Source organism: Cherax quadricarinatus, chromosome 17 (genome assembly GCF_038502225.1).
Source record: "Cherax quadricarinatus isolate ZL_2023a chromosome 17, ASM3850222v1, whole genome shotgun sequence".
Lineage (NCBI taxonomy): Eukaryota > Metazoa > Arthropoda > Malacostraca > Decapoda > Parastacidae > Cherax > Cherax quadricarinatus.
In genome coordinates, this window is record NC_091308.1 from 22386740 (window position 1) to 22442543 (window position 55804).

The 55804-nt window shown below is 38.9% G+C and overlaps 1 long non-coding RNA gene across 1 annotated transcript; it reads left to right on the forward strand.

The window, feature by feature from the left end:
* Positions 1-15914: 15914 nt before the first annotated feature.
* LOC128686450 (uncharacterized) lies at positions 15915-54871 on the forward strand. Its single transcript, XR_008406644.2, has 3 exons — positions 15915-16113; positions 48988-49202; positions 50536-54871. It is a non-coding gene; the product is annotated as an uncharacterized lncRNA (long non-coding RNA).
* The last annotated feature ends 933 nt before the right edge of the window (positions 54872-55804 follow it).

Genomic DNA, 55804 nt, shown 5'->3' on the forward strand with positions numbered 1-55804 from the left:
AAATTCCAATTACTCTGATATGGAAGACGTGAGGAAATTAAAATTTCATCAGAGTATAAAACAAATTGCAACCACACAATAGAGCGAAAAACTAATGTCAAAGACTTGGGGGTGAACATGTCAGAGGATCTCGCCTTCAAGGATCATAACATTGTATCAATCGCATCTGCTAGAAAAATGATAGGATGGATAATGAGAACCCTCAAAAACATGGATGCCAAGCCCATGATGACACTCTTCAGGTCGTTTTTTCTATCTAGGTTCGAATATTGCAGCTCACTAACAGCACCTTTCAAAGCTGGTGAAATTGCTGACCTAGAAAATGTACAGAGAACCTTCACGGCACGCATAACTGCGATAAACCACATCAGTCACTGGGAACTCTTGAAGTTTCTAAACCTGTACTCCCTAGAACACAGGAGGAAGAGATATGTAATTATATACACCTGGAAAATCCTAGAGGGACTAGTACCAAACTTCCACATGAAAATCACTCCCTATGAAAGCAAAAGACTCGGCAGATGGTGCAACATCTCCCCAATGAAAAGCAGGGGTGCCACTAACACGATAAGAAACAACACGGTAAGTGTCAGGGGTCCAAGACTGTTCAACTGCCTCCCAGCATACATCAGGGGGATTACCAATAGACCCCTGGCTGTCTTCAAGCAAGCACCGACAGGCACCTAAAGTTGGTACCTGACCAGCCGGGTTGTGGCTCTTACGTTGGATTATATGTGCCCAGCAGTAACAGCTTGGTTGATCAGGCCCAGATCTACCATGAGCCCTGGTCACAGACTGGGCCACGGGGGCATTGGCCCCTGGAACTCTCTCCAGGCATTGTCATAAAACTCCAATAGGTTTGTGACACAGGATTTGCCTTCCTTGAATCCGTGCTGGTTGTCATTCATGAGCTTGTTCCTTTCTAGGTGCTCCACTATTCTCCAGATAATCTTCTCCGTGACTTTGCACACTACACACGTCAATGACACTGATCTATAGTTTAGTGCTTCGTGTCTGTCTCCTTTCTTAAAAATGGGGACTACATTTGCTGTCTTCCTTACCTCAGGTAGTTGGCCAGTTTCAGCGGATGTATTGAAAATTGTTGTTAGTGGCAACCACAGCATCTCTGCTCCCTCTCTAAAGACCCATGGAGAATTGCTGTCCAGTCCCACCGCCTTTGATGTATCAAGGTCACTTAGCAGCTTCTTCATCTCCTCCTCGGTTGTGTGTATTTCATCCAACTCTTGTTGGCATAACCCTTGTTGGTGTACCCCTCTGTTCTGACTTCCTAGAGTTCTTTCTGTCTCCACTGTAAATACTTCCTTGAATCTCATGTTGAGCTGCTCACATACTTCTTGGTGTGTGTGTGTGTGTGTGTGTGTGTGTGTGTGTGTGTGTGTGTGTGTGTGTGTGTGTGTGTACTCACCTATTTGTGGTTGCAAGGGTCGAGTCTTAGCTCCTGGCCCCGCCTCTTCACCGGATGCTACTGGGTCCTCTCTCTCCCCAATCCATGAGCTTTATCAAACCTCGTCTTAAAACTATGTATGGTTCCTGCCTCCACTACATCACTTTCTAGGCTATTCCACTGCCTGACAACTCTATGACTGAAGAAATACTTCCTAACATCCCTTTGATTCATCTGTGTCTTCAACTTCCAATTGTGACCTCTTGTTTCTGTGTCCCCTACCTGGAACATCCTGTCTTTGTCCACCTTGTCTATTCCGCGCAGTATTTTATATGTCGTTATCATGTCTCCCCTGACCCACCTGTCCTCTAATGTCGTCAGGCCGATTTCCCTTAACCTTTCTTCATAAGACATTCCCCTTAGCTCTGGAACTGACCTTGTCGCAAACCTTTCTATAGTTTCTTGACGTGCTTTATCAAGTGCGGGTTCCAAACAAGTGCTGCATACTCCAGTATGGGCCTGACGTACACGGTGTACAGTGTCTTGAACGATTCCTTATTAAGGTATCGGAATGCTGTTCTTAGGTTTGCCAGGCACTTGTATGCTGCAGCAGTTACCTGGTTGATGTGTGCTTCTGGAGACATGCTCGGTGTTATACTCACTCCAAGATCTTTCTCCTTGAGCGAGGTTTGCAGTCTTTGGCCACCTAGCCTATACTTTGTCTGCGGTCTTCTGTGCCCTTCCCCTATCTTCATGACTTTGCATTTGGCAGGATTAAATTCGAGAAGCCAGTTGCTGGACCAGGTGTCCAGTCTGTCCAGGTCTCTTTGAAGTCCTGCCCAGTCCTCATCTGATTTAATTCTCCTCATTAACTTCACATCGTCTGCGAACAGGGACACTTCTGAGTCTAACCCTTCCATCATGTCGTTCACATATACCAAAAATAGCACTGGTCCTAGGGCCGACCCCTGTGGGACCCCACTCGTCACAGGTGCCCACTGTGATATATCATTACGTACCATGACTCGTTGTTGCCTCCCTGTCAGGTATTCTCTGATCCATTGCAGTGCCCTTCCTGTTATATGAGCCTGATCCTCTAGCTTCTGCACTAATCTCTTGTGAGGAACTGTGTCAAAGGCCTTCTTGCAGTCCAAGATGCAATCAACCCACCCCTCTCTCTCGTGTCTTACTTCTGTTACTTTATCATAAAACTCCAGAAGGTTTGTGACACATGATTTGCCTTCCATGAATCCATGCTGGTTGGCATTTATACTCTTGTTCCATTCCAGGTGTTCCACTACTCTCCTCCTGATAATCTTCTCCATATCTTTGCATACTATACACATCAATGACACAGGTCTATAGTTTAGTGCCTCTTTTCTGTCTCCTTTTTTAAAAATGGGAACTACATTTGCCATCTTCCATACCTCAGGTAGTTGCCCAGTTTCCAGGGATGTGTGTGTGTGTGGGTGGGTGTGTGTGTGTGTACTCATTTGTGGTTGCAGGGGTCGAGTCATAGCTCCTGGCCCTGCCTCTTCGTTGATTGCTACTAGGTCCTCTCTCTCCCTGCCCCATGAGCTTTATCATACCTCGCCTTAAAACTATGTATGGTTCCCGCCTCCACTACATCACTTTCTAGGCTATTCCACGGCCTGACTACTCTATGACTGAAGAAATACTTCCTAACATCCCTTTGATTCATCTGAGTCTTCAACTTCCAATTGTGACCTCTTGTGTCTGTGTCCCTTCTCTGGAACATCCCGTCTTTGTCCACCTTGTCTATTCCGCGCAGTATTTTATATGTCGTTATCATGTCTCCCCTGACCCTCCTGTCCTCCAGTGTCGTCAGGCCGATTTCCCTCGACCTTTCTTCGTAGGACAATCCCCGTAGCTCTGGGACTAGTCTTGTTGCAAACCTTTGCACTTTCTCTAATTTCTTGACGTGCTTGACTAGGTGTGGATTCCAAACTGGTGCTGCATACTCCAGTATGGGCCTGACATAAATGGTATACAGAGCCTTGAACGAATCCTTACTGAGGTATCGGAACGCTATCCGTAGGTTTGCCAGGCACTTGTATGCTGCAACAGTTATCTGATTGATGTGCGCCTCAGGAGATATGCTCGGTGTTATACTCACCCCCAGATCTTTTTCCTTGAGTGAGGTTTGCAGTCTTTGGCCATCTAAACTATATTGTGTCTGCGGTCTTCTTTGCCCTTCCCCAATCTTCATGACTTTGCATTTGGCAGGGTTAAACTCAAGGAGCCAGTTGCTGGACCAGGCTTGTAGCCTGTCCAGGTCTCTCTGTAGTCCTGCCTGATCTTCATCCGATTTGATTCTTCTCATTAACTTCACATCATCTGCAAACAAGGACACTTCTGAGTCTATCCCTTCCGTTATGTCATTCACATATACCAAGAACAGCACAGGTCCTAGGACTGACCCCTGCGGAACCCCGCTTGTCACAGGCGCCCACTCTGACACCTCGTCATGTACCATGACTCGTTGTTGCCTCCCTGTCAGGTATTCTCTGATCCATTGCAGTGCCTTTCCTGTTATGTGTGCTTCATCCTCTAGCTTTTGCAGTAACCTCTTGTGAGGAACTGTGTTGAAGGCCTTCTTGCAGTCCAAAAAAAATGCAGTCGATCCACCCCTCTTTCTTGTCTTACTTCTGTCACCTTGTCATAAAACTCCAGTAGGTTTGTGACACAGGATTTTCCTTCCCTGAAACCGTGCTGGTTGTCAATTATACACTTGTTTCTTTCCAGGTGCTCCACCACTCTCATCCTGATGATCTTCTCCATGACTTTGCATACTATACACATTAGTGATACATGTCTATAGTTTAGTGCCTCATGTCTGTCTCCCTTTTTAAAAATTGGGACTACATTTGCCATCTTCCATACCTCAGGGAGTTGCCCAGTTTCAATTGATGTGTTGAAGATCTTTGTTAATGGCACACACAGTATCTCTGCTCCCTTTTTAAGGACTCACGGAGAGATGTTGTCTGGTCCCACCGCCTTTGAAGTGTCAAGTTCGCATAGCAGCTTCTTCACCTCCTCCTTGGTTATATGTAACTCATCCAGCACTTGCTAGTGTATCCTCCTGTTCTGATTTCCTGGAGTCCTACTGGTTTCCACTGTAAATACTTCTTTAAATCTCGTGTTGAGCTCCTGACATACCTCTCGGTCGTTTCTTGTGAACTCCCCATCACCCTTCCTCAGTCTGATTACCTGGTCCTTGACTGTTGTTTTCCTCCTGATGTGGCTATACAACAGCTTCTGGTCAGACTTGACTTTCGATGCTATGTCATTTTCATATTGCCGCTGAGCCTCCCTTCTTATCTGTGCATACATGTATTCATTTCTGGCTCTTCGGCTAATCTCTTTATTTTCCTGAGTTCTCTGTCTTCTGTACCTTTTCCATTCTCTAGTACACCTAGTTTTTGCCTCCCTACACCTTTGGGTGAACCAAGGGCTCGTTCTGTTCTTCCCATTATTTCTGTTTCCCTTGGGAACAAACCTCTCCTCTGCCTCCTTGCATTTTGTTGCCACATAGTCCATTTCTTGTACTAGTTTTCCTGTCGGTTCCCTCTCCCACTGAATGTCTTGCAGGAAGTTCCTCATGCCTGAGTAGTTCCCCCTTTTGTAGTTTGGTTTTTCCCAACCTATTCCTGCTACTCTCTCCACTTGAAGCTCAAATATGTAGTCGAAGCACAGAACCACATGATCACTAGCTCTTAGGGGCCTTTCATACATGATATCCTCGATGTCCAAACTACTCAAGGTGAATACAAGGTCCAGTCTTGCTGGTTCATCCTCACCTCTCTCTGGTAGTGTCTCTAACATGTTGATGCATGAGGTTTTCGAGTACCACATCCATCATCTTGGCTCTCCATGTTTCGGGACCCCCATGGGGCTCCAGGTTTTCCCAGTCAATCTCTTTGTGATTGAAATCACCCATAACTAGTAACTTTGCTCCCCCCATGTGTGCTCTCCTGGCCACCTCGGCTAGTGTGTCGACCATTGCTCTGTTGCTCTCATTGTATTCTTCTCTTGGCCGCCTGCAGTTCTGTGGTGGGTTGTACATTACTGCAATTATCACCTTTTGTCTCTCAGACTGGATTGTTCCTACTAAGTAGTCCCTTTCGCCCGTGCCATCCATTCCTTCCATTTTCTCAAAACCCCACTGGTTTTTAATGAGCAGTGCAACTCCTCCTCCCCCTCTCCTTCTTCTGTCTTTCCTGAGGATTTGATATCCGGATGGAAAGATTGAATCTGTTATTATTCTGGTGAGTTTTGTTTCTGTGAGTGCTATTGTGTCTGGGGATGTCTCCTTGATTCTTTCATGCCACTCCTCATACTTATTTGTTATTCCATCTGCATTTGTATACCACACCTTCAACTTCTTTTCTAAGACTGTGTTCTGGAAGGTATATTGGGGTTGGGGAAGTGGGAGACCTGATAAGGAACTAGGGGTGGTTTCTGTGGGGTTGAAGTTTGTAATGCATTGGGTGGGGGCATTGGATATGGCATGGGTGTTTTGGTTTAGTGTTTGGTTGCACTGGGGTTTTGTGTGTGTGTGTGTGTGTGTGTGTGTGTGTGTGTGTGTGTGTGTGTGTGTGTGTGTGTGTGTGTGTGTGTGTGTGTGCGCGCGCGCGCGCGCGTGCGTATGTGCATGCATGCACGATTAACGGTTAATAATGTAGGACCGATCGCATGTAGTGGCCTGTAGTGTCACTAGTACTATATTCTAGCTAGTTCTAGTTACATTCTAGCTACCTAACTGTTCTGTAGAACCATCTCCAGTTTGGAAGGACCAATAATGTGTAGAATAGAGGGTGTCTGTGGGTTATGACTGATTAGGTCAGTGATCCAATAAAGTCAGTTAAGGAATTCAGCCCAGAAACCTGCCATCCCATTTCTGTATACCTGAATTCTTACCTCTAGTTTACACATGGGGCAGTGTGTGGTGAGCCGGTTGCAGATATGTTGAATCTCTGGTGGGCTGAAGGACATGGTAAGACCCTTCACACTCGGCCCCAATAAAGTACAGTGGACCCCCGGTATTCGATATTAATCCATTCCTGAGAGCTCATCGAATACCGATAATATCATAAGAAATGATGGAAATCAAATTAATCTGTGCAAGACACCCAAAAGTATGAAAAAAAAATTTTTACTACATGAAATATTAAGTTTAATGCAATAGAATGATTACAATAACAATAAAATAATTGACACTTACCTTTAATGAAGATCTGGTGATGATTGATGGGATGGGAGGAGGGGAGAGGTGTTAGTGTTTAGAAGGGGAATCCCCTTCCATTAGGACTTGAGGTAGCAAGTCCTTTTCTGGGGTTACTTCCCTTCTCCTTTTAATACCACTAGGACCAGCTTGAGAGTTACTGGACCTCTGTCGCACAACAAATCTGTCCATAGAGCTCTGTACCTCCCGTTCCTTTACGATTTGTCTAAAATGGGCCACAACATTGTCATTGTAATAGTCACCAGCACAGCTTGCAATAGCTGTGTTAGGGTGATTTTCATCCATAAAGGTTTGCACTTCAACCCACTGTGCACACATTTCCTTAATTTTTGAAGTAGACACAATGGATTCCACAACTGGCATAGGCTTCTCAGGGTTAGCCCCAAACCCTTCAAAATCTTTCTTAATTTCCATACTAATTCTCACCCTTTTTACCACAGGGTTAGCACTAGAAGCTTTCTTGGGGCCCATGGTGACTTATTTTGCAGAAACAAGCACCAAACACAGTGATAACATGGATAATATGGAATGTACCGAATGTATCCTTAGATGCACACACACTGGCTGGCTTGTAAACACTGGCACACATGGGGCAGTTCTGGCCACAAATGGACAGGTCTCGTACGAATCGTATTGAATACCGGGTTTTCAATCGAATACCGAGGAAATTTTTTTGCGATATAATGCATTGAATACCGGATTTATCGAATACTGATGCCATCGAATACCGGGGGTCCACTGTACAAGGAATGCGCATTTGGCAGTACTCTCGGTACTTACTCGTAGAGTGTGTAAGTAAATAAATAAGTTTATTCAGGTATACACAAATAAAGTTAGAGATTACTGTACATAGCAGCATACGTATGTGTAAAGTACCTAGGATAACCCAAAAAAGTCAGACAGAGTGACTTATTTCCATTGGGGTCCTTTATTTCCATTGGTCCTTTATTTCCATTGTGGGAGCAACTGTACATCCATTGAGATACCTGAGATACTTGTATTTGAGTTATGTGCAACCATCTGGTATAGCAGTGAGACAGCCGTTTATTGCCATGAAATGTTATCTAATTTGTGCTGTAATATGTTATCAAATGTTAGAGCACTTCACTGCACAAGGCCTGTTATAGGATAGGTCATCCTAATTAACTAGGCTGTTAATTGATCTGTGCTATTGAGCAGCTCTTAGTCATTGCTTCATTAGCATACAGGGATTTTTGAGTTGTTGGGTAGGCAGGAGCTGGTCCCTTTCCTTGGCAGAGGGCACTCATGGCTAGCTGGAAGAAGTGCCCATTGTTCACAGTTGTGTAGGTTGTGAGAGGTACTAAGCTGGGTTACTCTGTATCTAATTCTAACTTAGCTAAAATTTGTATTAGTAGTAGTGAATAATACAGTAGCCTATGGAGGCTTTATTACTAGATTAGTCTTACAAATTAAGAGTGTATAAAGAAATGTGGCACCACTCATATGCATAGGTGGGTCTGCTCCCCCTGCTTAGGGAGGTTTTAACATTTCGGGAATTCAAAAGCTGCGTAATTTTCCACAACTTGCCCTTTCTCCCCCCCCCCCCTCCATACACACACAGGGAGAGGGGGGAGAGAGAGAGAGTGGGGGGAAAGAAGGAAGGAAGAGAGAAAAAAGAACACCCTACCAGGCCAAGTGTCTTTAACAACTGGTAACTAACACTTCACTAAAGTCTCTCTACTGTATACATATATACAGTGGACCCCCGCTTAATGATCACCTCCCAATGCGACCAATTATGTAAGTGTATTTATGTAAGTGCGTTTGTACGTGTATGTTTGGGGGTCTGAAATGGACTAATCTACTTCACAATATTCCTTATGGGAACAAATTCGGTCAGTACTGGCACCTGAACATACAGTGGAACCTCAAAAATCGTGATGCTCCCAACACGACCAATTATGTAAGTGTATTTTTGTAAGTGCTTTTATAAGTGTATTTTTGAGGGTCTGAAATGGACTAATCAAATTTACATTATTCCTGATGGGAATAAATTCATTCGGTAAAGGCACTCGAACAGCCTTCTGGACCGAAGAAAGTTCGATATTTGAGGTTCCACTGTACTTCTGGAATGAAAAAATATTGTTAACCGGGGGTCCACTGTACTATCATTTTACTCTGTGAAATTTGATAAGTCTGGTGGGTAAAATGTCTTATCAAATTCATAAGTTGACATAAACTGCATATTGTCTTGTTTACATACAGGATAATGTTATCAGTTCACTAGGTTGTTCCTAGATTACTAGGTAATTTTACTTGATCAATTGATTTTCTTAGTTCACTAGGTAATGTTCCCAGTTCACTAAGTAAAATTTCAGAAATTGTGTAATATTTCCCAGTTCACTGGGTAATGTGTGTGAGACAATTGGTGTGGTGGATGAGAGTTTTAATAGGTATACACATGCACACATACATACACATGCACGTGTGTGCACAGCTAACACACACACTGCTCTCTCCCTTGCAGTAGCATCTCTTTGTGTTGAATGTTCACTGCCTGCGACTTAAGGCTCACCATAACCACCTCGTTCACACCCTCCTTCACTCCTTCCCGTGAACCTGCACAGTTCTTAACCCCTTGTCAGTGGATCTTCTAAATATAATTTCCTCAATTTTAATTCTCTGTATACACATATATATATTTTTATAATAGTTCTTTGTGCAGAGCCTTGGCCTCCCCAACCATGCTGATGATCAGTCAAGATATGTATTACCTGTACTAAATGCTGAACCTGCTTTTCACATCGACTAGGATTTGCAAATTTTATGCACTTTTTTGTGTAATTAGTTTCAGTCAGCACCTCCTAACTTAGAGCAAGACACACTCACAACTTCCACTAGCACACTTCCCAACAATGGTAGTAATAATTCTCAGTAATCATAATTTCTCATGCTCTTAAACTTGAGATCTTTATTATGTGTCTCTCTTTCACTTTCTCTCTTTCACTTTCTCTCTTCAGGAGATATTTTGTGTCCCCTCAAGATTTGTTTCCTTTTTATTTTTTCCTCTCGTACATCTTCTCCCCTCCCCACTCTCTGTGGTAGCCCCAGAATTAAAATTTGGAAATGTCTATCCACAAGGCTGTCCATGTTTAGATTCAAGAATACAGTAGAACCCCCCATATCCACTGATTCGGTATCCGCAGTTTTAGTTATCCACGGTTTACTGTGGCCCAAAAATACCTCTTAATTTTGCATAATAATGGCCCCAAAGAGCAAAAGTAGAGAACTGGCAGTTCTTCAAAGCCCAAGAGAAGCCATGAAGTGCTTCCCATCAATGAAAAAGTGATAATTCTCCACTTATTGTGCATAATTTATCAATTAAACTTAATAATATGTATGTATAGGACTTATATATAAGTATTGTTTGCAACTATCCAGAGTTTTGGTATTCATGGCAGGTCCTTGGAACGTATCCCCTGTAGATACGGGGGTCCTACTATACTTGGGGGGGGGGGAAAGTAGGCTGAAGATATTTAGAGGAAGCTACCTACCAGAATTTGGTACACACACACTTATCTATTATCCTGATGCCAAAAGACTTCAAAAAGGTGATAAATGACATGCCCATGCACTCTGCCCCGGGCCCAGACTCGTGGAACTCCATGTTCATCAAGAACTTCAAGAAGCCCCTATCACGTGCTCTTAACATCCTGTGGAGAAGGAGCATGGACACTGGGGTTGTCCCACAGTTACTGAAAACAACAGACATAGCCCCACTCCACAAAGGGGCAGTAAAGCAGTAGCAAAGAACTACAGAACAATAGCACTAACATCCCATATCATAAAAATCTTTGAAAGGGCTCTAAGAAGCAAGATCACCACCCATCTAGATACCCATCAGTTACACAACCTAGACCACTACGACAAGGTCCTGAATGCTCTAGAAGACAAACAGAATGCAAATGTAATATACACAGACTTTGCAAAAGCCTTCGAAAAATGTGACCATGGTGTAATATCACACAATATGCGTGATAAAGGAATAACAGGAAAAGTTGGTACATGGACCTATAATTTCCTAACAAATTTGAACACAAAGAGTAATAGTCAACAGAGTAAAGTCTGAGGTGGCTATGGTGAAAAGCTCTGTTCCACAAGGCACAGTACTCACTCCCATCTTGTTCCTCATCCTCATATCAGATATAGACAGGGAGTGAGTGATCATGCCAGAGAATCTCACCTTCAAGGACCATAACATTGTATCAATCGCATCTGCTATAAAAATGACAGGATGGATAATGAGAACCTTCAAAACCAGGAATACCAAGCCCATAATGACACACTTCAGGTCGCTTGTTCTATCTAGGCTGGAATATTGCTGCATACTAACAGCACATTTCAAGGCAGGTGAAATTGCTGACCTAGAAAATGTAGAGAGAACCTTCATGGCACACATAACCACGATAAATCACCTCAATTACTGGGAATGCTTGAAGTTCCTAAATCTGTACTCCCTAGAATGCAGGCAGGAGAGATGCATGATTATATACACTTGGAAAATCCTAGAGGGATTAGTACCAAACTTGCACATGAAAACCACTCCCTACGAAAGCAAAAGACTCGGCAGACGATGCAGCATCCCCCCAATGAAAAGCAGAGGCACCACTAACACAATAAGTGTGAGGGGCCCCAAGACTGTTCAGCTACCTCCCAGCATACATAAAGGGGATTACCAATAGACCCCTGGCTGTCTTCAAGCAGGCACTGGACAGGCACCTAAAGTCAGTACCTGACCAGCCGGGCTGTGGGTCGTATGTTGGACTGCATATGGCTATCAGTAATAGTCTGGTTGAACAGGCCCTGGTCCACCATGAGGCCTTGTCACAGACTGGGCCACAGGGGTGTTGACCCCCGGAACTCTCTCTAGGTATACCAGTTGCAGATTATTGCAAGTTTAGTATTCAGGAGAAAAGTGGAAATTACTGTTGTTTTATTTCAAGATCATATTAATTTACATTTGTAATAAATATTATATCAAACCTGCACTACTACACAAAAAAAATCTATTACTAGAACACGTGTGAATTTTTCTTTTTTTGGGGGGGGAGGGGGTAACCTTACTTCTGTTGGAGATGGCTGGCTTGTTTATAAAATATGCAAGCTGTGACTTCGTCTAATTTTATCCGAAAAAACTACGAGTCGTCAGTATCCCTTATCTCTTGTACATTGCTATCTTGGTAAACATTTTCTACTTCCTGCTGACCAGGTACTGCTTCTGAGTCTCAACTTTCATCAGCGTGGAGTTGTAGGAATGTAAAACACTCATGCCTCTTTCAACCGAGTAGATGACCTTGAGAAGTCTAACCTTGCGCTTGAGGGACTCGTATGTAGGATTCATGCTGCAGTGCACTTGAACCTTACATATGACTCACATGTGACCCTGCGTCTTTTCTCAAGGACACTTCGGCTGCTTCACCATTAATAGAAACAAGGTTGAGCATCTTCAAAAACCTGTTTGTGGTGTATGCATACAGTGAAGTGTGATGGTCAAACATCTTGCTGTTTTGCCTTTTTCAAGGTATTCAGAGGTCATGTGATATTTATGAGTACAACCGAATTTGTTCGCAGTCTTGAGTTCAAGATGTATGCCAGGTTTCCTGTGGAGCCAAACAACTGGGCATCATCTCATCATTGCCTGGTATTTAGGATTTTGCACCTGAGAATAAAAGTAAGAATTATACCATAACAATTAGGAGTGATAATGTGAAGCAAATAATAATAATAATAATAGTAACTAGGCTAGTTAAAAAATTGAATACTTATTCATTATCCCTATAATTTACTCTTAAATTTGTTGTCCTCTGAATAAGTAAACATGACAAATATTTTCCAAGTTATATGCTGCTCCCTCAAGACAAATGTGAATAAGGAAAACATGAACTTGCTTGATAATGAAATCATAATTTTTTCATCTTTGAAGCTGTAGTCTTGAGGTTATAAATGTACCACCCAAGCCACTTGTTTATGATGTTTAATACTACTTACTGCTAGTATTGGTACTGTTTTGAGAAAAAGTTTTTGACCATGTGATAGATGAACCTAGTCTCCAATCAGTAATATGGTACTTCACATTGGCCGTGGTAAAATCAGCCAGCCACTGAGCACTGCCAGGGTGTGAGAATTCAACTCTTATCATAATACCACAAGGAAAAGATGAAACATTTAGCACAAAATTTATTTGAAATAAAGTCCACAGAGATGGTGTTAATTTCTTAGTAGTGATTATTGTCTTAGATAAAATAATTTTGGTGAGCAGTATTTATAACTGATCCTACAAAGGTCACCGGAAACTTTCCTAGAAATGTGCATTCACTTTAATGTGGTTTAAAAATATATATTTGGCTAAAGCAATAGTTACAATAAGAAAAAAATATTGCATTGTGCTCCCAGCCTGCCACCCAGTGAATGTATTATTTATATTTTATGTAAGTTTTGTGCATAGTATACATGAAGTAGAATTTGTAGGAAGGATTTTATTTTACACTTCACACTATCGGACACCATGCAGTGTTATTGAAATTAACCAGATAATCTCACATTAAGAAACAGCACAGTAAGTGTTAGGGGCCATAAGGGGGATTACCAATAGACTCCTGGCTGTCTTCAAGTGGGAGTTGGATAGGCACTAAAGTCAGCTGAGCTGTGGTTCATACATTGGGAAAAGTTGGTAGATGGATCTTTAACTTCCTGACAAATAGAACACAAAGAGTAATAGTATACAGAGTAAAGTCCCAGGCAGCCATGGTAAAAAGCTCTGTTCCACAAGGCACAGTACTCGCTCCCATTCTATTCCTCATCCTCATTTCTGACATAGACAGAGATGTAAGCCATAGCTTTGTGTCTTCTTTAGCAGATGACACCCAGATTACCATGGCAGTGACCTCAGTCGAAGACACCGCGGGACTCCAAGCGGACATCTACCAAATGTTCGAATGGGCCACTCAAAACAATATGAAGTTCAATGAGGAGAAATTTCAACTATTCAGATATGGGAAACTTGAAGAAATTAAAAGTTTATCAGGGTATACGACAAATTCTAACTATACAATTGAGCAAAAAAGTAATGTGAAGGACCTGAGAGGGATAATGTTAGAGGATCTCGCCTTCAAATACCATAGTGTATCTACCACATCTGCTAGGAAAATGATAGGCTGGATAATGAGAACCTTCAAAACTAGGGACGCCAAGCCCATGATGATTCTCTTCAAATCGCTTGTGCTCTCTAGGCTGGAATACTGCTGTACACTAATGGCCCCCTTCAAGGCTGGTGACATTGCAGACCTGGAGAGTGTACAAAGAACTTTCACAGCACACATGAGTATGATAAGGCACCTAAACTACTGGGAATGGTTGAAGGTCCTTGATCTGTATTCCTTTGAATGCAGGCGAGAGAGATACATGATAATATACACTTGGAAGGTCCTGGAGGGATTGGCACCAAACCTGCACACAAAAATTACTCCCTGTGAAAGCAAAAGACTCGGCAGGAGATACAACTTTCCCCCAATGAAGAGCAGGGGTGCCACAAGTACATTGAGAGACAACACACTAAGTGTCCGGGGCCCCTGACTGTCCAGTTGTCTCCAGCATACATAAGGCGGATTACCAATAGACCCCTGGCTGTCTTCAAGAAGGCACTGGACAGGCACCTAAAGTCAGTACCTGACCAACCGGGCTGTGGCTCGTACGTCAGCTTGCGTGCAGCCAGCAGTAACAGCCTGGTTGATCAGACCTTGATCCACCACGAGGCATGGTCTCAGACCAGGCCGTGGGGGCGTTGACCCCCGAAACCCTCTCCAGGTAAATGTGCAACTGGTAGTAACAGCCTGGTTGATCAGGCCCTGATCCACTACAAGGCCTGGTCATGGACCAGGCCACAGGGGCATTGAGCTCCGGAACACCCTCCAATATACCACCCAAGACAGCACAAGCTACGTATCATGAAACATGTACTCATCTCTAACTTTAAGATGAATCAAGGGCAGCCTTGTGAAGTGGTGTATATATTTATATAGTTGTGGGTCCCTCTTCCCCTTATCCCTCCCACTCTCCCATCTCTAGCAAAAAGAAAGTTATAAAAAAAATTATATATACAAGTTTTAAATTTTTCACTTTAACTTTGCAACCTAAAATCTCCTTTCCAAAATCTGAGTTGACCTTCCTAACATGTCATCTACACAACTTAATTAAACCGACTCATCTTAAGATTCTTCATAACTATATTGAACGTTTTTTCCTTAAGTGAGACGGTTGTTAACCTTAACACACACATTCCTTTTTTTCTCCTCTCATGTTTATTTCCCTCCTTCCCCTCTCCTTCCCTTACACTTCCATTCTCTCTCTCCCTCCCCTTCCTTTTCCAGCTTTCCTTTACTTTGTTTTATATTAGTTTTAAATGCCATGAAATTTTCTCTGTTGTTTTAAGGTAACATTTGTAGATAACCTGAGAACACCACCATTGTTCTCTCACACTGCTACTGCCTTAATACCTCTCTTACCTTAAATACCTCTCTTACCTTAATTACCTCTCTTACCCTAACACCACTTTAACATCTCTTTTACTTTAACATCTGTCTTTAACACTTATCTTACTTCAATACACTCATTGGTCGATCTCTTGGCTATTTTCCTGTAGTTTAGTTAAGTATGCACTCAGGGTTTCATATTGTTCCATATTGTTACAGACTAGAAGTCTGTCATCTTGGGGTTACCTCCTGACCTTCCTTCTATCTTGAAGTTACCCCCTGAGATTCCTCTTGCCTTGGAGTTACCTCCTGGGGTTCATCCTATCTTGGGGTTACCTCCTGGGCTCCCTCCTGTCTTGGGGTTACCCCCTGGGCTCCCTCCTGTCTTGGGGTTACCTCCTGGGCTCCCTCCTGTCTTGGGGCTTAATCCTGGGCTCCCTCCTGTCTTGGGGTTACTTCCTGGGCTCCCTCCTGTCTTGGGGCTACCTCCTGGGCTCTCTTCTGTCTGTCTTGGGGTTACTTCCTAGGCTCCCTCCTGTCTGTCTTGGGGTTACTTCCTGGGCTCCCTCCTGCCTGTCTTGGGGTTACTTCCTGGGCTCCCTCCTGCCTGTCTTGGGGTTACTTCCTGGGCTCCCTCCTGTCTGTCTTGGGGTTACTTCCTGGGCTCCCTCCTGCCTGTCTTGGGATTACTTCCTGGGCTCCCCTGCTCTCTATCTTGGACACTGTACCCCGGCTGGTCTCACCTACCTCACAACCCGCCTGCTTTGGTCCACAGCTTCCCTGGCTATGTCCGCCTGCGCATGCACAGTAAGGGAGGCACTCCTGTTGCCTTTGTCGAGTTCTCTGACGTGAGGTTTGCCTCTGCGGCTCTTACCTCACTGCAGGGCTTTGTCTTGGTGTCCTCGGATCGGGGTGGAATCCGCATCGAGTACGCCAAGAATAAAATGGGCGAGGTTGGTACGTACCTTTCAGGTATTAATATAAGATCATGAAAGTGGCATCCCTGAATTGGGACTGCTGTCATATTTTTATTCAGTACAGCACATGAGAGATGGGAAATGTTCGTAAAATGTTATGTTGCTTTTGTAAATGGACGTCCAGTGTGATTTTTTTCATCCACAATGCTGCACAGTACAGTATATTATAACTGAGTGATATTCTTCCCAGTTTTATAACTTGATGGGTGTACCTTGCCTATATTTCATAATGAATCTGTCAAGTCCTGTGTTAAAGTGGGCCATCCTCCCTTATGGTCTGAAGGGCGAGAACCTGCATGCATTAACTTAGTACTATAGCATGGAACCCTGTCCATTACCTCGCCTCATTACTTGTAGTTGTCTAGCTCTGGGCGAAACTTCTCCAGTATCATGTATACAGTATTTGTATGAACATATTGATGTTAATAGCAGTTTAAGAATTGTTCCTCTTATCCCAGTAACAAAATAATATATGTATTTATAAGGTAGGGAAGCTAATCTTTAACAATTTTAGGATTACAAATGATGTGCATTAGTCTCCTTTCTTTATCAATGTGTTTATCTGTGACAACAGCTTTGGTAGTTCTTCCTGTGAGCTACCAATAACATACATCTCACTAGGCTACCCCATCAAACTAAGGCTTCTGCTCTTTCATTTCCCATATGTACTCATTAAACCTTTTAGTTGTGCACTTTTCCACCTTCATGATGTATCTCAATCCTGTACCTCACCCCTGAAAAGTCTGTTAACAGTTATTGTCCATCAATTTCAACATGGTCAAATACACTGTTGACAACTGTCACCCATCATTCTTCACATGATCAAACACACTGTTGACAACTGTCACCCATCATTCTTCACATGATCAAACACACTGTTGACAACTGTCACCCATCATTCTTCACATGATCAAACACACTGTTGACAACTGTCACCCATCATTCTTCACATGATCAAACACACTGTTGACAACTGTCACCCATCATTCTTCACATGATCAAACACAATGTTGACAACTGTCACCCATCATTCTTCACATGATCAAACACAATGTTGACAACTGTCACCCATCATTCTTCACATGATCAAACACACTGTTGACAACTGTCACCCATCATTCTTCACATGATCAAACACACTGTTGACAACTGTCACCCATCATTCTTCACATGATCAAACACAATGTTGACAACTGTCACCCATCATTCTTCACATGATCAAACACACTGTTGACAACTGTCACCCATCATTCTCAGCATGATGAAACATTCACAAACCCTCATTCATAACTGTCTATATTCTGTAACAGTGATGGTAAGGACATTTGATATTATAATTGTTTTAAAATTAATGTTCAAAATCTTAGTTTACTAATTCCATCAACATTACCCATGTTTGAGGACCAGTTAATATAGTAAATAATAATAATTATAATATTTAAAAAACAACATGCAGTTATATTGATAAATAGTATTTTATACATTTTTTAAAAACCTGTGGTTCTATAGAACATTTTTGGAAGTCCAAAACCAGAACTTAATATTGCTTAATACTAATACAGTTATGGAGTTAATGTGAAACTTGATTTGTGTTGTAATTTATAATACAGTGCCATGGTAGTGAGAAGGAAGTTGCATGTAGTGATGGTTAATATGTAATCAGTTTGGACCAAGGTATCTTAAATTGTTTTCTTAGGGTTGCGATTATCTCTTACTCTCGAGATACTTGTGACCAAGATACTCCTGACTTTCCAAGTATAAGCATGCTGTTTTCTTCCAATTTGGCCATATAGTTACACATAAAATTACAGTATTTTGTACAGTATTTTGTCCACCCTTCCATGGCCTTTTATCAACTTTATACATGGCCTTTGTGATTTACATCCCTATATACAGTACTATTATTGCTACTTGTGATATGTAAAACCAAATGCCTGTTGAAATATTTATTAATGATTCTTGTTTACTATCTGGAACTGCTCAGAAAAGATGTAATACATATTATATTCATGTTAATCTTGATTTAAGTCATCAATTCAACCATACTTGACATGCAAATTAAAATTCAGACTACAAAATGAGTTTAGAATGAAAAAACAAATCTTATTGTAATGTATGTACAGGCAGGTCCCACTTATACAGCAGGTTAGGTTCCAGGCTACTGCTGTAAAGTGAATCGTAACCTATTTTTCACGTTCAAATGCATATAAAAGTCTGATAACATGTTTACACCATCTATTAAGTTAGCAGTAGAGCTTAGCCTAAAAAATGCATATACAGTACACACATTACTTAACTCTTTGAGGGTCCACACCCCTGATATGAAAAGTGTCCACGGGGTCTAAGAGTTTAAAAAAAAAAACTTATAAAATGGTACAGACTCTTTTTCTGAAAGTAATGACACCAAAAGTACAAAATTTGATGGAAAACTGACGAAATAATGCTTGCAAATTTTGCTGGGATTGATGGGATAAAGATAGAAATGCTAAAAGCAGGTGGGGATGTAGTTTTGGATTGGTTGGTGCTTTTATTGAAAAATGTATGGAAGAGGGTAAGGTGCCTAGGGATTGGCAGAGAACAATCATAGTTCCTTTGTATAAAGGCAGGGTGACCCAGAAAGAAAGAAAATTACTTTCATCATTCAACACTTTCACCATCACTCATACATAATCACTGTCTTTGCATGTTCAGATACGACAGTTTAGAAGTCCTTCCAAACTGCCAATATCCCAAACCACTCCATTTCCAGGACTTGAGTCTGGCTAACCAGTTGCCCTGAATCCCTTCACAAAATATTACCCTGCTCAGACTCCAACAGCCCATCAGGTCCCCAAAAAACATTCGTCTTCATTCACTCCTATCTAACATGCTCACACATGCTTGCTGGAGGTCCAAGCCCCTTGCCCACAAAACCTCCTTTACCCCCTCCCTCCAACCTTTTCGAGGACGACCCCTACCCTTGCCTTCCTTCCCCTACAGATTTATACACTCTCCACATCATTCTACTCTGTTCCATTCTTTCTAAATGACCAAACCACCTCAACAACCCCTCTTCACCCCTCTGACTAATACTTTTAGTAAGAGGGCTGAAGAGGGGTTGTTGCTGCAATTGTGGATTTGGAAAAGGTGCATGACAGAGTGGATAGGGGGGCAATGTGGCAAATGTTGCAAATGTATGGAATAGGAGGTAGGTTTTTGAAAGCAGTGAAGAGTTTTTACGAGGATAGTGAGGCTCAAGTTAGAGTATAGAGGAGAGAGGGAGATTATTTCTCAGTAAAAGTAGGCCTTAGACAAGGATGTGTGATGCCACCATGGTTGTTGAATATATTTATAGGTGGGGTTGTAAGAGAAGTGAATGCTCAGGTGTTGGAAAGAGGTGTGGGGTAGTTTCTGTAAAAGAAGGAAATTAAAAGTGAATATAGGAAAAAGTAAGTTGACTACCGCCCACAGGATGGGTATGGGGTGCATAACACAAGGGATGAACATGGGGAATATATAATAGCTAAATTCAAATCCAAATACCTACAAAAACCTCTCACAGTGATAAACATCTACAGAGTTCCACAATCAAACATTAGCCAATTTAGTCAAAACCTAGGAAGTATGATAACTGATGCACGCATGAACAAAGATCACTTACTACTCTCAGGTGACTTCAATATAAATCTCCTGCAAGACCAGGACCCACACGTTACTGAATTCACAAACACAATGAGTAACTGCATGTTGCTACCAACAGTAACAAAACCTACAAGAGTTACGGAGACTAGTGTTTCCCTACTTGACCACATCTGGACCAACACCATATCCCCTTTAAAATCAGGCATAATTACAGATAATACCACAGACCACTACCCTACTTTCCTCATAACAACTCTTAGTAAAATACCCCAAGACACTACTAAAGTCACCTTCAGACTTCACAATGAGGCAGCCATTAATAACTTCACAACAGCAGTAACAAACATTGACTGGCACACTGAGCTAGAAATCTATACAGATATTGACGAATGTTTTAATAATTTTCTAAAAAAGACCCAATACCTCTATAACAAGCACTGCCCTAAAAAAAACTAAACAGATGACAGCTAAGAGACTGAACAGTCCCTGGCTAACACCCAGCATTCTCAAATCCATAAATACAAAACACCGATATGAAAAACAGTACAGAATGGGTCACATAACCAGAGACCAAACAAAATGTTACTCGTCAATCCTAACCAGCCTGATAAGAAGGGCAAAAAAACTGTATTATGAGAACAGATTATCCAACTTACGAGGTGATATAAAAAAGACCTGGAAGACCCTATCAGAAATTCTGGGAACAAAAAAGATATCACGAAATAGTGAAATAAAATTAGCAAAATCAGATGAACCCCAACTCCCTCCAACAGAAACAGCAAACAGACTCAATGATTTCTTCTCCACTATAGGACAAAACCTTGCCAATAAAATCCCAAGCTCAGATACCCCACCAAATGACTACCTCACTGGCAACTACCCGAACACACTGTTCCTAGCTCCGACTAATCCATACGAAGTCTCCCTTATTATCAACACACTAAAAAACAAGGCAGGAGATTTAAATACCTTACCACCCTTTATATACAAAAAAGTGTCACAAGTACTATCACCAATCATTGCAACACTAACAAATCCATTGAATCCTCCACCTTCCCTACAGCTCTCAAAATAGCAAGGGTCACCCCGATCCATAAAGGAGGAGACCAAACAGAGTTGAATAACTATAGGCCAATATCCAATTTACACCCTCTCTCAAAAATCTTTGAAAAATTAATTCATAAACGAATCTACTCCTACCTCATCTCCCAAAACATTCTCAACCCCTGCCAATTTGGATTCAGGCCTAATAAAAATACTAATGATGCTATTATACACATGCTAGAACATATATACACTGCAATAGAGAAAAAAGAAGTCCCACTGGGGATCTTCATTGACTTAGGTAAAGCTTTTGATACAGTTGACCATGACTTGCTCCACGTAAAATTGTCACACTATGGTATTAGAGGGCACTCCCTCAACTACCTCAAGTCATACCTCAGCAACAGAAGCCAATATGTGTATGCAAATGGGGCAAGCTCTTCCGCTCAACCAATTACAGTTGGTGTCCCACAGGGAAGTGTCCTTGGCCCTCTTCTCTTTCTCCTATACATAAATGACCTACCAAATGCTTCGCAATTACTCAAACCCACACTTTTTGCAGATGACACTACATCCGTCTTCTCTCACCCGAGCCCAGTCACGCTAGCCAATACTGTAAACACCGAATTACAGAAAATATCTACCTGGATGAGGACTAACAAACTTACACTAAACATTGACAAAACCTACTTCATTCAGTTTGGTAACAGAGCTACAGATGTACCTCTTAACATAACGATAAACAGATCACCTATCACAAAGCTAACAGAGGGAAAATTCTTAGGAATCCACCTTGATAATAGACTCAAATTTCATACACATATACAACAAATTTCTAAGAAAATTTCCAAGACTGTAGGCATACTATCGAAGATACAGTACTATGTTCCACAGTCAGCCCTCCTGGCCCTTTATCACTCTCTTATTTACCCCTATCTCACCTATGGAATTTGTGCATGGGGCTCAACAACAATTAACCATCTCAGACCACTAATTACCCAACAAAAGGCTGCAGTTAGAATGATAACAAATTCTCACTACAGGCAGCACACTCCACCAATATTCAAAACACTCAACCTACTCACCATACAAAGCATCCATACTTATTACTGCACCTATTACATACATAGAACACTTAACTCTGATATTAACCCTCCCCTCAAACATCTCCTTGCCAACCTCAACAGAACACATGACCATAACACAAGGCACAGATCACTCTTTGATGTTCCTCGTGTCCATCTCACGCTATGCAAAAACTCAATGCACATAAAAGGCCCTAAAATCTGGAATTCATTACCTGTAAATATAAAAGAAACACTACCTGTTTATAAATTCAAGTCTCTTCTCAAAGATCACTTACTCACTCAAAACCAAATAAATACTGAATAACTGAACCTTATAAATTGTATATCCTATATGTTACTCACAATTATATCACACAAATGTTAAACCTAGGACCCAATCTAACTTTATTTTTTTAAATACACTACCTAACAGAATACTCCATTCGACTGAATGTACAGCAATGCATGCAACCATATGACCTGTCTTTGTAATACTCATTTGTGCTTTATAGTTATCAGTTTACAATAATGTATTATCACTGATTTCATCATTGCTTAGTTAATCTTAAGTTAATTTTAAGCCAGCCCGTAATGCTATGCATATAAGTGGCTTTGGCATGCTGCTCTTACCTGTATTTTTTGTACCTCTGTATGTATGCTTAAATTACTAAATAAATAAATAAATAAATAATAAAGATATTAAACTAACTTTTGGGAGATTCAGAAAAGAAGTTGTAGAGGTTGGTGGATGAGTTTGGTAGGGTATGTAAAAGAAAAAAATTAAAACTGAATATTGGAAAGAGTAAGGTGATGAGAATAACAAAAAAAACTGGTAATGTAAGATTGGATATCAGATTGAAGGGAGAGAGTATGGAGGAGGTGAATGTATTCAGATATTTAGGAGTGGGCATGTCAGTAGATGGGTCTGTGAAGCATGATGTGAATCATAGAATTGATGAGTGGAAAAAGTTGAGTGGTGCACTGAGGAGTCTCTGGAGACAAAGAACATTATCCATGAAAGGAAAGAAGGGAATATATGAGAGTATAGTTATACTAACACTCCTATATGGTTGTGAATCATGGGTGATGAATGTTGCAACAAGGTGAAGGCTGGAGGCAGTGGAGATGTCATGTCTGAGGGCAATGTATGGTGTGAATAATGCATAGAATTCGTAGTTTGGAAATTAAGAAGTGCGGGATTACCAAAACTATTATCCAGAGGGCTGAGGAGGGGTTGAGGTGGTTTGGACATGTAGAGAGGATGGAGCAAAATTAAATGACTTCAAGAGTGTATAAGTCTGTACTGGATGGAAGGTGGAGTAGAGGTCAGCCTAGGAAAGGTTGGAGGGAAGGGGTAAAGGAGGTTTTGTGTGAGGGGGGGCTTGGACTTTCAGCAGGCATGCATGAGCATGTTAGATAGGAGTGAATGGAGTCAAATGGTTTTTAAGACTTGACGTACTGTTGAAGTGTGAACTGGGTAATATTTATGAAGGGATTCAGGGAAACCAGCAGGCCGGACTTGAGTCCTGGAGATGGGAAGTACAGTGCCTACACTCTAAAGAAGGGGTGTTATGTTGCAGTTTTATAACTGTAGTGTAAGCACGCCTCTGGCAAGACGGTGAAGGAGTGAATGATGGTGAAAATTTTCTTTTTCGGGCCACCCTACATTGGTGGAAAATGGCCAATGTGTTAATAAAAAAAAATTGCCATGTCAGCAATATTTACACATCAAAGTTGAAGACCTAAGTGATTTTTTTATGAGCAAGACTCAGAATTTGGTAGATTCAAACCTATTTGATATTATCCTAACACCACGTGACTTTGAACAGGTGATAAATGACATGCCTAGTTGCCCATGCACTCTGCCCCAGGCCCAGACTCGTAGAACTCTGTGTTCATCAAGAACTGCAAGAAGCCCCTATCATGTGCTTTTAACATTCTATGGAGAGGGAGCATGGACATAGGGATCATCCCACAGATGCTAAAAACAACGGACATAGCCCCACTCCACAAAGGGGGCAGTAAAGCAATAGCAAAGAACTACAGAACAATAGCACCAACATCCCATAGCATAAAAATATTTGAAAGGGCTCTAAGAAGCAAGATCGCCACTCGTCTAGATACCCACCAGTTACACAACTCAGAGCAACATGGGTTTAGAGCAGGTTGCTCCTGCCTGTCCCAACTACTGGACCACTATGACAAGGTCCTGGATGCTCTAGAAGACAGACAAAATGCAGATGTAGTATACATAGACCTTGCAAAAGCCTTTGACAAGTGTGACCATGGTGTAATAGTGCACAAAATGCATGATAAAGGAATAACAGGAAAAATTGGTAGATGGATCTATAATTTCCTAACTAATAGAACAAAAATAGTAGTAGTGAACAGAATGAAGTCTGAGGTGGCTACTGTGAAAAGATCTTTTCCACAAGGCACAGTACTTGCCCCCATCCAGTTTCTCATCCTCAGATTCGACATAGACAGGGATGTAAGCCACAGCACTGTGTCTTCCTTTGCAGATAACACCCGAATTTGCTTGACAATGTCCTCCATTGAAGACACTGCTAGACTCCAGGCAGACATAAACCAAATCTTTGAATGGGCTGCAGAAAACAACATAAAGTTCAGTGAAGAGAAATTTCAATTATTCCAATATGGAAAATGTGAGGAAATTAAAGCTATATTGGAGTATAAAACAAATTCCAACTACACAATAGAGCAAAAAACTGTTGTAAAAGACCTGGGAGTGATAATGTCAAGAGGATCTCACTTTCAAAGACCACAACATTGTATCAATTGCATCTGCTAGAAAAATGACAGGATGGATAATAAGAACCTTCAAAGCTAGGGATGCCAAACCCATGATGACACTCTTCAGGTTGCTTGTTCTATCTAGGCTGGAATATTGCTGCACACTAACATCACCTTTCAAGGCAGGTGAAATTGCTGACCTGGAAAATGTACAGAGAAACTTCACAGCCCACATAATTATGATAAAACACCTAAACTACTGGGAACGATTGAAGTTCCTCGACCTGTACTCCCTGGAATGCAGGTGGGAGAGATAATGATTATATACACTTGGAAAAATCCTAGAGGGATTAGTACCAAATTTGCACACAAAACCCACTCCCTATGAAAGCAAAAGACTTGGTAGGCAATGCAGCATCCCCACACAGTAAGTGTCAGGGGCCCAAGACTGTTCAACTGTATCCCAGCATACATAAGGGGGATTACCAGTAGACACCTGGCTGTCTTCAAGAAGGCACTGGACAGGCACCTAAAGTTAGTACCTGATCAACCGCACTGTGGTTTGTATGTCGGTTTACATGCAGCCAACAGTAACAGCCTGGTTGATCAAGACCTGATCCACCATGAGGCCTGGCTACAGGCTGGGCTGTGGGGGCATTGAGCCCCAAAACCCTCTCCAAGTATACTCCATGTATACATCGGTGATTTTGCCCTCTTTAAGTCCTAATTTTAGGCCAATTACATTGTTCCAGTCAACGAAATTCTTAGGTACAGTGGACCCCCGACCTACAATATTAATCTGTTCCTGAGAGCCCATCGTAAGACGAAATGATCATAGATTGAATTAATTTTCCCCATAAGAAATAATGGAAATCAAATTAATCCATGCAAGACACCCAAAAGTATGAAAAAAAAAATTTTACCCCATGAAATATACATTTTCCTACACAAAAAAAGAAGGATACATGCACAATAGTAGAGTAGTACATGCACAATATATATTGTGCATGTACTACTCTACTAAATGAAGAATAAATGACACCTTTATTGAAGATGCAGCAATGACTGATGAGACACTGTGTCCTGGGAATGCCTTTTCCTCCTGAGTAATGTAGGTCCTGTTTGGCATATACTTCCAGAACAGGCCTTATCACACTGTGTATGCCACTATGAATCTTAAATCTCTCACACCAACCTTTGCTGGCCTTAAATTCACCAATATGAGCACTAGTTCCAGGTATTTTTTCCTGTTCACCTCGGTGTTAGTCGACTGGTGTGGGTCGCATCCTGGGGACAAGATTAAGGTCCCCAATGGAAATAAGTTAGACAGTCCTCGATGACACACTGACTTTTTTGGGTTATCCTGGGTGGCTAACCCTCTGGGGTTAATTGTTTCTCGATAAGCCACACCAACAACGGTGCTACAGCAGCAACAGCAGCAGCTGACCGTGGTGCAGCAGCAGCTGACCGTGGTGCAGCAGCAGCTGACGGTGCTACAGCAGCAGCAGCAGCTGACGGTGCTACAGCAGCAGCAGCAGCTGACGGTGCTACAGCAGCAGCAGCAGCTGACGGTGCTACAGCAGCAGCAGCAGCTGACGGTGCTACAGCAGCAGCAGCAGCAGCAGCAGCTGCTGACGGTGCTACAGCAGCAGCAGCAGCTGACCATGGTACAATAGTATTTCTCACCCTTTTACCACAGGGTTAGCACTAGAAGCTTTTTTGGGCTCATGGTGGCTTATTTAGCAGTTAGAAGCACTAAAAACGTGGGAATAATACAAAATATTCCGAATGTTTGCGTGGGAGCGACCGCTCTGGCTTGTAAACACTGGCACACTAACTGACGGCAGGCCAGCTGAGGCGCACTCAGGCAGACAGACGTGTGGACATGTGCAGGACGAATGCTGTAGGTAGAGTTTTTCAACATACTTCGGGTTAAAATTTTTACGCTGAAAAGCATTGTAGGTCGGTTTTAACGTAGGTTGGGGACAACGTACATCACTAGTATGCTTTCCTCCTTAGTGATTAAGCACAAGAAACCACCCACTCGCCTATTGCAACTCCCAATAAAGTGATCAGAAATTAGTAATTTGGCCAATATCACACAAAATTCAGAAAGTGCCAATTTCAAAATAGATTCCGGAATAAATAATGAAGACATTCCTGGTACAAAAATAACATTTCCTCTGTTCATTAGTTACATCCCCAGGCTTCTCCAATATTACACGTGAATTCCATTTTGAATTTATATTCACACTACAAAATAGAAGATTTGTTATGCATTATTGTAATTGTATAAATAATATCAGTGGATTTATGAAAGCATATACTGACCAGTTGGATGCATATTGGATGAATGATGTGATTTGTGTACTCTGGAATATTGGCAAAAATCAAATATTTCCACTACTTTGAGCTTAATTTCAAGTTACTTCCAGTTCAGAAACCAGTCAAAATCATCTCTATTTGTGTAATATATCTTCTTTTCTATCAAATGATACCAAGAAGCCTTGAATAAAACCATGAAAACCATCCAAAAATATACTGCAAAGTTACTATTTTAAACCAAAAACCCAGTCACTTTTTTATTTTTTTACCTATCATGCACTGCATGGCACAGGACTTTTCTTATATGGTGTACACTCACCACATAGATCCATTCTCTTATATCTAAGCCAATATTTACTGCTCACAGCTTATCTGAGTGATCTGAGCTCGTGATGTAGAACTACTGCACTGAGCCTGAGTTCAAAGCTCTAGAACTATGGCACTGACCCTTAAGGGGTGGAAATATTTTCATTCTTAGCTTATAGTGAGTGGTGAATATATACTGGAACCTCTACTTACGAGTACCCCAACATGCGAGTTTTTCAAGATATAAACAGTCGCTCGGTCGATTTTTTGCTTCTAGATGTGAGTAAAATTTCAAGATGCGAGTGGGCCTAAAGGGAGGTTCCTTGACCCTGGTGAGGGGCTTTTGCTCTTGATCTAAGGAACTGGATCTCATTTGTTTGTTTGACTATCTTATTGAAACTTGGGGAATGTATGAAGGAAAGTTGCTTCTTAACGTACACCAAAATTGAAAGAATTTGAACCATAAATAACGGAGTTCACGTCTCAGCCATTAGCTGCCCCTTAGCTGTATATTTTCATATGGTTTTTATGGTTGTATACTTGTTTTTCTGGTCTCATATGATAGAATGGAAGATATATTGCAGAAATAGATATGATTTTGATTGGTTTCATGACAAAAAGTACCTTGAAATTGAGCTCAAAGTAGCAGAAATGTTCAGTTCTTTGGTGATGCTCGAGTAAACAAATGACGTCACTGTCCAATACCTGTCCTACTGGCCATTCCAATACCCAGTCATGAATGGGTTGACATTATTTATACAATTATTACAATAATGCAGTAGTCTGCGTAACAGTAAATCTTCTATTTTTTGTGTTAATAAAATTCCAAATGGTAAGCAAGAGTATTATTATAAGAATATGTATGTACGTACTACTAATAATAATATGTAATAATAATTATATACGTAATATAATATAAATTATTATTTAAGAATACGTACGTACTAATAAATAATAATAGTATATTAATATAATACGTATAATAACAATACATGTATAATAATAATGTAGTTTAATAATAATTATAATAGACACCTTTGAAAGGCTGTCACTAGATGGCAGTGAATACCACAGCAATGTGGGAGCAGTTATGGCTGCCTCCACCTGTCACATAATTTATTTATTAATTTGAACATGATACATTGAAGTACAAAGAAATACAGTGGTTAAGTGTAACATGCCAAAGCACCCTTGTATGCAGAGCATTATGGGCAGGCATTTTATTCATTCTAGAGTATATATTAGGTTTATATGTTATTTATGTTGTTTATTATGTCATATTAGATGAATTTTAATACATAAATAAATATTTTAATACATAAATAAATATTTTGTCATGCCTGGAATTCCACTGGAATGGATTAATTCCATTTCAATTTAAATGAGGAAGATTGACTCGACAAACGGGCAAATTGAGATGCAAGCAAGGTCACGGATTGGATTAAACTCATAAGTAGAGGTTAAGATAAGAGATAAGATAAGATTTCGTTCGGATTTTTAACCCCGGAGGGTTAGCCACCCAGGATAACCCAAGAAAGTCAGTGCGTCATCGAGGACTGTCTAACTTATTTCCATTGGGGCCCTTAATCTTGTCCCCCAGGATGCGACCCACACCAGTCGACTAACACCCAGGTACCTATTTGCTGCTAGGTGAACAGGACAACAGGTGTAAGGAAACGTGTCGAAATGTTTCCACCCGCCGGGAATCGAACCCGGGCCCTCCGTGTGTGAGGCGGGAGCTTTAGCCACTGTATTTATAGTACGAAGTCTGAATAAATGAAGAATGGGTACAACTGAAAATTGCTGTATGTTTTAGGAAAACACTGTAAAGCAAAGCACTGTGAAGCAGGGCATGGCTGTACTACGTCATCGTGTTTTGCATTATTAAAAGTACGTAGCTGTTTTATTGTCTGTCCCACTTTCCTAATGAGTGGGTCTGCATGATTAGCAAGATCCCCTACCCTCCTATTTTTCCCCAGCCCTTAGTGTTCTGATGCATTACCCTCTGTGAATAAAAGATCCTGTAGCATCTCTTTTTATTGTTCCACCGCCAGAACATTCTCCTCCCTTTTGTTATTCCAATAAACACTTTTTGATTCTCATGAAGTTGGTACTTTATTTCTTTCCACAATCTCTCTTGCCTGTTTTCCTGCTCTTTCATCATGTTTTTACTTCATTTGTGCTCTTACTTACAGTATATTTCTGCCTGTGTTTTCTTCAAAAAAAAAAAAAAAAAATATTTCATAAATGAGGAGGAGGATTTGGGTAGAATAGAACAACAAAAATAAGAAAATTTTGGGTAGACAAGAAGAGAGAGGTTAAGTACAAGTTTATTTTCCATAGTAGACAATATTACAACGTAAGTTTCCACATGTGATATATCTGTATAAGCCCGTGGGCATGAAATATATTTTGGGCAGACTTAAGATTAAAAATACTTTAAAATAATCTATAGAAGAAATAGATCACATAAATTCTCAAGATAATTAATTTAATTATGTTATATGGAGATAAGAAATGTACATACAATAATCATTCCGAGTAATAAATGCTTGTTAAAATAGCTGTGTCAGAATGAAGGGATTTTAATATAAAATGGTAGTTTTTAACACTGGTCATCTTCCACCAAGGTAGTGACCTGACAAAGAAGAAAACTTTCACTGTCACTCTTTCAATCTTCTAATCGAGGGATTAGTACCAAACTTGCACATGAAAATCACTCCCTATGAAAGCAAAAGACTTGGCAGGAGATGCAACATTCCTCCAATGAAAAACAGGGGTTCCACGAGTACACTGAGAGAGAACACAAGTGTCATGGGCCCAAGACTTTAAACTGCCTCCCAGCATACATAAGGGGAATTACCAATAGATACCTGGCTGTCTTCAAGAAGGCACTGGATAGGCACCTAAACTTGGTACCTGACCAGCGGGGCTGTGGTTCATACATCAGTTTGCATGCGGCCAGCAGTAACAGCCTGGTTGATCAGACCCTGATCCACCACGAGGCCTGGTCTCAGACCAAACCGTGGGGGCGTTGACCCCCAAAACCCACTCCAGGTATGGTATTTGTGCCTGGGGATCAACCACAGCCAAACCACCTTAAACCTTTAATAGCCCAGCCAAATGCTGCTGTGCAGATGATCAACTCCTGTGCTAGACAGCACACCCCACCACTTTTCAAAAGCCTGAACTTGCTGAAGATACAAGACATGCTCATAATATTGTGCCTACTACATATACAGAACATAAGTTCCAATTTAAACCTTCCACTTAAACTTCTCCTTGATAGCCACAGCAGAAGTCACAATACAAGGCATAAGGCACTCTTCGACATCCCTCATGTCAGTTTCACACTATGCAAAAATGCATTGCACATAAAGGACCCGAAGATCTGGAATTCACTACCTGAACGGGTAAAGGATCCCCTGACTAATAAATTCAGGACTTTGCTTAAAAATCATCTCATCTCGCAATACTAACCAAACCAACCAAAACAATTTCTAATCAGTTTATTTATTTAATTATTTATTTATTTTATGTCTTTGCAAACAGTACATTGAGATTTTATATTTACAATAGTGGGTTGCAATGAAAAGAGAGCCTCTATTATGCCTAGGCATTATGGGCCAATTTAACATTATTATTATATTATATGACCTCTTAGACTATTAAACATCTGCCAATCCATGAAATATTACTGCTTGAGCCATTAATTGTAATTTTTTTTTATTATTATTATCACACTGGCCGATTCCCACCAAGGCAGGGTGGCCCGAAAAAGAAAAACTTTCACCATCATTCACTCCATCACTGTCTTGCCAGAAGGGTGCTTTACACTACAGTTTTTAAACTGCAACATTAACACCCCTCCTTCAGAGTGCAGGCACTGTACTTCCCATCTCCAGGACTCAAGTCCGGCCTGCCGGTTTCCCTGAATCCCTTCATAAATGTTACTTTGCTCACACTCCAACAGCACGTCAAGTATTAAAAACCATTTGTCTCCATTCACTCCTATCAAACACGCTCACGCATGCCTGCTGGAAGTCCAAGCCCCTCGCACACAAAACCTCCTTTACCCCCTCCCTCCAACCCTTCCTAGGCCGACCCCTACCCCGCCTTCCTTCCACTACAGACTGATACACTCTTGAAGTTATTCTGTTTCGCTCCATTCTCTCTACATGTCCGAACCACCTCAACAACCCTTCCTCAGCCCTCTGGACAACAGTTTTGGTAATCCCGCACTTCCTCCTAACTTCCAAACTACGAATTCTCTGCATTATATTCACACCACACATTGCCCTCAGACATGACATCTCCACTGCCTCCAGCCTTCTCCTCGCTGCAACATTCATCACCCATGCTTCACACCCATATAAGAGCGTTGGTAAAACTATACTCTCATACATTCCCCTCTTTGCCTCCAAGGACAAAGTTCTCTGTCTCCACAGACTCCTAAGTGCACCACTCACTCTTTTTCCCTCATCAATTCTATGATTCACCTCATCTTTCATAGACCCATCCGCTGACACGTCCACTCCCAAATATCTGAATACGTTCACCTCCTCCATACTCTCTCCCTCCAATCTGATATTCAATCTTTCATCACCTAATCTTTTTGTTATCCTCATAACCTTACTCTTTCCTGTATTCACCTTTAATTTTCTTCTTTTGCACACCCTACCAAATTCATCCACCAATCTCTGCAGCTTCTCTTCAGAATCTCCCAAGAGCACAGTGTCATCAGCAAAGAGCAGCTGTGACAACTCCCACCCTGTGTGTGATTCTTTATCTTTTAACTCCACGCCTCTTGCCAAGACCCTCGCATTTACTTCTCTTACAACCCCATCTATAAATATATTAAACAAACACGGGGACATCACACATCCTTGTCTAAGGCCTACTTTTACTGGGAAAAAATTTCCCTCTTTTCTACATACTCTAACTTGAGCCTCACTATCCTCGTAAAAACTCTTCACTGCTTTCAGTAACCTACCTCCTACACCATACACTTGCAACATCTGCCACATTGCCCCCCTATCCACCCTGTCATACGCCTTTTCCAAATCCATAAATGCCACAAAGACCTCTTTAGCCTTATCTAAATACTGTTCACTTATATGTTTCACTGTAAACACCTGGTCCACACACCCCCTACCTTTCCTAAAGCCTCCTTGTTCATCTGCTATCCTATTCTCCGTCTTACTCTTAATTCTTTCAATTATAACTCTACCATACACTTTACCAGGTACATTCAACAGACTTATCCCCCTATAATTGTAATATTGTTTTTATTATGTACAACTTCAAGATTATTATTCTTATAAACCTCCACCTTGACTACCTCACATTAGTATTAAGATTACATAAAAATTTTAATATAAGGTAACCAGCTATGTTGTCTAGATTTAAGTAGTTATTATGTAGTACATACTAGGATTAGTCTGCCTGAAATGCCCCGGCATGATAGTGACTTTCTCTGTACTTAGCAAACCAAAATTGTAATTACACATTGCAACCTTTACAAAGAATTAAAATCTTTACTCTTTATTCTAGCATTTGTATGAGTCCATCATTTGTGCTTATATTTGGTCTAAAAAAAAAAAAAAAAAAAAAAAAAAAAAAACTGGCAGTGGTCGAGTATATTGTGTATACCTGGAGAGGGTTTCAGGGGTGAATGCCCCCACAGCCCGGTCTGAGACTGGGCCTCTTGGTGGATCAGGGTCTGATCAACCAAGCTGTTACTGCTGGCCACACGCAAACTGACATACGAACCACAACCCGGCTGGTCAGGTACTGACTTTCAAGACAGCCAAGGGTCTGTTGGTAATCCACCTTATGTATGCTGGGAGGCAATTGAACAGTCTTGATGCTAGAAAAAAACTATAATCTCTTGTGGAATAATTTTTTGAAAATTTTGGACAACAGTGGTAAGTTAGATATTAGTTTATAGTTATATTTACCTCATTTGGATCTCCACCTATGTGTATAGGGGTAACCCCATGCTATCTTTAGTAATATTTGGAAAGGTGTTGGTTTCTAGTGATTTGTTGAACAATATACTGTTTATTATGCCATACAAAACATAATCACTTTTATTAAGAGGAATGGTTTAGCCTCATGTTTTGTACTATTTGAGTCTGTACTTGTAGAGATGTGCAAGAGATATAGTGAAGTAAGCAAGTTGTGGTTCTGGCAGTCAAGGTCGGTGATAACATTATCTTAAAAGCATCTTAATTCTGTGAGCCAAGCTTGCAAATAATGATTTAATATTATATGTACCCAAGTACAGCATAGTGATGGGTTGGCAGACCCATGTTTTCTCATTCTTGGCATTTTAAAACAAACTTTGTTAATATCTATATATATACATGTATTAAAAATTCTGCTTTATCTTTCTCATATTTGCTCTCCATGTGTAACGTGCTTAGTGCTCTGTTAGTATGAAATCTTCGAAATACTGTATACGTACTTTCTAATCATTCTTATATGCCTCTCACCCTCTCTCCCTGTTAGTTAGTTTTTGTCTACTGTTTCTTTCAATAATTTTGGGTTATATGCAGTTCACTATTTGATCTGTGCTTGTGCTTGGCTCTAGTTATACCTCTCATTTACCTTGGTTTTGCAAGAGCTTACCTTCACCTGTATTATATTTTACTTTATAGTGTCCTTATTCATTATACAGTATTACTTAAAATTAGCTCATTTTTATCAAATTAGAATTGCTTGCAGTACACCACTGGTATACTGCAATGGTACATCAGTAGATTGTTTTAATAACTGAAACCTAGCACCAGAATATCAGCAGTTGCCTAATCACTGATACTCAGCACTGGTATATCAGTGGTTGCTTAATCACTGACACCTATTGCCTGTATCAAAGCAGTGCTTAGTCACTGGTATGCTAACAGTTGCTGGATCACTGATACCCAACACTGGTACCTTAGCAGTTATTTAATCACTGGTACCTAGTGGTTTTTAATCAATGATATTCAGCCTCTGTATGCTTACAATTGCTATTTTTTTACCCAGCACTGGTATGCCTGCAGTTCCTATGTTGATGTATATGGCCAGCAGTAACAGCCAGGTTGATCAGGCCCTGACCCACTGTGAGGCCTGGTCACAGATTGGGCCACAGGGGCATTGACCCCTGAAACCCTCTCCAGGTATACCCAGCACTGGTATGTCTGCAGTTGCTGTGTTGATACCCAGCACTGGTATGTCTGCAGCTGCTGTGTTGATATCCAGCACTGTGCCTGCAGTTGCTGTGTTGATATCAAGCACTAGTATGCCTGCAGTTGCTGTGTTGATATCAAGCACTAGTATGCCTGCAGTTGCTGTGTTGATATTAAGCACTGGTATGTCAGTTGTTGGTGAAACACAAATACAGTGGAGTTCTTTATTTTAACAAGGTTTCACTCTGTATTGGGCTTTATAAAGTCTAGTGTTGGGTGAAATAATATATAAATAAAGGGCTTAATTGCATCTTTTTTCTTACCTGCAGTTGCGTAATTACTGACACCTAGCACCAACATGCCAGTGGTTGCTCACTCATTGAGTACCATCACTCCTTGACTCCTTAATTTCTTATTTCACTTTTTTTTTTTTTTTTTTTTTAGCTCTGCCCTCATTGTTTTATCTCTTATGTCATCTGTTACAATTTGGTAATTAAAACTTGAAGTTATTTCTATTCTTTCTTGGTGTTGTTTGAGCTGTGTGATGTTCTTGTCAGAAGCTTTGAATGCTAATCCTTCCCATAGGCCTTGTTTAGTACACTACTGTACGGTATTACCTTGAATGTGACATATTCTTCCAAATTTCCATTTTTAGATACTGGTACACCACTTTTTAGCCCTATGGGACACCACCTTACACATGCTCCACACCTGTCACTATCTAAAAACTAGGTAAGAAGGTTTCAGCTTTGGTGCCTTCTCTTTCATTCTTGATGTAAGTACACTGCTGGCTGCTTCATGTAATTTTTTTTTCTCTTTTTATTTCTTCGTTAGTTGTATTCCTTGATTCTTAATGTCTTTCACTTTTAGCAAAGATTAGTCTTATTTTGCCAGCATGACAGACTCTGTAAATTTTTCCAAACTAAAGTCTTTGAAACCTGCCAAATTTTTATAAACTTCAATATATATACACATAGTGCAAGTGCATGTAATTACTGTGCTCATGTTTGTAGCATGGGAGAGAGAGAGAGGAAGAGAGTAAGCAAGCAAGCAAGCAAGCAAGCAAGCAAGCCTTGATATAATGGACTAAGGGGAGGATTGTCTAAATGTTCATTAAATTGGCACAATGTTTAAAAAAGCATTTTGATTTCAGAATTGAAATACGTAGTTTGTATAATGTGCAAATAAATATTTGTGGTCATATGTGGATCACATGTAACCACTAATCATCAAACTTTATACTTAAGAGTGCATCTCATGAAGGGGGTTAAAATACAAATTGTTAACAATTTGGGGGCCCTTCCTCATCATTAGTCAGGGCTCTAAGTGGCCGCTTAGTCTGCTTAATGGTAAATCCATCACTGGTTCCAGTAATTTTTTTTTTTACATAAACTTATAGTAAGATGTTAAAAAGTCTAGGCCCATGGAGTTCCTCCTCCTTTTCACTGGTTTTATTTTACATCTCTTGTATCACTTCTTTGTTATGGTTTGTTATGGTAATTTGTAGGTTTGGGACTAGGTCCTCAAGTACCTTCCATATACAGTTGACCTTTGAACAATGCAGATTTGAATTGCAAGTGTTAACTTGTATGAGGATTTGTTTCAATATTGGAAATGTTTTGGAGATTTGTGACAAAAATTAACAAAGAGTTAGGTATGGCATGAATGCATGAAATATATGTAGATACTAGTCTATATTATAATTGACTACCATAAAATATACACAAATCTATTATAAAAAGTTAAAATTTATCACAACTTGCACACACAAACAATTATAGGTCATTCATGTTTCATTCACAGTCGAGACAAGTGTAAACAAATGTAAAAATGCAATAATATAATAGTATAATATATAATATAATAATAATAATATATAATAATAAAACAGTAGAACCCCTGTATCCACTGATTCGGTGTCCACGGTTTCAGTTATCCACAGTTTACTATGGCCCAAAAATACCTCTTAATTTTGTGTAATAATGGTCCCAAAAGTGCAAAAGTAGAGAATCTGGCAGTTCTTCAAAGCTAAAAGAAACCATGAAGATAAGATAAGATAAGTTTTCGTTCGGATTTTTAACCCCGGAGGGTTAGCCACCCAGGATAACCCAAGAAAGTCAGTGCGTCATCGAGGACTGTCTAACTTATTTCGACTAACACCCAGGTACCTATTTGCTGCTAGGTGAACAGGACAACAGGTGTAAGGAAACGTGTCGAAATGTTTCCACCCGCCGGAAATTGAACCCGGGCCCTCCGTGTGTGAAGCGGGAGCTTTAGCCACCAGGCCACCGGGCTTCCATTAGTGAAAAAGTGATAATTCTCCACTTATTGTGCATAATTTATTAGTTATATATAGGGTTTGCTACTATCTGCAGTTTCAGTATCCATGGCAGGTCCTTGGAACGTATCCCCCATGGATATGGAGGTCCTACTGTACATGTATATTACATTATTATTACAGATTGTACATGTTCCATTTACAGTTGAGAGAAATGTAAATCATAAATTAATATGAATTACTTTTTCATATTATCTTTTCACTTTTGATGTCTAGTGTTAATAATATGTATGTATAACATCTACAGTGTTTTGTATCATGTAAAACAAAAATTTATGTAGGTACTGACAGACAGGGGATTCATCTTGTAAACAGACGACATAAATTTATGGTATCGATAAATACAGTACAGTACTGTAGGTATGTGTATTTTATCTTCATTATGATTTTCTTAATAACATTTTCTTTTCTTTAGCTTACTTCATTGTAAGAATACAGTATGTAATACATATATAAAATATGTTTTAATCAACTGTTTATGTTATCAGTAAGGCTTCTGGTCAACAGTAGATTTTTGACTGCGTTGGGGGTCAGCGCCTCTAACCCCTGCGTTGTTCAAGGGTCAACTTTGTATATATATTATGTTGCTCTCTCTCCTCTGCAAGTACATATTTTGGAATTTTAGGAGTTACCAGCAATTGAAATACTCTGTTGACTCTATATAGCTTGTAAATTATCTCTATCTGTTCCAGCTCTGATACATCTCTTGTTTGGTGTACAAGTTTATGAGAATTGTATAGTCAATAAATTTTAAGCCCCATAAAACACCTAATTGTATATTCTGAAACTTGTTTGGTTTGGTTAATTGTCTGAGGCTTGGCACTTCAATTTTTTTGGTTATATGTACTGTACTATAAAAGGCATAGCCTTGCTCGGTGTCTTTGTTTTATTACAGGAGGTGCACCTCCTGATTGGCTGCTCCCAGTTCTACCACTTTCCCAATACAATTGAAGTATTATTTTTATTTTTTGAATTTTAATGCAATTCTTTGAGAAACTTCAGGATATGTTACAGTCTATATTGGACCGACATAGGCTACAGTAGCAGTAGCAATTTTAAATCTGACTACTTAGCCACCTGTTTCTTCTGTAGTTCCAAAGAAGGCTCTGGGTTCTTTGGGTCATAGAAACCCAGAGTTGTTTAATTTTTCCACTAATCTGGAGTGGTAGTGCTAATATGCTTTTTTGCTTCTAGTTCTCGGATGGTGATACATGTACATTCACCTTTGTGTAAATATACCATACTCTGTTGCATCATTGGAAAGACAAGTCGAGCATATAACTATCTTTGGTCTAGCTCATGTTGTACAAGTCCTAACAGTTTACATGAACTAAGTTTATGTAAAACATTTTGCTTGTAATTTATTAATATTTTCCAAAAGTTATTTTGAGAAAAATACTCTTCAAGCACCAGTCCTTATCTTCAGATAACATTTCCTCAGTACAAATGATGGCAGTGTTCATTGGTCTGTGGACACACGTGATGCAGTCCACTCTTACTTTGCCACTGCAGTGGGCTGTACAAACTCATTTTTCTTGTATAGTATCTATAATTAAACTTGGTTACAGAGTGCAAAGAGAAATATTACAAACTTAGAATCATTATTTAGCAGTGTTTTTTTCTCTATATAATGTTATTGTTGAACTCAAGACTTCTCTGTTAATCATTGCACTGTGTAATGGTATTTACTCTGTCATTTATATGGAGCTGTACAGACTATAAATGGATGTTCTTGCCTTTCCCACCAGCTTATTGAAGTAATATATCTTACTAAGTAGGAGGCACTACTGCAGTGTGTGTATGTAGCAGAGCTTGTAAATACAGAAATAGGAAAATTAAGCATTTTTTAATTTTTATACTTCTATTACCACAGAATAGGTGAGGCAGGATAAAAGGCAGGTGGTGTGTTGAAGCATCTATGGAAAGAAAAGTTTCTGGAGGCAAAAAAGGGGGATGTATATGGGTGTGAGGCATGAGCTTTAAACATGGAATGAGGAGCAGGTTAGAAGAAATGAAAATGACATGCTTGAGAGCAATGTGTAGTATGAATATTATTCATAAAATTTGTAGCAAAGAAATTAGATGGTGCAGGAGTTACACAGTGTAATTCAAAGGGTGGAGGTAGGTTGTTGAGGTAGTTGTTTATGCATTTAGAGAATGGAGCAGAATAGGCTAATGAAAAAGGGTGTACAAGTCTGTGGTGGATTAAAAAGAGTGGTAGGGTGTCATCCCAGAAAGGGTGTAAAAGGTTTTATGTGGTAGGAGCTTGACACCATGTGAGAGCTGTTAGACCAGGGAAAATGGAGAAGAGGAATTTTTATGGTTCAGTGTACTGTTAGAGGGTGAGCAAGGTAATATTCATGGAGGAAGTTGGGGGAAACTGGTGTGCTGATGTTTAGTTCTTGAGGTTGAATATACAGTACCTGGATTCTTAAAGATGTACATATGTATATGCAATTTGGAGGGTAATTTGAATTATGTCTACTTGCTTTCAGCAAGACAGCTACTGAATGAATGATAGTGAAAATATTCTTTTGTTTGGGTCACTTATGTTGGTGGGAGACTGTCAGTGTGGTTAAAGTAAAAAAAAATACATGTAAGATGCATATTGAATAGCATATTTGCAGCAGAGCCTGGGGCTCCTGGTGACTTTTTGATATGCTACATTTCTAGATTATACATAGACATTAGATATATTTGACTGACTGACCATGGAGGTCACTAGGGGAAAAGTAGGAGGGTATACAGTGCTGACAAAAAACCCTGCCCCAACCTTGTTTTATACAAAAAAATAATTTCGAACTCCAAAAAGAATATGTTACGAGTTATGTAATCTTAGCTTTAATATTTTGTTATCTTTCCCTTGACTTTGAAGACTTCCTGTATGAGCCTGGGCTGGAGTCTGTTAAAGATAAAAAAAAAAAATAAGCAATATATATAGTGACTCAAATCGTTGTCAGCTTCTCCTTCAGCTTTGCCACAAATGAGGTGTCTCACTTCCTTATGTTGTCCATCTTGTGTCATGTATTTTCTATTGGATTTATGGCTAACTGACCAAGCCAGTCAAACACATTATTGAATCACTTTTTTAACTATTTTGGATGTATGGAAGGGTGCATTATCATGGAAAAAAATTGCTGTGAATGTCAGATTGCAATTTCACATGTCCCTCTAGTACCTCAATATACTGCATTGCATTCCTTCTCTCTGTATACGTACTTGAGGTCACACCTGATGCTACTACACAGGCGACAGACTCGCCCTGGCATACCTTCAGTGCATCTGAAATTGGAATCATCACTATACATCACCTTCCTCCAGTGTTATTGAAACCAATACTTATTACAAAAGCTCAACCTGTTGGCAATCATAGCCTTTGATAACAGCAGTTTTACAGCTGCACACTGTGAGAGGTGGAGGCCTTTTAGCGGCCTGTGGCATATAGTCCTCCCACACATCTTGGAACAGACTTCGGTGGGATTTCTTTACTTCAGATGATGAAATTGCAGGATTCTGGGTCACTAGTCTTTTCAGTAACCAATCTGTCTTTTTTGAGGTCTTCTTAGGTCGACCAGGGATCGATTTAGGAGCGGGAACCACAGTGACGGGCAGGTCACCTGACCTCCAGAGGACACGCTTAATAGCCGACTCAGATCATCCCGTTCATCTGCTATTTCCTTCATGGAGATGTTCTCTTTCCTCAAGGCCAATACATAAGCCTCTCCTCCTTAGAAAGGTAGCTCCCAGGCATATTCACAACAATAAATACAATGCACCTAAATAGCACAATGGGGTGAGTGAAACCAAAAATCCACTAAGTCACAAAAGCTGACAGCTCACTCCCACTGTTGCACATGTACTAAATCTGGTACATGTTGCTGCCCCACACCAGGCATGTACACAACCACTAGATGCACCAAATGTAAACAAACCTGAGCAGATGGTCTGCACTAGCAAAATATCTTGCCTCCTTTTGATCCTCAATAAATTTGGACACTGGGTGCAAGGTCACTGTAACTACTCCATTGATGGTGACCATGGGAAAAATAAATAGTAGGGGGTATAAGTACTCAAATGATGGGTAGTAAATTGACTTTGGTGACTATGTAGAAAGTAGGAGGGGTAAAGCTACCCTGCTGATGGTTATCTTCAGCACCACAATAATCTTTCACTATATATTATATAATCACAATTTTTTTTCTCTATCTTTTGCCTGTCTGTCAAAGTATTTCTGTGCTTTGGCTTTCTCACTTTTGTGTACTGGCTAAATGCAATCTTTTTTTAACCACATACACGTACTGTCATTTTGCAGTGCAAGTAGTCAGCAACAGTTTAACTTAAATGATATCCAATTCAGCATGTAGAACTCGGACATGCCTAAAGGGAATGGTTAACGATTACGTATTTTCTTGAAAATGTTAATAGATCATTTTTATATTATTTGTCCAGCATTACTGCACATGACAATTTTTTCCCACAAAATGCGAACTGATACTTAGGGAGAGTGAGGACTTATGTCCTGCTTACTATTGAACATACGGTAAATATCTTTGTAGATACATTGGGGACTGGGCTGTTCTATTAATGGATGCAAAGACACACAGCCAACATTAATGAGGAAAGACATGTGGAAAGCAAACTTTTATTGAGGCAATGTTTTGATTTAAGATTTTGTTTTCATTCTTAACCCAGAGGGTTAATTATCATTATTAACCCAGAGAGTTAATAATGCAAACATATGGTTTTTGTTGGATAGTTTTGCTTTTGGCCTTTAGTCATTTGTATATGCCTTTTTATTGGCAACAGTTGTGAATGATCTGTAAATTGTAAATTTCACAACTTCCTTCCTACCTGTTCCATTTTTATTTATATTGTTTTACTGTTTTACCTTCATTGAGTAGTACAGTCTGGTATCTGTTAAAAATATGGTGTGGTATAGTTCTTTCAGTAAATTACTAAGGGCTTCAAACCTTTTTTTTTTTTTTTTTTTTTTCTCAATATTCATGGCAAATTCTTGTCTGGCATTTGTTTCTCTGACAACCTACTCCTTCCTTTAGGGACTTCTTTACCTTTTCTGTCACTGTGTACTCCACCATAGCCTGTGGGCTGAGTGCCATTTTCCACTAACTTATTTTATCTGTAATACTTTTGTAACTAACCATTCGTCCATTAGCTACTTTTCTTATTATACTTATGATTGTAGTTAACTGCATAAGAAATCTTAGTAGTCTCTCTAGATCTTAAGTAACATTTAAGCATTAGGATTAGTTTATCCAAAATACATTGCATATTAGTGGCTTTCTTTTTTGCCCACCAATGTTTATTACATGTAAACTACATTATTTGTACCGCGTAAAGAAATAATTTTTTTATTGTATAATAATACCTGGAGAGAGTTCCGGGGGTCAACGCCCCCGCGGCCCGGTCTGAGACCACTGTTCTTCTCTAAAAACTATCGGAGTGCCTTATATACTTTCCATCTTATTACTTCTGAGCATGTTTCTGTGCTTTTTTTTAAAAAGACAGAACATTACTTTTTCTAACAACCACACAATTTAAAAAGCAACCAAAATTTTTTTTACCATTCTTAGAGTCTGCCTATGCCATCTTGCATAGGCATTTTTTTTTTCCATGCCTTCTGCTAAACCACTCTATTTAAAAAGCATCCAAAATTTTTTTCTTTACTATTCTTGGAGTCTGCCTATGCCATCTTGCAGATTTTTGCAATCTTCCTCTTGTATTCCTCACTCAAGCGAGAGACAGCTAGACGTGATTGATTTATTTTGTTAGTCATTATTACCTAAATTAGTCATTAAGAGAATCTAGTGTCGTAGGCAAATCATTGTAGGCAAGAAATGGTAATAAACTGTGAAAATTAGACCAAAAAGCTGCTACACTTACAGTGGGCCCCCGGATTACGTAGTCTTCGGATTTCATAATATTCAGAATAAGTGATGTTTTTCGTCAAAATATTGGCTCTGTGATCGTCATTGAATTTGGTAATAGTTATTTGTCCCGAACATGTCCGCATGGCCCAAGCAGCCCAACACACCATTTACAGCCACTGTGCCATTGTTTATCAGCCAGTGAGGATGATCCCACACATTCATATGATACATTTTGCATTATTCCATTCTTTTTAGTGCTTGCAACTGGTAAATAAGCTACCATGGGCCAAAAGAAAGCTCCTAGTGCCAGCCCTTTGGTAAAGAAGGCGATAAATACGAATGAATTCACGAAAGAACACACCAGCCAGGGTACTTTCCCACATACACCAGCCAGGGTACTTTCCCACACACACACCAGCCAGGGTACTTTCCCACACACACCAGCCAGAGTACTTCCCCACACACCAGACAGAGTACTTCCTCCCACACACGATTTGATTTGAGTGGGACTTGCGCATGAGTGAATAGAATTATCAAAGCATGTTGCTTGGGTAGCATTGAAAATTGGGTTGGGCAAATATTTTGTTAGTGGGATGGTTTGTGAAGGACCTGCCTAGTATTGGCCAACAGGCCTGCTGCAGTGTTCCTGCTTTCTTTTGTTCTTATGTACACCAGCTGAGGAAATTGCTTCAGAGGAGGAAAAAGAGAGAGGGAAGAAGGTGCCTCCTTCAAAGATTATGGACATTTGTGCAAAGTGGAGTGAGGTGCAAACATTTGTGGAGGAACATCATCCTAACCCTCTCCCATCATCCCATCTTCCATACACCAACAAGAGTCTTTAATAAAGGTGTGATATTATTGTTTTATACTCGATTTCTCATTCTTTTCTGTATGTAAATCTATATTTAATCTATAAAAAAATAATTTTTGTTAATATTTTTGAGTGTCTGGAATGGATTAATTGGATTTACATTATTTCTAATGGGGAAAATTAATTCGGAAATCATCAGATTCGAGTTTAGTCACTCTCTCTAGAATGGATTAATTACGAAAACCGGGGATCCGCTGTATCTTCATTGGAGTTTCCTTATTGTCATAGTTTATCTGTTTGTCCAAAATGTTTTCAAATTATTGCATTGTATTGTATATTACTAATGTGTACTGTATATAAGCACATCAAATCAAATCAAATCTATAAAGATTACAATGTGGGGTTTACATATAGGATATTGTGTGGTTTACATGTTGAGGAGTCGACAAAGCACTGGAAAAATACTGTAGTTCAGCGTGGTGGAGTTGCAGATTTTGCTCTGGGTGCACTTGCTGTGCACATGAAATGATCACCTAAAACTAGACCATTATGGCATCAGAGGACATACCCTCAGTTACCTAAAATCTTGTGATGAATGGTTTGAAAAACCGACAAGTTGAAGATTGAGACACTTATGCAGCATATGGGATTCTTTATTCAGGAAACGTTTCGCCACACAGTGGCTTCATCAGTCCAATACAAAGAGGAAGGCGTAAGGAGAGGAGTAGTATGAGGTAATCAGTCCCTCAGCCTGGAGTCGATGTGTTCAGTCCATCAATCTTGTAGAATGTACAGCATAGGGCCGTAGACGTGGCTTATGTACTGTAGTGAGGTGAGGTAAAGCAGGCGGAGTTGGGGTCATAGTGGTACCATCCACTAGTCGAAGTAGGTCTTTGTCCAAAGGTTGAACAAGTGTTGAAGAATTCTTTGTAACAAGATCCCATGATGCTGCAGTGTCTGACAGTTGTGATGAATGGTTTAGTGTACTATACTTCATTCTGCATGCACTCAATATGTGAATGACATTTCAGTGCTGGCTTAGATTGGGACAAAAACTGGACCAAACCAACATTATAACAATGAGATGGGAAGCGTATAAAAGCTATAGGTTGAATTGAGAAATCTAAGAAAGTTTTACCACATATATTTTTCCTTTCTGTTATGTGTAGGCACAGTTTGAATAGATATGAACTGGGTGTTTGCTAATGGATTACTTATCAAAAATGTTTCCTAAAAAAAAAAAATTTGTGGATGTAGATTTTATTAAGTTAAAAATTTAGAATAAATGCAGTATAATAGAAAATGAAGGCTACCTGAAGATTTCTTTCTCAAAGAAAACCAGTTAACAAGTTATGCAAAATCTTTGATAGGTTAGGAAGAATATAAAGGCACAATACCATGACTGGAACAATATGCAGATAATCTGCACATAGACTGAAACTTGTGATGACATTTTGGTCCAGCTTGGACCATTAACTAGTCACGACTAGTTAATGGTCCAAGTTGGACCAAAACGTCGTAAGTTTATCTCCTATGTGCAGGTTATTTATGTTTGGATAGGTTCAGTAAATTAAGCAAATACTGTACTATATATATTTTTAGTAAGGTAAGGTTGCTAGATTAGTTTTGATGCAAAATAATTGGCACAGTAAACTTTTTTTCTTGGTAAATATTCATGTGACTATGTGATTCAAAAATAATACAGGTTGCATATTAAGTGAAAATGTGCTGTACTGATATTCTAAATACATAAATATAACTAAGTGAAATCTCTAACCATCATTTGCCTCTTGAAGGTCATCATGAACTGTAATGAGTTTATTAGTATGAACATAAGTGCTTTGAAGTTAGAGGAATAAGATCAAAGGATCAACACAAAAAAGTACTCTGATTATGAATTCACTTGCCAAATGAAAATATCATTGCTAATTAAAAGATATTTATATATGTTCTTATAAAGGGTAGCAGTGAATATCATTAGCTTGTGAGCTTTATAAAGTTAATTGTAGTATCTTGAATTTCCTGGTACATATCGGCTAAGGCAAATAATCTGTTGCATCCTGTTTCTTGCTGTCAGTGAAAAACTTACACCACCGCTACACTAGGAAATTTCAAAGCATTATTTCAGTCATTCAGCAAAACTATACTACCATGCCATACTGTTTCAGACTTTCACTTTCCTTCCATATAAGATAAGATAAGATAAAGTTTATTTCTTTGTAAAGATTACAATGTGTAATTACAATTTTGATTTGCTAAGTACAAAGATAGCCACTATCATGCTGGGGCATTTTGGGCAGACTAATCTTGATACATGTACATAGTAACTAATTAAAACTAGACAAGATAATAAGTACATAGTAACTAGTATACTTAAAACTAGACAAGAAGTAGTGGTTAACTGTTTTACAAACTTATTTAAACTTAATACAAATGTGAGGTAGTTAGGTGGAGTATGGTTCCATAACATAATCTTGAAATTACACACAAAATCTATATTACAAGTAGTAGTTCAGGTGGTAATATTTTATGAATTGGCAGAATTTAAAGCATCACTGTTCTTTATTCTCTCCTGAGTACCACACCTGCCCTTCAATTTTCTTTCTCTTCTACTCTCTAGATTTTATGGTAATACCATGTAAGTGTTTCACATCTTTTAGGGTACAAACATCAACTTCAGTGATGCAGTCCTCTTGTTGTACAGTCAAACCCAGAATTCACATATTTTGTAATCCCAAAATTTTGATTATACATTTTTACTGAAGATGATTTAATGGAGAGCTCTGGTTATTCATATCTTTTCTTGGTGCTTATCATTATTTTGCTTGGTGCAAGACTTTTGAATTGAAAATTTACTGTAGGATTTAATTCTTATGAATGTTAATACAGTGGACCCCCGGTTAACGATATTTTTTCACTCCAGAAGTATGTTCAGGTGCCAGTACTGACCGAATTTGTTCCCATAAGAAATATTGTGAAGTAGATTAGTCCATTTCAGACCCCCAAACATACACGTACAAACGCACTTACATAAATACACTTACATAATTGGTCGCATTCGGAGGTAATCGTTATGCGGGGGTCCACTGTATTAAGAAGATTTGGGCAATATTTAAAGAGAGGGGTAAAAATGTGTAAATAATTTGTGTGTGAATTATGGGGCTTAACTGTATTCCTTGTTGTCTTGGTCTTCCTGGCTAGGGCTTTCATCACACCATCCACCTTTCCCTCTCCCTTAACTTCACATAGTACAGTATACAGATTCCCTTTTTGTTGGTCTCATATCCTAACATTTTTCTATTCATACTAATTTCACTCATAATTTCCTTCTCTTCCTAGTGTTAGTCATTTTTTCTGCTTTTTATTTAAAACTAAAAATAAAATAGGTTTTATATATAGTATATGAAGTTACTTTAGATTAATGAGAAGCTGGAAAAATTACACTAGATAGTTTTTGTAAAGCTAGTTATAGGCAAAGCATTTTGGAACAGTGTGAGGCATCAAAATAGATACAGTTAAAATTAATTGTTCAGTGATAAATATTATACATAGAGAATTACCAAAAACTTATTTTGTAGATCTAAAAGTATATATTATACTATATCAAGTAATGTAGGAATACAAAGCTTCCATTCTCTGTTGTACCTGTGTGATTTCCATATATCAAGTATAATATGTTCATTTATTTTTAACATAGAAAAAGTTCACACCCATCTCTAGTCTTTCTTGGAGCTTCTGTTTCCTATCTGTCTACACATTGAATAACTATGGACATGACACATTTCTTCATGCACTTTTCAACTACTCTCTTATGTACTTTTAACATTTTCTTCCTTTTTATAAAGGTCTTTACTGCATTTACAATATTCCTCCTACTTGTTATACACTTGACACCCTCTGTGGTTACCTTCTTTTGTTGCCTTTCTCATGAGCTCCTCCACACTCAAGACTATATATAGTTGTCTTAATATTGTTATCTAATCCACTAAAATCTCCCCCTTTATTATAACTATCTAGTTTTTCAACTTTTTTTATAGTTCATACTTTGTACTCTGATTCTTCCATTTTGTTCTCCATAGTTCTTACTCTACATTTGTTTTCTTTTTAGTATACAGTGATAGAATGGGACTTTTCCAATCTTCCAGTGACGTACCACTTTCCCAGAAATACTGGCAAAACTTCCACAGCCATTCCATTTTTCTGTCCGTTATATATGCAAAATAATTTTTGTATATTATCATTATTATTATTATTCATGGTCAGGGGACAGGGGAGGAGGTTAAACCTGTAGAAGTCATACCACATACACTCATCCACTCCTCCTTTCCTATACATATTTAAATTTCAGCATTGACGGTTTTTAGCTCTTTACTAAATGCATATTCTGTTATTCATATTCAGTTATGTTGTTTCATATTAGCAATGGTAAAATGCTTTTATCAATGCTTAAAATGCTTTTATCAGTTTCATGCGACTCAGAATACCGTTTCTATCTCTTCTAATTACTGTTTTGGTAGTTAAAGAAATTCATAATTACCCTTAATATTGCCATTTATTTTTACCACCTTATTTTTACTGCATTTTCCAAAGATCATCCTATATTTAAATTATTATTATTTTTTATACTGTATTAATCTTAAATATACTGTACTATACCTTTTACTTTTATAAATATGCAGTTCACTTTCCCACTTATTTTGTAATCAGGACCTGTTACCAAGTGATCTGTCCATTTCATCTTGCAAAATCTTTCCCTTCTACTCCTTTTTACAATTATTCACTCTCAGGCTTAGAGATCACTACCTATTCTTTTGTGCTTATTGACCAACTCGTTCATTCTTCTCAGTTTTTCAATTCTTACATCTTTGGAAAGGCACCATTGTCCTCTTAGCAGTCTGCCATATTCAGCACTGTAGTAAGAGCAAATAATCCTATTAAATTTCACATGCAGTGTTATATATTTGTACTTAGATATGCTTTGCTTTACATTCTCATAAGCAGTTACTCTTACCTGGTATTCCTTCTTTCACCATGTATATTTATTTGATATATCCTTATGTTTAAAAAATGTATATTTATGATATCTTCTTTTCATTATACACTCTTTGGTTTGAGGTCATTATTATTTGCACATGAGAATTGATCATTCTCATAGCCGAGTCCACTCCTACTATCCAGACTGTTTATCCCAGTCTTACACTAACTGTTTGGTATTATTCAAGTCTCTCACCCTTTCACTACTTTTTCTCCTATCATATTTATCCTATCCTATATCTTATCCTATCATAAAACCTATGGTACTTCACACAGGCACCTTGATTTATGTTATGAGAAGGCCCTTTAATACATCATATTATTCATTAATAAGCTAATTCCTTCTGTACCTCACTTAGTTTCTTACTCTTATTTTTTTAAACTACATACTGTGCCACTTATGTGCCACAGCTCACTGACATTTAACCTCCCATCTCTGAACACTTGCACCACTTTCGTTCCTCACTTATCCCTCTCACATTCCACACAGCCATACGTGCCTGCCTTTGCTTTCTGGGACCCGGGCAGGCGCGGGCTCCAGATCCGAGGCTGTTTTGGCCTTTAGTGGGGAGAAGATAGAGAAGATGGGTCCCCAGCCCAATCTCCTTCCCTTTTATCACAGGGGATACGGGGCTGTTTGCCCCACTGAGTGGTGGGCGATGGGGTCGCCACATCCCTACGCCCTCGCCACATCCCTACACCAAGGTGAAGACTATATATATTGCTAAAACAATAATTAAAAATAAATCTGCACAGTAATGACATTAAGTTAGCACACGAGTTAGGACAAAAAAAAGGCATTTACCACTATATCACATTGATACACTACAATTACCTATTTATGAAAATCTGCCTTACTGCCCAGAACCCTATTTGCTATATTACATTAATCTGCATCAGAATTAAAAAAAAAATCCTGTATTACCAACATACCAGATCTCTGTAAACACTCCATGTTCAACACTTTCCCAGTAATTATTAGGTTGGCAAGTGTGGTATCTCTTCTAAGCATCCCTATCCTCACAGTGCTTATACTCTTTAATGCTGATATTTCTTCTTCATCTGTCCCTTGTTCATGTACATTGTTCATCAGTCTGTAATCACCCATTCTGTCTGTCTCTTAAGCCCAGACCATCTAAGTACTCCAACTGATAGTTCATTTATATACTGTCTAAGCATATGGTAAGGGAAATCACAAAACTCAGTTTGAAGTTGTAATATCATGTACTGAATATTTTGAAAATTTTGTATAAAACCAAAAGAAAAAAACTCTTAAACTACGATATTAATGTCTAGTTTTTGTAATGTGTTATATAAGAAGTGGGAGAATAAAATGTTTAATTATGATGATCTAAAATATGACACATCAGAATGATGTGTCATATACTGTGTAACGGAAGGAAGACGATATAAGGTATATTTGCATTGGCTTTTCAAGAACTAAAAAAACCATAAGGGAATTTTTTTTTTAAATTTATTTGGCTACCTATTCAGGATTTTAGGAATTTTGTAATTGGAAAATTTGCTATGATAGATTGACAGATTAATTTTTGCCTATTTATTTTCATATTTGCAGCTGCATAACTTCATCTTGTCAAAATAATTAATGTATGTTTTTGCAGTAGTGACTTGTATGGTACATAAATAGGTATTTGACAGTCATTGTTGTTGAGTAAAAATGATAGTATTTTAGTTGCTTCAGGAAATATCAACATTTGTCAGTATTACATTGGTAGATTACACTCTGCTTGTGTAAATATTGATTTGACTTTATATTTTCAACTAAGAAGTATACATTAATTGATTTGTAATTAAATATTGAAGTGTCTTTGCATGTATTACTTCTGTGTGGTTGATAATACCACAATTTTTCAACAAACTTGTTCAGTAAGTGCTGTTTGAAAGATTCTGAAATTGTACTGATAACATTCAATAATTATAGCACTGTATTATTAATGTATAAAAAATATTTTCTGCGTGTACCTAGACATTATATTAGTATGTTAATACTCAATAATTTTCCATTTCAATATTTCAGGGATACAAGACTGAAGCTGATGGAGCCCCGACCTGCAGCCCACATGGAGCGCCTGGCATCATAACTGTCCTAGCCTAGGAAGCCTCCCTCCTGGTTCCACAGATCAGATTTCCATCATTACAGGGTCAAGATGATAAATTTTACAGGAGGAAAATTTTTTCTGTTGACCAAGTTTAAGCTAAAATCATTAAAGAGCAGAGACTGTTTCTTAATGTTGTACATTCATTCATAGTTAAAATTTCATTAACAGCTGCAGGTGTACTCTTTAAATACAAACCAGACAAATTTAGAAAATTCTTAATTTACAATTGCATATATATATACATATATATATATATATCAGTGCAACAATTGCCCCTGTTCTATTATATATGTTGGTATGGAACCTTCAGTGTTGTGGTAATTGGAGATAGAAGCCTATTTATTGGCTGAACTTAGGATTTGCTGCATGCATTGAAAAATTGATGACAGTACCAATTTTTCTCTGCTTCATTTTTAAGTTTTAAGGGGGAAAAGGTTTGCTATGAACCTCTTACTTTTCAAAAACAAAGTTGAAATAAGGTTGAAGATGTTTCCAGTCTCAACTTATCAACAATGCTCTTTCAGAACAAACCCAGTTTAAATAGAAATAGAAGATTTAATAAGCTTATCATGCCACATGCTTGCTGTCACCTTGAAGCAATTTGTATGTATAACAACAGAAGAGGTCCAGGTTTTTGTCTCCACTGAATCCTTGGGCATCAACAGTGTTCCCCTTGATAAGAAGCAATCTCAGGCAAGTCAAGGTGAATTTAGATTATTTATTCATTGTTCCTTGATTGTACCAAAGAATTCTAGTTCATCTAGGAACCCATACCAAAGGTCAGCAGCAGCAGCTCATTTGAAAGGGTAACAGCAAGCATGGGTATGCAGTAGGATAGAAGAAAATATTTTTTGAGTGTATGATATGCCAGATACAAGATGTGCTTCTGTAGTAGGTCCTGGCAAGCATTTGGGAGTGCAGATGATAATGGAGCTTTTCACTTTTTAACATGAAAACAAGGTGCTGATATATATACAGCTGCACCTTGATTTTTTATGTTTACCAGTGTTTGAAATGTATAGTTTTAATTTGCATATCCTAAAAAATCTTTGGTGTGTCAGTTGAAATGAAGCTATGTTTATTGATAGCAATAAACCTTTAATTAATGAAATGACATAAACAAACAGATGTGTGCCACACAAGGATATCCTCCAATATAATTGGTAGGTTGCAACCTTGTTTCTGCACTAGAGCAAGTCTCTTGTTAAGTAAGTGTGGCATACATCCGTCTTGTTCTTTGTAAATATTAACACTATTCTGCTAGTGTTAGAAAATATTGATTGTCCATATTTTTTGCCTCTATTCCGTTCCACTATTTCAGTCTTAGTTGTTGATGTTGACCATAATATGTATGAGGTACATATTAGCCAGTGGAGGCTGACTGTTTGACTAGGACTTGCCCTGCTACTCTCAGGTTACAATTGGTTAAGTATTTTATATTTTAATATTCAAAAATATCTACATGTTCATTATAGATTTTTTTTCCCCCACGTGAAACTAGGCAGCCCATAATAATACGCCCAGCATTCAATTAAAGTAAATTTTTCACTGCAGCTTGTGAATATTCTTGCTGGTAAGGTAGGGCAAGTCCATAATATTGTCTCAGTTGCTGAATGTGGTATATAATATACATATCTGTTTTGTCATATTGTAGTATGTATTCATCAGTGTTTGTTAGGAGGCATACACGTTTCTCATTAACTTTATCTTAATTGAGTTTTTGATATCCTGCTATGGGATTTTGAATTTTAAGAATAATTAGGATGAGTGTTAAGCTTTAAGTGATGAACCTGTGTGCCCCTGCATGTAGGCTGGGGAACAGCAAACAAAAAGCTCTTGCTTTTGAATGCCCCTTGTTCCGCCTGCTGAATAAACCCCAGTGGTTATCATCAAGCTTAGTGGGTCATTTTCAAGTCTAGTCTGAGGAGATGCAGAATAGTTGTTGGTATCACCACTGCAGAAACAAGTAGCCTGTCCAGGAGTCTGTCTAAATTGTAATACATTTCTAGATTTGGATGTTGCTGAAGTTAATGGAAAAAATTGCTGTATTGTTGATGGAAAATAATTAAGTAGGGCTTCAAATTTCCTGGGCAGGCACTTCTTTTTGGTAGAAGACAGGAGGTCTCTGCTCAAGATAATGAAAGAAAGACAAGACAAAACAAAATATAATTGAGTAAGGCAGCCCTGACTCTTGTGCTCAGTATCCACTGTGATCTTACAGGTAACTTGATGTCCCTTCTGCTGCCTTGTGAGAAAATGCCCACCTTCTGCACCTATGTATATGATCCTCAGTTTAGACTTGAAACTCTCGGCTTGATACTTCTCCGTCCATTTTGAAAACTGTAGCTGTTACGAGCTCAACAGGTGATGTTCTTTTAGTACATATCAGTAGGCAAGTAGATTTCAGGTGAGAAGGTGTTGCTATGGTGTCTATAGTTGGATGAACCATTCCGTAGTGTTTACAATTAGGACCCTTTGTGCTGTAGTTAATAACCAATAATTGTCTTTTTTTATTCCTTGTTTTTACAAAAAAACACAAAAAACTAAAGTAATAGATTATGGATTCTTCTCATCTGAAACTCTGGCCAGTCGGCTTTTCTAGAGGGCCCTTGTTTACATATTCCATCTAATGGATATGTAAAAAAAAATAAAAAAAAACACCAAAAAAAACCACATGACAAAACCAGTGGACAACCATTCCTTTCCTAGGTTAAAGTTTTACCTATTCTGTAATTAAGTAAGTGCCCTTTCTAGAATTGTCCAACAATCTATGCCTTACAACAAGATAACGAAGCCATTTTCTAAGAAATATTCTGTTAGTAGTTTCAACAGATTACAGAACAATCCATTGGTTTTTGAAGGTTACTAGCTGTCGTTTCCATGTCATGTTCTGGACAATGTTTGTGTTTCAGTGAAGTTAATACTTATAAAGCATTGATAAAATTAATTTCTATTGCTGTGCTTACATTCCTTTCCCCAGTGAACAAAAGTTATGGGCTTGCTATAGCTTTTTATTTTTTGTAAGATTACATTCTATTTTTATTTTGATATGAAGGTCAGTAGCTTTGCTGCATTATGTAATTTTCCCTATATTATTGCCTACTAAGTGTGTTGTAGAGACAAGTGACCTTTAAATTGAACACTTTGCCAGTACATGTCTACCATCTCAAGAAAGGATACCTAGACTAGGTTGCTGGCACAGCCTTAGCTCGTACTCATGGGCTATAAGGTAATATTTTCTATGGCAATACTGTATAGTAAGCATGTCTTAAATTAAAATAATTTGCATTTTAATTTTGAGATTTATTTTTTCTTTCTAATTCAAGAATTTTATAGTTTTCTTCAATTAGATACCTAGCAATAATATTGGTTAGTTGGTTTGGTAGCCTGCAGCCCAGCCTAGATTGTCCTGTACCCAAACACACCAGTGGGCTTGTGTTGGCAATGTTATTCTAGCAGCAGACTAGGCTGTAGAAAAACCCCCCTGGCAGTGTAAATCAGTCTGTTATTGTTAAGGTTAAAAGTCATATAAAAAAGAATCTCATACAGCAAATCAGATTTAAATTATAGTTTTGAAAAGGAGAATGTTTGATAAAAAACCTGCCCTAGTTTGCTGTCCACGTTACCTCAGTGAGAAAGAACGCTCTATGGAAAGAGACCGGTTGCTAACTGCCCCTTGTATGGTTCTTCAAAGTTGGTATTTAGGTGGTTATCTTTCGTAAGTTATGAGTCTCGGCCTGAATTAATTTTTATTTTCCTATTTATGTACTGTACTTAGAAATAAAATGTCAATTCTGTGATGTTGCAATTAGTCTCTGGCAATCACTCAGATTATCACAAGAATATTGAGTTATTTTTTCCTGAAAAGGCAAGATATTTGTTCACTTCCTGAAGTGCTCCTAAACTGTACGAAAGAAAATTCTCAATGTTTGTCAAGTTACAAGAGGTCGGGCATTTCTCCAGATCTGAGACTATAAAACCAAAGTTAGTGTTTTGTTGGGTAATTGTTTTAAGTTTTACATTAAGTTTTATTTAAATGTAGGATATAAGTCCAGAGATATTATAGAGGAATAATTACTAACCTTTTTTTGTCACTAAGCAGGTAGTTGCAACCAAGTGGAGTACTAGTCAGGTTAACACATTTTGTTGAGTACTGTATGAGGATACCACTATGTGTACGACATTGTCATTATAACTATATCATTTCGTGTATAGGGTCCAAAGGAGGGGAATAAAAACTTATAGTGAAGAAAATGTGTTTTAATTGCCACAGGTTAGAGCAATGTAGGCAGTATGTCAGTGGCATATTATTATATTCGTGGGGAAAGCATTAAATCTGGAGTTGTCATACAGCACCTGGGTAATGGGAGATAATTGGGTTTGAGATATGAGACTGCGAGTTTAATTTGTAGGATCGAAAGCCCCCCCCCCCCCCCCTTACCAGCATCAAGGAACCTTAGTCATTGGCAGAAAAAAAATGCTGTACTGCTGTGATAATTTTAAATCTTTACTGTTAAATGTAGTCTTTTTAAAACTTTGTAGGTCAGTTTCACCAAGAATTGCAAAAATCTAAATTGTATTGCAATTTTGAAGCACTAAACTCATTAAGAGCCTAAAATATGCCTATCACTCAAAGTTTATTGAAAAAAAAAAAAAATTAAACTAGAGGTTTTTAAACACTGCTGGAGCACTTTCACAACTAATTTTTTTTAACTGTCACTATTTACTCCCTTAAGGGTATAGTTTCTCACAAATATGATGGATATAAAATTAAGCATAATACAGCATTTCTTAAGGGAAGGTCACATCACCCTTTGCAATACTTTCTTGAGCATCCTCATTGATGTTATAGTGTAATTTTCTGCCTCCATGAGTTTGAGGGATCCACTGTGAGCAAAAGTATGTACTTCCCACCCCCCTGATCAGATTATTAATATAAAAAAGGAAGTGCTAAGCCACAAGGGCTATACAGCACCCCTGATCAGAGATACCTTGATGCTGTTGAAAGGTGGAAGGAGGGTCTTGATCCAGGAAATAGAACCTATCCTTCCTGCAAACTTGTTTGCTTCCTATTTCCCAGGCACTGTTTGACCCCCTATGGGATTATTACTTTCCCATGAACAATGCACTTACCAACTCTTGCTATATCTTATGCATTTGAGAGCTGGGCCTGTAAGAGTAATTCAC